The sequence below is a fragment of the Coffea arabica genome, chromosome 4e, assembly GCF_036785885.1.
Source record: "Coffea arabica cultivar ET-39 chromosome 4e, Coffea Arabica ET-39 HiFi, whole genome shotgun sequence".
NCBI lineage: Eukaryota > Viridiplantae > Streptophyta > Magnoliopsida > Gentianales > Rubiaceae > Coffea > Coffea arabica.
Window position 1 is genome coordinate 43,744,554 of NC_092317.1, and position 54,105 is coordinate 43,798,658.

Below are 54,105 nucleotides of genomic sequence, written 5' to 3' on the forward strand. Positions count from 1 at the left end.
CACATCGAAAACCAGAAACGGAAGGCTTCCCTCTTGATCCCTATAAATAGAAGAGGCCATTGAACGTTTGATGTGCACCACTTAAGAGAGTTATATGGGCTATTAGCTTCTTGAGTCATTTAGCCCATTTAGTCAAATATTTTAGACTCTCTTATTTTGAGTTTAGGAATATTTTCTAAACTCTTTTGTAAGTGCCTTATTGGCCTAGGAACCACTTTCCTACGGCTTTTGTATTTCTTCTTCATAGTAGAAATATTGCTCCTCCCTCGCCCGTGGACGTAGGTCAATTTGACCGAACCACGTAAATCTTCTGTGTCTTTTATTTGCTTTGTTATCCGTCTTTATATGGTCGATTTTACCGCCTAATTATTATATGGCTGGTATCTACCGCCTATCTATTATATGGTCGGTTATACCGCCTACTTTGTCCTAACTTAGATTTGTCTATTTCCTGGGCGGTCCTAACAAACTGGTATCAGAGCTGGTTATTATATTTTGCAAGACACGTTCATCTGGTGGGGCCCGTCCATCCTGTGGGGCCCACTCATCCTGTGGGGTCCGTTTATCCGTGGGTCCCGCTCACCTTGTGGGGTCCTTTCATCCCGTAGGGCCCGCTTATCTCGTGGGGCCCGCTCACCCTGTGGGTCCCACTCACGAGACTTGCATATTTGTTTCGCCAGTTTTTTGAGACAAACTACAAGTTACAGATTTTTGTGGCAACAATGATGATAACAAAGACGGTTGTCGAAAAATTCGACAGGAATGTCAACTTCGGAATGTGGCAGCTCAAGATGGAGGCCATTCTTGTTCAAGATGGAGTTGATCTAGCGATTCACGGAATCGAGAACAAACCAGAAGATGTAAAGGATGCGGATTTCGTCGATATGGATAAGAAGGCCAGATCCAGTATAATCTTAAATCTCTCCGATGAGGTATTGCGTGAGGTAGCAACGGAGACTTCGGCCAAGGCTATGTGGGATAAATTGAAAGCCTTGTATATGAAGAAGACAGTCGAGAATCGGCTATATTTGAAGCAGAGTTTGTACATGCTTCGGATGTCTGAAGGTACATCTATACTCTCCCATCTTGATAAATTTGATTCCATTATTATGGATTTGGGGAATATAGATTCGAAAATTGATGATGAAGATCAAACCCTATTACTTTTGTGTTCCCTTCCCCAGTCTTTTAAGCATTTCCGCGATACTATGATTTATGGAAAGGAAACAATTTCGTATCGGAAAATTAAATCTGCATTAAAATCTAAAAAGCAGATAGATAGGGACATTACTGGGGAAACTAGTGGGAGTCAAGCCGATGGCTTGTTTGTTCGGGGTAGATCTGAAAAGAGAAACACAGAAAATAGAAGTAGATTCAAGTCCAGACATAAAAATGTAGTGTACAATTATTGTAAAAAGAAGGGCCATGTTATCTCTGATTGCTTTAAATTGAAAAATAAAGAAAAGCAAAAAGGGAAATTTGTTGAGAAAAATACTGAATCCGCTGAAGCTAGTATAGCAGCTGATGATGGAACCATTTTCTGTGCAACGGAAAATATTTTTAGGTCTAACAATGAGTGGATTTTAGATTCGGGTTGTTCATATCATATGTGTCCCAATAGGGACTGGTTTTCAACATATGAATCAACTGAAGGTGGAGTTGTCTTAATGGGCAACAACGCTGTTTGTAAAGTTGTTGGCAAAGGTACAATCCAGATTAAAATGTACGATGGTATTGTGAGGACGCTCACAGATGTTAGACATGTTCCAGATTTGAAGAAAAATCTCATCTCTTTAGGCACTCTTGAGTCTATTGGGTACAGGTATTCAGGTGGAGATGGAGTTCTCAAAATCAGTCGAGGAGCTCTTGTTGTTATGAAAGCACACAGATCTGGTACTTTATATATTTTGCAGGGATCTACTGTTACAGGTGCTGCTGCTGTTTCTACATCCACTTTGTCTGATTCTGATTTTACCAAATTATGGCACATGAGATTGGGGCACATGAGCGAGAAGGGCTTATCTATTTTATGCAAACGAGGTCTTCTTGGTAGTCAAAGTATTGGAAAGATGGGACTCTGTGAACATCGCATTTTTGGAAAGCAGAAGAGAGTTAGCTTCCAGTTGCCGGCAGTTCACAGGACAAAAGGAACTTTGGACTACATTCATTCAGACCTCTGGGGGCCTTCTCGTGATTCTTCTAAAGGAGGTGCCAGGTACATGTTGACTTTCATTGATGATTATTCAAGGAAAGTTTGGGTATATTTTCTTAAGCATAAAAATGATGTTTTCCTAACTTTCAAGCAATGAAAAGTTTTAATTGAGAAGCAAACAAGAAAACACATTAAGCGGCTCAGGACAGATAATGGCATGAAATTTTATGAAGGTGAATTTAATGAATTCTGCAAGAATGAAGGAATTGTTCGGCATCACACCATCAGGATGACGCCTCAACAAAATGATGTGGCTGAACGTATGAACAGAACGCTTTTGGAGAGAGCAAGATGTATGATCTCCAATGCAGGGTTGACAAACGACTTTTGGGCAGAGGCGATCAATATGACCTGTTATATTGTCAACCGTTCTCCTTCTGCATCTCTTGATTTCAAAACTCCTGAGAAAGTTTGGTCAGGTACTCTTGCTAATTACTCCAATTTAAAAATTTTTGGATGTCCAGCATACATGCACGTGAATGATGAAAAATTGGAGCCAAGGGCTAAAAAGTGCATTTTTCTTGGGTATGCTTCTGGGGTGAAAGGATACAGATTATGGTGTTCTGATCCCAAATCTCCAAAATTTGTAATTAGTAGAGATGTTACTTTTGATGAATTGTCTATGTTATCTTCCAAGAAGGAGTCTTCTAGTCCTTGTACTACTGATAGTACACAGAAGCAGGTGGAGCTTGATATTGGCAGTTCTGGTTCTTCTCAGTCCAAACCTTCTATTCAACAAGTGCCAGTAGATGTACCTGAATCTACTGTTGAAGATAGTTCAGAAGAAGAAGAATATTCCATAGCCAGAGATAGACAAAGGAGAGACACTCGACCACCACAAAGATATGCAAACTTAGTTGCATATGCTTTGTCTATTGCAGAAGAAACTGATGCAGTTGGTGAGCCTTCCACCTATTCAGAAGCAGTTTCTTGTGATGATTCTGCAAAGTGGTTGATTGCGATGAATGAAGAAATTGAATCTCTTCATCATAATGAAACTTGGGTTCTTGTAAAGCCGCCGTCAGCTAAGAAAATTGTTGGTTGCAAGTGGGTCTTCAAGAAAAAGGAAGGTATTCCAGGAGTTGAAGATGCAAGGTATAAAGCACGATTAGTTGCAAATGGATATAGTCAGGTATAAGGTGTTGATTTTAATGATGTGTTTTCACCTGTTGTTAAACATAGCTCTATTCGTGTTTTGCTTGCTTTAGTTGCCATGTATGATTTGGAGTTAGAGCAGCTTGATATTAAGACAGCTTTCTTACATGGCGAACTTGAAGAACATATTTATATGAAGCAACCCCAGGGTTTTGAAATTGAAGGTAAGGAAGACCATGTTTGCTTATTGAAGAAATCCTTATATGGATTGAAACAGTCTCCAAGATAATGGTATAAAAGGTTTGATTCCTTTATGTTGGGTCATGGTTATTTGAGAAGCATGTATGATAGTTGTGTTTACTTCCGGAAGTTAAATGATGGTTCTTTCATTTATTTGCTGCTTTATGTTGATGACATGCTCATTGCTGCCAAGAATTTGTCAGAAATTCACACTTTGAAACTGCAGTTAAATAGTGAATTTGAAATGAAAGATTTGGGAGCAGCTAAGAAAATTCTTGGCATGGATATCAAGCGAGATCGAGGAGTAGAGAAGTTGTTCTTGACCCAGAAAAATTATCTTGAGAAAGTTTTGGAGCGTTTTGGCATGAAACATGCTAAACCAGTATCTACTCCTCTTGCTAGCCATTTTCGGCTATCTGCTGCTCAATCACCAAAATTAGATGAAGAGGAAGATTATATGGCACGGATTCCTTATTCCAGTGCAGTCGGCAGTGTTATGTATGCAATGGTTTGTACTCGTCCAGATATCTCACAAGCAGTCAGTGTTGTTAGTAGATATATGTCTTACCCCGGTAAAGCACATTGGCAGGCTGTGAAGTGGATTCTCAGATACTTGCGAGGTACTTCAAATGCATGTTTGGAGTTTGGAAGAAATAATAACACTTTAGTTGGTTTTGTAGACTCAGACTACGCTGAAGATCTTGACAGGAGAAGATCGCTTTCAGGTTATGTATTTTGCATTGGCGGTTGTGCTGTTAGTTGAAAAACTACTCTACAACCTGTCGTAGCTTTGTCTACTACAGAAGCAAAATATATGGCTGTGACCGAGGCAATCAAAGAAGCCTTGTGGTTGAAGAGTTTATTTAGCGAGTTAAGTCTATATCAAGGTGTTATTGATATTCACTGTGATAGTCAAAGTGCCATACACTTGACTAAAGATCAGATGTATCATGAGAGGACGAAATATATTGATGTGAAGTATCATTTCATTCGGGATATCATTGCTGAAGGAAAGGTCCTTATTCAGAAAATCAATACCAAGGACAATCCAGCTGACATGTTTACGAAACCTCTTCCAGTTTACAAGTTCAAACAGTGCTTGGACTTGGTTGGTATTCGTTTGTGATTTAAGCCCATTGGGGCTTATGCGGAGAAGGTGGAGTACGTTTACTATTGTCGATAGTGGAACTCAAACTATGCCAAGGTGGAGATTTGTTGAATTGTCAAGCATTGCGGCTTGACTTGTGTAGCAGAGTTTTGCGTCCCACATCGAAAACCAGAAACGGAAGGCTTCCCTCTTGATCCCTATAAATAGAAGAGGCCATTGAACGTTTAATGTGCACCACTTAAGAGAGTTATATGGGCTATTAGTTTCTTGAGTCATTTAGCCCATTTAGTCAAATATTTTAGACTCTCTTATTTTGAGTTTAGAAATATTTTCTAAACTCTTTTGTACGTGCCTTATTGGCGTAGGAACCACTTTCCTACGGCTTTTGTATTTCTTGTTCATAGTAGAAATATTGCTCCTCTCTCGCCCGTGGACGTAGGTCAATTTGACCGAACCACGTAAATCTTCTGTGTCTTTTATTTGCTTTGTTATCCGTCTTTACATGGTCGGTTTTACCGCCTAATTATTATATGGCTGGTATCTACCGCCTATCTATTATATGGTCGGTTATACCGCCTACTTTGTCCTAACTTGGATTTGTCTATTTCCTGGGCCGGTCCTAACAAGATGCAACCCCCTCCCAAAACAGCAATGCATACGACTATTGTAGATCTTAGATTAGACCTCATAATGCCACACCATATCTATTAAAGGCCATAAGCAAAAATTGTCCAATAACTTCTTCTTAAAGAAAACAAAATTCAGTTACAGGCACTTCAGATTGCATACTAAACCCATGTACCAGGGAATAAGCATGCTTGCTACAGAATATTAAAAACTTCGCTAAAAACAACCAAAACTCCTCTCATGCCATCGAAGCAGAATTTGCAACTTCAAAGTACTTTATTCGACGCCCCAATCTTTCTTGAACCTCTCGAGAGAAATCAAACGTAGTCTTTGACTCTTCGCCATAAATGCTTTTCCTATCTTCTCATTTTGCACCAAATGCTCGAATACCAAGTCTGGAAATTCTTCGCTATAGCCTTCTATCTTCATAATCTCTTCATGTAGTTGGTTGATATCAAGGTTGTTTGCACTAATTTTGTTCAAAGCAGCTGCCACTTCTCCAAGTTGTTGAAACATCTTTTCAATGTCTTCATTGCTGCGATTTCTTTTACGATGTTGTTTGGTTCCCGATGATGTTGCTCTCACTTCTGAGGATCTTGCACTAGTCACATCCTTTTGTTCTACACTTGTCTCTTCACTTGTTTCCACACTTGTCTTAGGAACAAATGGAGTTTCCAAATTCACATCAACAAATGATTTTGCAAAAGACCTGGTGGCCAGATCTTTCCCAACCACAACAGCCATTTCATCATACAACTCGATTTTATTATGAATATACTTGTCATGACCTGGATTTTTCTGCGTAATCATAAACCAGAAATTTCAATCAACAATATAACAAATCCAGGTTTAGTGCAAAAATTCAAAAGAACAAGAAGTCCTCATTTGACATTCCTAACTCCATTAAATTACCTGGATATAGGCATGATACACACTAGGACTGGCCGTTATCATCTTCAAAGTATCATCCCAGTCAAATCCACTTTTTCCATGAATTTTTACTATGGTGGACCAAGATGATCACCCTGTTCTTAGATGATTTTCCACATGTTCTACCGAGCATGTAACCCCAAACTTATCTTTCATGGCATCTACCACACATGTAAATGAACTTGATTTAAAGCTATTGTTAGGCCTATTCCCAAGTTTCACCTCATCGGCAAGAATCTCAAGCATCAAACGCTCCATAGGTCTTGACCAGCTAAACCGTTTCTCTCCCTTCTTGCCCATCTTCAAAAAATTAATCAATTTCAATAGTCATCACCAATAAGACAAACTTATAACAATTATAGCCAACTATTTGCAGAAACATTAACAATTGCAACAAGAATGAAAATCATGACCCTGGAGAGCATAAGTTAGTTCTCAATGGACAATCAAGGTGGTAGTGTTAAACCTCCTATCTTGCAAAAGCAAATCCCCCTGTCTATCTATCCATGTTTAAAGCAACTGCAGTAGATAAATTCAATCCATAGAGTAGTCAGAGTATACTATTCTGTCTTGCAGTGGTTTCAAGTCGAATCACAGCATGCTAGCTTGGACAAAACCATATAATATTTACCTTTGAAATTAGAGTGAAAGAAGAACAGGGACATCTTTAAAGTAGAGAGAAGGGAGATTGTTCATTAGCAACTGATCTTATAATCTGATGACCAGCAAGTGGAAACCAGATTGTAGCAAAATTCTCAATAGTCTAAGCTTTTTACCGCAATACAAAATCACAAGAAGCATTAGAAACCTATTTCCAGACCAACCGCATCAAGGCACACATTCAAAAGACAAAAGAGGATGCCCCAAACATCAGTTGAACCGGCTATCCGAATGTTACAAATAAGTAAATAAAAGTCAAAAGTAATTGTGAATTCTATCCTAGCAGATAAATATTGGAATCTAGCAAAGTTCAATTCACTTCATGTTCAAGAGTAGTTAAACAATTGTACCACCATTTGACAGTGACAACATTGCTGGCCAAAATGCATGTTCTAATCTTTGCAGACCTAAATGACCCTTACTACTCAAAAACTTAGAAAAACATATATGCCAAAAATCACCAACCTCAAACTGAATTGAAACTATTATGTCTGCTGCGGTTTGATGATCCTGTGTTTCTAAGAGCTTCTTTTCAACACTGTAAGAGTTTCTAAGAGCTTCAAGTCATTCATCCAAAGCGAAAAATGAAAATAATCACAATCAGGGTTGTAAAAATTTTGCAATCTTTCAATGATTAGGCAGATTTATTCATATATATGCAGGCAGAACGCCGAGAGCTCTACATAGATAAATCACTCATATAGAGCCAAAGACAACCTTACATGGCATCCAACGAACCAGCATTATCATAAAACAAAACAAAACTAAAAAAGAAACTACAACCACCATCTAGATTATCTACTTTGTCTTCTTTGCATGTAATATACATACATAGCATGTGCAATTGCGTCTCTTTTCCTTGCCCATTCTCTATTTTCTGCTCGTCTCTCACTTTGTGTTTGATAAGGCTGTGTGTAAGATGCCTGTTCAGTCAGAACATTTGGAGTTTCAGATTGTTCCTCTTGAATGACCTCCTCCATGAACATGTCATTTGGAGCTATACCCATAATGTGATTATGTATGATACAACATGCCAGAATCACATCTACTTGGGTTTTAAAATCCCAAAAAGGATCATTATCCACCACCTTAAATCGTTTCTTTAAAACACCAAAGCCTCGTTTGATGGTTGTTCGCAATGAGGAGTGACGAAAATTGAAAAGCTCTTTTTCATTTTGAGGGGGATTGTCATCATACTCCTTTAGGTGATATCGAACTCCAGAATAAGGAGGAATGAAACCGTTGTGAATGCCATATCCAGCATCTACAAGATAGTACTTGTCTAAAATTGAAAAAAAAAAGTTACTTTTGCCTAATCTAACGATGTTTTGCATAATTATACGACTCACATAAATTAAGACAAGTACCGCAAGGTACTTGTAGACCCCTTGGTCTTGTAAGAGCATCTTCAAGAACACGAGAATCGTGTGCCGATCCTTCCCAACCAGCAAGCATATATGAAAACTTGAGGTTGAAAGAAATAGCAGATAACACATTTTGAGTTGGGTAACCCTTTCGACCTCGAAATCTTCCTTGAATTCCAAGGGATACACTTGCAACAACATGTGTCCCATCTATATCCCCTACACAATCCTATTTTGTGATATCAATTAGATATAAAATAATTTCTATTATTTGAGTTAATTAATTTTTATACAAAGAACTGGACTTATAGTAAACCAGGGGTAGTATCTTCGACTATTACGGATCTCTCGTGGAGTCGCACCATTTGGCAATTGTATTAAATCTGGATATAGTTTCAATATGGCATCAAGTACAATGGAAAAGTAGCGGTGTATGGTTTCAGTTGACCTATACAAGTACCCCCCAACCACTCGAAACCTCAAATTATAGCCAACTATTTGCAGAAACATTAACAATTGCTCTCTTACTGACATATGAATGGTAGGTTGTAATAATCCTCTAATGGTGAGAGTATTTAGTAATTGGAAAATTGTAGTTTGGTCCATTCTAATTTGGTCTATACAATACGAACTACTTCCATATAATATGCTATCCATGTAATCCTCTCTAGCTCGCTCCCTATTAACATGAGGTGGTTTAGGTATAACAACTGGAGTTTTATAGACTTCAAGAGCTGCATATCCTGCTTCTAGGACTGAAGTGGCAGCACCAATTACAATAGCATCCTCATCATCATCACTACCGGGATCCATCTATGAAAATTCACGTAGCAATAGACTATTAGCAGTGTACCAAAAGGAATCCAAGACAGAATTCCTCCATATCCCAATCAGCAACATGAAACACAATCATCACTGGGCAAATGGGAAGTAAATAATGTCACTTGTTATCAGCGGGTATTTACCCAAAAGCAGCAAAGTCAAGCTAGTTATTGAAATCAATCTAATTCCACTCATCAAAAGAAGGTGAGGTTGGTCTTACATATGAAGCACCTGACAAGTAGTTCTACACATTACCTTTTTTCAGCTAAGTGACTCGAGGGGAATATATATATAAATAAATAAATAAATAAAATGCAGCAAGTAGGAATTGGCATGACCTCACATATAGCTGGATTTGCCTAATATTTATACCATTACATTACATGCTCCACTACTACTATGGTTCACAGGTGGAGGAGGGGAGGGAGGGAGACTGTTCAGTTGAAGGCAATTGATCTCTACCCTCTTGAATTTGAGTTGGGACCTTTGAATTGATGGAAATCTAGAATGCCATGCAAAAGCGTAATGTGTCAAAAATTAACTGGATAAAGCGGATCCTTAGTAAGAGCCCAGTCTGGAGATAAAAGGCGGGGGGGGGGGGGTAGGGGTGGTCATTCACCATTTGGCTGACCCAACCCGCACCTTGCGGGTCAGCCATTTTTTGACCCTTATCCGCCTCGCATATCAGCGGGTACCCTATAATCGGATACCCACTGAGATAGGGTCGCGTCGCCCCCGCCCCCGCACCCGCCCCATTTATCATTTAATTTTAAAAAATAATTTATACCAATTTAATTTTATATTTTACACATTCATCTAAGATTTAATAAATTTTTTTTCTAAAAAAAGATTTCCCACCAACAAACAAGCATGTGAAGAAAATATAAGATAAAAGAAAAAAATTAAAAGAATTCGAAATTAATAAAAGTTTGAAATAAGTAGCACAATTTTTAATATATATGTTCCACATTAATTAAACTTTTTTCTATAAAATATAAGATTATGGCCTCTACAAATGAATCTTGTAAATAAACTATAGTCTCTCATATCTGTAATGCAATTTGTTCAATAAAATTACTTATTTAGTTCTTATTATTTTATAGTATATGTATAAAAATAAAAATAAAATAATATATATATATATGCGGGCCGGATTGGGTACGCGGGTTTTTAATTATGTGACCCTAACCCGCCCCGCATCTTAGTGGGTACCCGACCCTCTTTTGACCCGATCAAATAATAAAAATCGAATATCCTAATTTTTTGATCAAATCGGATCGGATATGACGGGTTTTCGGGTTAGCGGATAATTTTGTCCACCCCTAGGAGGGGAGTTCGAATTGACTGATCCCCCCCAGCTCCTCTTACTGCAGCACCATTCATTGCTCTCGTCTGTGATAATCGATTCATGAAAGTTTAATCTCTGTCTGTGAAAGCACAAACCAAACACTATAAAGGGCTTCTCCAACTATTAACGATTGTGACCACACCCTTCCTATGTTGACCTTCTCCCTTTCCCCCTTTTCCCCTTCTTTAGCATCTATCAAATCAGATTTAACCCTAATCAGGTAAGAACAAACTAAAACAAAAGCAACCCACAAAAATTCATTCAAATCCAACTTCGAAAGGAAACAGACGAAAGTTGTGTGCAATTGTATATACAGACGCAGTGAAGGTGTTTGTGCGTGAAGATGAGAAACTGAGAGTTAAAAAAACCTGTCGAATGAAGATGACTTGTGAGTATATAGATTATGTGGTGGTAGCCGCCGAGATAGTGTCGCCGGAGGAGGTGACCGCCACTGAGGACTGACGCCGGAGGAAGCGGGAATGGGGGTTCTTTGGGAATGAAAGGAAAAAAAATGAGAGAGAGAGAGAGAGAGAGAGAGAGAGAGAGAGATGCCGAAGTAGTTATTTTCCCTTGCGAGACTGTGAAAAGAAGCTGAGGAAAATAACTTCACACTGTTAGATCAAGAAGTTATTTTCCTCCGGCGGGTGTAACTTATTTTCCGTCAGAAATTATTTTCCCAAATTAATTGACAACCAAACAATCGAAAATATGGAAAATGTTTTCCTGGAAAAGATTTTCCTTCCAAACAAACAGACCCTAAATGAGGTTATTTTTCGAGGCTGTTTTTTTATAATTTTGAGATTATTTTATGTATTTTTAGTATTTTTGAAATTATTTTTAATATTTTTGAAATTATTTTTATTTATGTATTAATGTAATATTGTACATGAAAAACTTATTTTTCAAAAAATCATCAATCCAAAAATGATCAAAAAATTATCCATGTGCTAGCATGACGAGTCAAATTTATCTCATCAATCATCCCCGTTTTGAAGGTAAAATTGAAAAAAAAAAAAAACAAACAAACAAACAAGTGTCAATAGCATAGTCCTCCCAACGCACTCCCTCACATCACTCTTCAGTCTACTGATGTACAAATCTGAAGGTATTAGTATATTCCTCCTCCTTACTTTTTTTTTTTGGGCCTCCGTTCATTTATTAAAACTCTTGAGTTTCTGCAACAATACACTCTCCAGTAATCTCCACTCCAGATAAAGGAGCTCGCATGGATTTGGATTGAAAATTTTGAGCTTCTCAAAACGGGGAAGGGAAAATTAACAAGAAAAAAGAAAGTATGGAGCTTGATTACAATCTTAGTTACAACACAAAAGCATAATCAAGAAGAATAAATGGGTTTCCACGGCGGCCAGCATCTGGATTCAGTCCACCAGTGGCTCGGCCTACACCTTCGCCATCTACTCTCAAGTCTTGAAAACTAGTCAAGGCTATGATCAGTCGACCCTCGACACCATTTCTGTTTCCAAGGATTTTGGTGCCAACGTCGGGGTGCTCTCCGGCCTTCTGTACTCCGCCGTCACCAACCCCAGCCGCAGCAGCAGAATTGGGGGGCCCTGGGTGGTTTTGGCAGCTGGGGCGGCCCTTGTGTTTGTGGGCTACTTCTTCATGTGGATGAGTGTTGTGGGGAATCTGCCGAGGCCGCCGGTGCTCCTCATGGGCTTGTACATGTTGTTAGCTTCTAATGCAACGACGTGTTTTAATACGGCTAATGTGGTTACTGCTGTTCATAATTTTCCTGATTATAAAGGGACTGTTGTTGGCATCATGAAGGTAGCAATTTTCTTCTTTCACCTTCATTGTTACCAGCTTTATTTTTTCTTGGTATTGGTTTGGGGGTAATTCATGGACCTTATCATTCAAAATGTTTAGTTACTTCTGCAGTAGTATGCAATTTGTGTGTTTGTTACTGGAATTGGATTTTTGCAATGATGGAGTAAGTGATCGTGATGCTTTTGTGTCCAAGCTAAGCTACTGATGGAAACCTGCCTAAGCTCATCGAATGGATTAGGGGCCTTGCTGCTGCTTGTTTCTTATTAAAAAAAAAAGAGCTTTATGAATGCAGTTTGCTGATAAGTTAACGTTCAATGCGCTAATGAATATTGTTGTACACAGAGATTGAGAATAAAGGATGATTTGGTAGCCTCTTTTCTGAACCATCTTTCCTGGCCATCTCTGGTTTGTGTAACTAGTCAGCCCTAGTTCCATAGGCGGATGGGAAAAAAAATGGTAGAAGGTCTTTGACTTTGAGCTTCGAGGAGATATAGAGCTTCAAGCCTATGCCCCATTACATCAGGAATCTAGAAATGCAGATTTTACTCATATCTGAGAATGATTTTAGATGCAAATTTATGTCCATATATGGCATATAAATCTTATACTATTTTAGTTTGTGGAACACTGGTGTAGTTTCCCATTGCTTATATCTGACCTTGGGAGATTTTACCAATACAACTCTCGCTGAAATGGTTTGTATCCAAGCTTGTGATTCCTAAAATTTGATAAGAGTAAGCACAAAATGAACAGACAAATAGCCAAAGTTACTAATCTAGCTTGAGTCTGTGTGTTAAGGACCGCATTTCTAGTTTGAGTTTGTATTTTAAGCAAACAAAAGAATAATTCCCATGGTAGATTTAGCTGATATGGTGGCAACTACAAGACTATACAGTGTTTAGATAAGAATTGAAGGTATCTGTCGATAATGAAACATACCAATATATTAAAAGCTATTTGTATCATTCTGTTGAATGAGACCAGACTGCTTGGGGTGGAGGGATTTAGCATTAAGCCCTGAATGCATGCTTATATCGAATTGGAAAATCAGTTGCAAAATTTCAATACTGAAGGTACTCATCCACTGAGGAGTGGGTAGCTTTTGGCTAAAATCTCTAGATTTGAGGACTTCAAGTGTCTATATTTTATGCCTCAAATCGCTGGCAAATGCATCATTATGCTTGGTTAACATTATGATTTTTTTCCCTTTTTCCCCATTTTTTCCCACTTTTTCTGCATTTTACGGATAGTTTGGCTTTATAATTTTAGGCATGATTAATGTTTAGTTGAGTGGGGTACTTCTTTTCTCAAAGGAGTAGTTGGTATTATGACACTAAATTAAGAAGTATTAAAAAAAAGGGTCAGGACTTGGGGCCTTCCACGGGTGTAGGCAGTCCGTAGGGTAATGGTGGTATAATTTTCGGACTATCTATGCCTTATCATCAATTTTGAACTTATCAAAAGTGTCAACATATGGATATGTTTGAAAAAAGAAAAAGAAATTCCTAAAGTAGGCCCCCGTCTCTAAGTTGTTTCTTACTGATAATGAGCCAAATGAAGGGATGAATTTGCTCCATCGTTAACCCAATATTTTCTTTAAAAGAAATGGAATTGATATATTAAAATTTCAGTATACTCTTCAAAAGTAAGAGTTCATTTTGAAATGAGCCATTGATTTTATTTATTTATTTATTTATCTTTTGGTTTTCTTCTTGTCGATGGAACATCTTAAGGAGTTGCATTTCACCTAAATACAATTAGAAATTCCCTCATACAAATCATCATTTTTGGCTGATGGAAACTTGGTTTAGAAACAAAAATCAATGAGATTAAAGTTCCCAATTCTGATGCTGCTTATAATGCTTTTGGCTATTGCATTTTGCTTGGGAAATTTTACAAATGTTAATTTGGTTATATATTTGAAAACAAAATATGAAAATTTTCTAATTATTTTCACTTTTTGAGGTAAAAAGAATTAATCAATAATGATTAGTGCTTTCTTATTGTATTTAGATACATAGAAGGTGTCTCCTTTATGTGAAAACGTCAACTTCAAATATTTATTTCCTTTCTTGCACTTGTTGATGTCCACCCACCGATTTGATGTGAAGCATTTTTATTTTGGAGGTCAAATTCACAAACAAGATGTTACTCTAAGCCCATTATCATGAATTGAAATTTTTAAAGGTGCTTGGGATAAATTTGCAAGATAAATTTGATTGAATAAGGCATCCTTGTTTATGAAAAGGATTTTAATATTTCAGCAATATCTGAAAATATTAGGACTATTTAGGCAATTCGAATGCTATATTTCTGATTTGGAACAAGTGTTTAGCTATGGTTACAATGTACATGAGCTGAAATCCTGTATAGATACATCTATTGGGACAGACTTTCTGGTTTTATTGGTCATTGAATTGGATTCTATTGAAAGCAATGATTATGTGGGTGGAATCTACTATTGTGATATGTCTGCTTTGCTTATATTTTGTTGTCTCCTTTTCTAGTTATTTTTTTGTTGACAACTACCTAATAGCTGAAACTACATCTGAAAAATGTTTTGTTTATTGACCAAACTATTAGAAATGTTTATTAGGGTCTTGAATTTTGTCATACCCAATTTGCATAATATCTCAATTTTTAGTTTGAGTAAATTTTTTTTTAAATCCAACAGGATTTTCTCTTCGATTATTTACCAGAGATAGAAAGTAATAAGGTGGATTGGAGACCAATTCAACTTCTTCTATCTGGTATTAGTAAAGCTAATGAAAGTCATTTAGGGCAGACACCAAAAGTGGCTGCTTATCGATACCGACACTAAATCTTTAACAGAGTACCATAACTATATCTTTATAGTTATCATTATTTTTTTTAAATGAAACAAGCCACTGCAATACAAAATGTTAAAATTATTTGAAATTCTGCAAGTGTCCATTAACTTAAGGCATGTGTGGACATTATTTTTGGTTTACTTTAACATCTGCAATTAACAAGAAAGCCAGAAACATATGCTTTGTGAAAGTTTGGTGGTCTATCTGATGGAAAGAAGTTGACTCGCCAATGGTCTCTAAACCTTGATTTACTTTTTCGTGTTCCTTTCCTTCTCTCTCTCTCTTCTTCTTTTTTCTTTTTTGTTTGTTTGCTATATTTTTTCCAACTTGCAAGACAATACTCTGCACTCATATTTTCTTTGTAGGGCTTTCTTGGCTTGAGCGGTGCAATATTGATTCAGGTGTATCATACAATTCTCAACAAGAAGCCAACCACATATATTTTGATGTTGGCACTCTTGCCCTCCATAACTGCCCTTCTGCTAATGTGGTTTGTAAGAATCACTCCAACTAATGAAGTAGGCGAAAAGAAATACCTTAATGTTTTCTCGTTGGCTCCTGTAGTTCTTGCTGGTTATCTAATGGCAGTAATAGTCCTAGAGAATGTCCTTACATTTCGTTCATCAGTACGAATTTCTACTTTTGTCATACTTGTTTTGTTGTTAGTGTCACCTATATACACAGCAATTAAAGCCGAAAAGGAGAAGGCAAGGAGGATTATAAGTTCCTTGCTTGAGCAGAACCAATGGGTTTATGATGGAGACCAGTTGGGCAACAATTTCCTGCAGACCAGACAAGAGCCTGAGGGTCATCATGAGATTTCTTGCGATGCTGATGAAGAAATGAATTTAAATAATGAGAGGGCTATTCCAGAACGGGGAGAAAATCTGAATCTTTTGCAATCTATCTGCACCATCGATTTTTGGTTGCTATTTTTTGTTTCAGCATGTGGTATGGGCTCAGGACTAGCTACTGTTAATAATGTCAGCCAAATAGGAGAATCTTTTGGCTACTCCACTATAGCAACAAGTACATTAACTTCTTTGTGGAGCATCTGGAATTTCATTGGGCGGTTTGGATCTGGGTTTGTCTCTGATTACTTTTTGCATGCACAAGGTTGGTCAAGGCCACTGTTCATAACCATCACTCTAGCAACTATGAGCATTGGTCATGCTGTGATTGCTTCTGGTTTGCCTGGTGCTCTATATGCGGGTTTGGTTCTTGTTGGTATCGGCTATGGCTCACAGTGGTCACTGATGCCTACAATTGTTTCAGAGATATTTGGTCTAGCCACATATGGGAGCAATATTTAACACTACCAGTATTGCAAATCCTGTTGGAACTGATATTCTTTCAGTTAGAGCAGTTGGTTACATCTATGACAAAGAAGCGACAGGGAGCGACAACACTTGCATTGGAACTCACTGCTTCGTGTTATCGTTCCTTATTATGGCATCAACTACTGTTCTGGCGTCTCTTGTTGGTTTAATATTATTCTTTCGGACAAGAAGCTTCTATAGACGAGTTGTACTGAGAAGACTTCATATTCCCATCAGGAATCTAGAGTAAGAATTGATGTTCTTTGGTCTGTCAGGTTGATGATGTCTCAAATGATCCATCATTTGGATTTAGTATCAGTGTTGTTGTTTACTGATAAAAGGTACTGTGCCAGATATCCTTGGTTCATCTACAGACTAGAAATTCACGTTCTCTGAGTTCGAGAAAAATTTAACATCATCCTTGAAATATTGGTGATTATAAATTCACAGACCCAAAACTTTCACCAAGCAATTAAGGGCATTCCTGGGCACCTGTGTTTGATGAGGTTGAAGTGCTCATTGGTCGGCAGAGCTCGGTTGCAGCAGATACGCTGGGGCTGTTCTTGCGTACATAATCAATTGATGATGTGAATTTGTTCAAGGTGTATATATGTGCATCAATGAGATAAACTGCTTCAAGAACCTGGTTCCATCTTCGAGCAAAATTTGAAAGTCCCAAGTGGAAGTGGATCTTTGCTAGTAGCATAAAAGAAATTGTGGGATGGATAATGCATTCTCTTTGAACTGAATTTCGTCTTTGGTCCGAGACGAGAGGCATCTTTGACGTTGAGCCTTGTTATCTTCTTCATCAACCATGGAGATGCTTTGTGAAAAGGAACTGGTTACAAGAGAGAGAGAGAATTTAGGGTAGGCAGAGGGTGCTAGTTATTGTATGTTAAATATGACAATATTATTATATTTGCTAAGCTTAATCCATCATTGCATGATGAGCTTGAAAATTGACTGTATTATCATACTTGCTAAGCTTAAAACTAGCATTTTATTGTCAAAAAGCTGAAATAACTTCAAAGTATTTTTCCCTTTTAATACCATTAACTGCCTTGTTGCTTATGAAGTCTAGCTTGATTAGCTATAATGACCGACAAAACTATATACCTAAACATTATCGAACAATTACAATTCATACTCGAAAAATGTTTTTGTTTTTCAAAAAAAAGAATAAGGTGGGACCTTTTTATTTTCTTTCTATATGTTTAATGGATCTCCCACTTATACTAAAAATAAAAAGATGAATAGGTCAAGCCTTTAAAAAAAAAAGAGAAAATTCGGTTCACGAATCGCACTGATTACCTACCTGTTTAATCACATGTGTTGGGCCACTAATCATGAATAAGAGATACCACTCGACGATTGAAAGACCCACGTCCTGACCTAACCAGTCCAAAACACATACCCGTCCGTCCACGGTCCAAACCACTATTACTCTTTTTCTTAAATTATTCGAAACACTGTCCAAGCCTACTTTAAGTCGGCCTCTTACAGAACATGGACTGGACCTCTCTATCTGGGCAGGCATACTGAATTGTTAGTAGTAAATTAATGTTCCGATCAGAATCGCAGGAGCAGAAATTTAAGAGAGAGAGAGAGAGAGAGAGAGAAAGTAGCAGCGAAGAGGAAGAAGAAGAAGGCTTTGCAACTTTCATGCTCTGAAGCGACGTCGTCTGGGCAGAGTGTATACATATACCAGTAGCAAGGAAGCTTGTAGGATAGAAAAAGAGAGAGAGAAGGGGACGCCGACGCGTAACAATGAAGACGACAAAAGGAGGCAAAGTTATGAACCCTACCGATGCTTCCCGGAAAGAGCTTCGCAAGCAGGAGTTAAAACGAGTATGCTATACTATTTATCTCATTCCCTGTATTTGGTTTCATGTAATTCGTTTGTGTAATTTTGATATAGTTTCCTATGTATTAAATGTTGTCCGCTCTTCTCTTGTATGCATCAAATTTAGATTTTTGTGCTTACTTAGGGTTTTGGTGATTTATGATGAATTTTTATTTAAAATGAGGATATGAATTGGCAAACTAAGAATAAAAACAAAAGGCTACCTTTTTTATTATTATTATTTTTATTCTTAATTTTTTTCTGGGAAGTTGTGGTTAATTTGAGTTTAGGAGGTGATAGTGCATTTGGTTTGGTATGAAAATTGAATTATGGCTTGAGGACAAAAGTTGTAAATGGCTGTGTTAGTTTGGAAAAATGTGATAAAGGGGGACTCTAGTATTGTACGGCTGCTTAATCACTGTTGTATAGGATTAGAATGACAGCAACTTACTATTTCCGTCTTTGTAGATGTTTTTGGGGCATAAATCAAGCTATATATTCCTTAGATATTTGGGAGAGGTGTAGAAGGTGTGAGGAGGCAGGGTATGTCTTGTAGTTGATCATCCTGCGGAAACAGTACATATTATTTAGTGGGCCAGGCAGGGCGGGAACTGCTGCTTGTGAAGAGTATCGACAAGCCAGCCTTTTAGACTATCACTAGCATCTAATTGTTGTGCACTGCTAAAGTGGTGATATGAAGATCAACAGTAGATATGATGTCCCAGAATCTTGATAGAAAGGATAGCAAAGGAGTAATCAGAGTTCAGGGATAGAAGACAGGTTGGGTTCAATTTTCTAGAGGTGCATTTCATGAGGCAGTTTGATAGGTTCACGAACTACATGAGCGAGAGGTAATTAGTTTTATCTTGCACAATTCTTTGCAGAAGTGCAAGATTTAGCGGTCAAAACAACTAAGCAGGATGCAGTGGATTGTTGTGCCGCTGGAAGCCGACTGTAATGTTCTGGCACATAGTGTTCCTTCAACTTTTTCTAAAGTTCAGTTTTATGCTGCACAATGTTGCATTCTAGTTTTATTCAAGACCTCATAGGATTCGCTATAGATTATGACCAAATGTTAATTGCATGCATAATAATGGCCATCTATGTGTTGGCGCGCAAATTCTTCTCTGTAACTTGTTCTTTTAAATTATTATATCTTCTGAAACTCATGGTGTTAATTTTGATGCCTATGTAGAACAAAAAAGAAAGGAAAAAGGTGCGGGAGGTGGGGATTTTGAAGAAGGATCCTGAGACACTAAGGGAGCAGATATCCAAGCTGGAAGCCATGAGTAAGTTTGACTGTTCTTGAAATGGAATTGATCTTTGAGGAGTGAGACTTTCTTATTTTCTGTTGCAATTCATCTGGGGATTTTGGTGTCATGTCTTTTCTTCTTTTTTTGCAGCAAATTTTAATGGATGTGGGAATAACTGCATATAGTTTTTCATGTTGTTTAGTCCTTAAAATGACTATCCAGAAGAAGTCAAATTATAGTAAATACTACTGCAATCCTCTCAATAAAATTGAAATTAGTGTGACTTGAGGGGCTTTTGTTTGACAAGTAACTTTTCCTGCAAAATTGTGTTGATGTAGAAACAGGGAACATTGCAGGTGCTTGGTTCCTCACGGACAATACATGCTGAGTTATTAGTTTCTTTTATTTTAATCATTTCAAAGGTTTTTTCCCCCCTTTCGACATCTTCGGTTGAGTGGTGGTTGGAACTTCTGAGCTTTTGATAACCATCAGTCGAAGTTTTAGTTGCAATTTAAATACTTGGGCTGTTTAAATCTTTCAAATGGATAAGTTAGACCAAGTTTATACTCCTATGCATGTCAGAAAGATGAAGAAATGAAAGTGCTGTCATAAATCTACAAACACGCCCTAATTTTAACATCAAGAACATATTAAGTGCACCTTTTGAGTTGTCAGATGCAGGTTATTTGGAAGAGTAGAACATATCTATTGACTACTTAGGTCATAGTTCTTAGTTAAGATATTCACTTCTTCTTTAAGTTCTTCCAATCTCCAGTTCATGTAGAGTGCTGCAGTAATGCAGAGCATGATGCCATGCTGTCATTGTCTGGGAAAAGTTGGAGAGTGGCGGAAGGATGAGAGGGAATAAATTTTATTTGTGTGATTTTACTAGGCAAATTTCTTTAAATAATACTAAAAAAAATAAAAAGTCCCACAAATGAGGCAAATGTGAAGGTTGTTCTCCAAATAAAGTTGCCACACCCCTGATGTGTGGCAGCAAAGGAAAATCTTTTTTTTTTTTATATATATATTTTGAAATAGTGTCACTGCACACCTGGTTTGCTGTGACACTATGAAACATATTTTTTGCATTTCGGTCCTTCAAGAAATGCAATTAAATTATTAAAAAATTTATTGTGAGAGTAGCGTGCAGCAACTTTCACTATTTTTAAAAAATATCTATGTTAGAGTTTTTCCAAAATACCAATAAAGGTTCATCTGATTTTCTATCTTTTATGGTTCTTTGATTTTTCATTTTTACCTTGATTTAACCTGTAGCAACATGGTACTATAAGTCTATCGCAGCAAACAAGACCTCGGCCCCTCTTTATCTTTATTTTTTTTGGGTCCAAAGTCAGCTATTAGCTTCTAGCCAGTTGAGATACATATGGATCATTTTGTCATTCAGTTTTACCCAGGCTCAAAAAATTTGGTTCTTGTTAATTAGTTGATAACCAATTGTTAATCCGTCTTACTAGTTACAAGTGACAACATGGATATCAGATATCAGTTACAAGTGAAGTTTTTGGAATAGTGGGATTATCATAATTTAGTAGTGCTTTTGTGCCATTTCTTTTTGATTTATTGTTAATTTTAATACCAAAAAATAGAAAACAAAGATCGACAAAAACATTGGATTACATACAAAATTAACTCATCAAAAAAAATCATTAGTTCGACGTTTGGTTATAATAGAAACCTAGAGACAATAGTGGTAGTTCTACAGTTTTATGGTGAAAATTTTTAAAAAATGAATAAGAACGAAAAAGAATGAAAAAATAATTTTAAAACTCATTCTAAGTATAAGTATACCAAGAAAGAGAATTTTATTAAAATATTTAAGGCTAAAATTGTATTTTAAATGACAAGGGAGATATGTGTAAATTTTTAAATATCAGGGGAGCTCAATGAAATTATTAGAAACCTTGTTAGAAACCCCAGGAGAGGTTCTGAAGTTATCCCTTATATGTGTATATAAATCATTACTTGTACAAATGCTACTTCACTTTTTTAAAATGACTAGTACTGGATTAGTTGAACCCTGTTTTAACGTGTGCTCATTGGGCATTGATATATTAGACAAAAAATGCGTTTTAAATTTGCAGTCATTGTTTTTAGGTCGATCGGAAGAATGGTTAATTAATCTTTCTGTTAATATGATTATAGACAAGTAAAACATAAAAAGCAGGATAAAATTATCTTCGTCTATTATAATTCTTTAAATAAAGAGGCTGCAATTCAAAGATACCAACTACATTACTTCACTCCAATAGATATTTGAATGGATTATTTTAGGATACATGTGGATTCCCACAGCAGATGTCACTTTTAAAAGATTAAAAGAGGTAAAAAGAGTAATATTTCTCCCAACTTTATAACTGCTTATCCTTTCGTGTACTTTCACTCCAAGAATCAAGGCGTAAATAATACATGCAATATCAACAATCAATCAATATGGATTTCAATACGACTAAATTCTTTACCTCTATTTCTTTGATCATGAAATTGTTATTGCTGATTCCTTGATCGTGTGGAAAAATTTATAATTTCTATGCCAAAGTATCTTTATAAGAATTGCCTATATATAAATGATGTCGATTTCACTAGGCAGAAGAAATATTGCAGAGTATACAAAAAGTTTTCCAATTTGTCAAAAACATCAAACAATTGACAATAGCCTCGCAATCATCCCCTCATCTCACACTATCCAAGCTAGTCATTCTCTGGGGTACTGCTTAAAACTTACCTTATTCACCAGCACAAAATTTGCTCAAGCAATTTAATGGTTTTGGAACTATATAGCAGATTAGCAGTTCTGTGACATGTACTTCGATTCTCGAATCTTTTCTGTGATTAGATCTTTTATTGAAACATTTTCTCTTCACTTCTTGACCGAAAATAAGTGAAAATAAAATATATGGCGAGTTGAACTAGTACTTCATAAAGATATCTTTCTTTTACCCATACTAAATTGGTGCATCAATTTGCACATCTCTTAAACTTATGCAATGATTTAACCCCAACCTCAATGTTTATAAACAACTGACTCAAGAAAAGAAAAAAATGTTCATATAATCTTCTATAAGTTTTTTTTTTGGGGGTCAAACGTCATTGTATATGAATACTTGATAATCAAGAGTTTAATTACAAAAGAGAAGCAACTGCCCTTGCATCCTCCTGGGCATGCTGTTTTAGCCACACTGGGATTTTTCATCCCACTTCGTATTGTTAACTAGCTCTATTACAAATTTTGCTAACTTACGTCTATTCATGTTTTCAAAATTTGGTATATGTGTGGATCAAATATTGTAACACTTTTTGTAATGTGATATATATATAAGAAGGTAGTTGAAAACAGAAAAAAATGATTCAAAAATATATTTATGATACAAGTGTCCAAACACACCCACTCTTACTCACAATAAGGCATGTCACTACTACGAGTTTTGTGAGTGAAACTAATAGGGGTAAAACTATAGTAAAAGGGACTCTTATAGGCAATTGGCCAAAAGGGCAAAAGCACGCTATGCATACTATTTGAAAACATTGGGAGACAAAATTATACTTGGATGTAAATTAATGGGAGTTGAATGTAATTACACCAAAATTCAGAATACGCCTCATAGGAACCTAGTCAAAGCCAACAACCACATCCAAAAGTCAAAATCATTAGCAAAAAAAAAAATCCAAAAAAGAAAAAAGAAAATGGTGGCAAATCTTTGTCACTGTCGGACTTTTACAGTCAAGGGGTGAACGCGTGGCTTATGTATTCATCAGATAGTGTGTCTCCCAAAAGACAAAAAAAAAAAAAAAGAAAAGCTAAAAAGGTAAAAGAAAAAAAAAGAAAAAATCAAGAAAATCAATAGTCCACCTCAGTAGCAACAGCCCCAGTTGCTTGGAAACTCATGGGGTTTGAGTTTGAGTAGGCTGACAGCAGCAGGACAGAGGGACAGAGAAAATAAAGCCGCCCCTCCTTTTTAACCCCCATCTCCCGTCTTTTTGCCTCTCTTCAATTTCTTCTTCTTCTCTCATGTTTGTGTTTTCTGCCATTATTTATCACTCCCAGTAAAACGTATTCTTTGAAGCCTCAAATACCATTTTAGGTGCTTCTCAACTCTGTTACTTTATGCTGTTACAGTATAAAGTTTGAGTATTTATTTTATTTTATTATTTTTTTTGGTAGCTGGGTTTTAGCTGTTACTGTTAGTTCTGCTTCTTATGGCTATAATGTGGGTTTGTGATGATTTTTTGTTTTTTCATTTCTTTTGGGGCCAGGGTGAAGGGGTGTGATTGATCCTGTGATTTTGGGTTGTGCTCAATTTGCTGATACAATAGAAAGTAAAGGTTTGTTTGTTGGGTGTGGATTAGTAAGGGAAAATGTGGGTTCCTTTTTATTTGGCTTGGATTTGGTAAAGACTGATGCTTTTTGTATTTTACTTGAATTGAAATGGTAAAGTTTCATGTTGGTTGTAGTTTTACTTGTATGGAAGTGGTAAAGATTGTTTTTTGCTTTCTTTTTTTTTTTTTTTGTGCATTTTTAGACTTTTATTTTTATTTTTTCAACTTGGATGGACTCTTTGCAAATCGTTGTCATGGTTACGGTTTTTTGGCCTTCCTTGAACCTCCTGATAGAGGTATCAGTACATAGTTTCTGCTTATGAGAGTTGAAGCTGCTTCTTTCTGAACATAGGAGTTGGGTGGGTTTTGTTTCTATTTACTCATTGTTGGTAGGCTGTGCATTTAAACATTTAGATTTGATCATGAGTAATGCCACGAGGAGGGCAAGATATAAGTTGAATAATCATTGTTATGAAATATGAACACTTTTTTTTTTTTTGGTTGAGAGGTTTGAATGTAGCAGTTGTCTTTTTCATTTATGCTAAGAGGAACTTCCAGTGTTATTTTTCTGCTTCCACAGAGAACCTTCAATGGCAGCTTTGTGTTGCCTGTTTACTTTTATGATGATTGTTGATTGTGTGATATTAAGGAGGAATAAAAAAGAATCTTCTATGTTCTTCCATTGTCTGGTTTTTTTAATTGCAGTTCTTGATCACAAGATGTGGACAAGCAGAGAGCTGCCCCCTTTTTTTTTTGCTGCATTCTTGCTTGTGTTTAACTGAGTCATGCTTGTAGTTATAACTGTATATAGGTACAAGAATCAGTTGTTTTTTGTTTTGGCTTTGCTGCTTGCGTGGTGTTTTCATGTCTTTCTTTTTAATGTTCAGAGAGATCTAAGATGTATGTATGTAGTTTTTGTTGGGTAAGTTTTTCCTTTCTCTTGCAATTAGATGTTTATGTAATGAAATTCAAACTTGTGAGTGCTTGTGCATGTTTTGCCTCATGGGTACTTTCCAGCTTCTCCAGGGCCATGACAAGGATTTTCTCCTCCATTTTTTAATGAAAGGGTGTAGGAGGATGGCTAACTATTACATCTTTTTTTTTTCCCTCCAGCATGATGCTCGTAAACTTTGCTACTACTTCATTTTAAAGCGTCAATCACCTTTATTGAAGAAAGATCTTACTTCCAACTCTCAAACCCTTTCATCATTTCCCTCGAAAAACTGAAGTGGCAGATGAAATATAGTGGTGAAGTTTGTTTAACTACTTCTTAGTCTTCCTTAATGTATTAACTTAGTTGGCTTCACGTTTGGTGAATATGATCAGAATTTTGTTTTGCCAAACCAGCATTTATGGCATCGACATAGTTTGTCCTTGGGCATTATGTTTCCTGCGTCCTGTACATCTGTGTATCTTCAACATTCCATAATTAGCGTAGGTTTTCTTGTTCATGGAGATATGAGTTTGTTGGTCATATGTGATGCCTAATTTCCATTGGAATATGGACGTTGTGATCCCCCATCCTGCTGCAATCTAAAATTCTGCATCTCACTCTCCATCAGTCAGACTTGAATTGCTGAATTGACATATGCTTCTATTCAGTTTAGGTCCCTTGGCAGTTCTTTCCGTGTTGTGTGCAGTAGTCTGTAGAAAATGATGAAATATCTAATTAAGACTGATTTAGTGCCGCTGATGTAAGCAGATCCTTTTCTTTCTTTTCTTTTTTGGGTTTTTTGGCTAGGTTCCTTAGCTTTTTTATTACAGCAAAGTGTCCATAAGTTGTTAATTAGTTTAATCTAAAATCAAGATACATTAAGGTGCATGGTGTCTGATTACTGATATATTGTATAAACTGCCAATGCTGTTTTTGTGGAACAAAAAATAAATTAATGCTTGTAGCTTTCAAGGTGGAATTGTGAATAATCTATTTCTCTCATTTCTGTACCATAACATTCCAGATTATGCTACGTGCAAAGCAGCTTGGTACACTTTCTCACTCAGCGAGGTCTTTTATTCTTAGTGGTTCAAGGTGTGGTGCAGCAGATGGAAGTTCATGCACTTGTTCTGAAGATGAGACCTGTGTTTCTGGGAGGCCTCATAGGAAGCATGAATTGCCACAACGGGCAATGTCATCCACCGTTGTGTCTAGACCTTCAGTAGCAGTAGGTTCTCTCATTTCAAAAGATGCTGGAAGAACTGCAGACAATCAAAAACCGGATGTTAAGCATCCAGTCTCGCAGCCCCAAGTCATACCTGCCTCCAGCTGAATGAAAAGAGAAAATTGTGTAAATTATGCTGACTTTGATGGTACTGGTGTAATGCATCCGTCACCTCCAATTGCTGACCAGTTTGTTATGGCAGGCATTGCAGCTGTCGGCTTTTTGTCTGATTTGGTAAGTTATAAGATTCCAATGACAGATGGAGGTGGAATTCTTGGCTCGCCTCAAAACTCTGTTGTTGAGCAGGCAAAGCCAATCCATGTCAGAGCTTCAAATGTTAAAACTGTAAGAAGAGAAAGAGTCCATCCGCAATCGCACCCTCATACCACAGCTGGATCAAGTGCAACAAATAACTTGAATGCTTCAAAGGGCAGAGCAGATAAATCTACTTCAGTGAAAAGTACTGGTAATTTGTCAAATAATGGAATGGGAAACTATGTAGGAGCCAATGGGATTTCTTCGGAATCTTGTGGCAGGAATAGATCAATGCCTCAGAGATCTAAAACCTACACCAGTCACTTTGTTCCAAATGTGCGCAATGGAGAAAAAAAGATAGTCGAAGACATGACCGAAGGTTTTGCTAGGTCTGTGAGAGAAACCAAGGTACTGAGAGGATTTGCTCCTATTGCTAGGGAGTTTTCAGGCTCTGGCCATGTGGTTGATAATGTTTCTCGCATGTTACAGCAGATGAAGTGGGGACCTGTAACTGAAGAATCTCTTAGAAAACTCAACTGCTCTCTTGATGCTTTCCAAGCTAACAAAATTTTAAAGCAGCTTCAAGATTATACTGTTGCTCTTGGATTTTTCTATTGGTTGAAAAAGCAACCTGGGTTCAAGCATGATGGACATACCTACACCACCATGGTTGGTATCCTTGGCCGAGCCAGGCAATTTGGAGCAATAAACAAGTTGCTTGACCAAATGGTCATGGAGGGATGCCAACCTAATGTTGTAACATACAATCGACTTATTCACAGTTATGGCCGGGCAAACTATTAAAATGAGGTAAATGAGGCTATCAATGTCTTCAACAAGATGCAGAAGGCAGGTTGTCAACCTGACCGTGTAACCTATTGTACGCTTATTGATATTCATGCAAAAGCAGGGTATCTAGATGTTGCTATGGACATGTACCAGAGGATGCAAGAATTTGGGCTTTCTCCAGACACATTCACTTATAGTGTCATCATTAATTGTCTCGGGAAAGCTGGTCACTTGGCTGCTGCTCATAAGCTGTTTTGCGAGATGGTTAATCAGGGATGCATACCTAATTTAGTGACATACAATATCATGATTGCTCTGCATGCCAAGGCAAGGAATTACCAAAATGCTTTGCAGCTGTACCGTGACTTGCAAAATGCTGGCTTTGAACCAGACAAAGTGACGTACAACATAGTGATGGAGGTGCTTGGTCACTGTGGCTATCTGGAGGAAGCGGAGGCAGTTTTTGCTGAGATGAAAAGGAAGAACTGGGTTCCAGATGAGCCAGTGTATGGTCTTCTTGTGGACCTTTGGGGAAAGGTTGGGAATGCTGAAAAGGCCTGGGAATGGTATAGAGCCATGCTTAATGCAGGTTTACGCGCTAATGGGCCTACGTGTAATTCTCTTCTCAGTGCTTTTCTTAGGGTTCAGCGACTCTCAGATGCATATAACCTGCTGCAGAGCATGCTTAGTTTGGGGCTCAACCCTTCTTTGCAAACTTACACCTTACTCCTTAGTTGTTGTACAGAAGCCAAAACATCATTTGACATGTCATTTTGTTGCCAGCTGATGGCTGTCACATGCGATCCAGCACATATGTTCTTGTTGTCCATGCCAGCAGCAGGACCTGACGGGCAGAATGTAAGGGATCATGTGAGCAACTTCTTAGATTTTATGCATAGTGAAGATAGAGAGAGAAAGAGGGGACTTGTGGATGCAGTAGTTGATTTACTTCACAAGACAGGACTTAAGGAGGAAGCTGGGTCTGTTTGGGAGGTTGCTGGACAGAAAAATGTATATCCTGATGCTGTTGGGGAGAAAAGTTCTTGTTATTGGCTTATAAACTTGCACGTCATGTCGGATGGAACTGCTGTTACAGCACTGTCAAGGACACTAGCCTGGTTTCGTCGTCAGATGTTTGCTTCAGGGATTTGCCCAAGCCGGATCGATATTGTGACAGGCTGGGGCAGAAGGAGCAGGGTAATGGGGTCATCTCTGGTGCGGCAGGCTGTGCAGGAGTTGCTTAATGTGTTTAGCTTCCCTTTTGTCACCGAGAATGGTAATTCTGGGTGCTTTGTGGGGTGTGGAGAACCTCTTAGCAGGTGGTTGGTGCAATCATATGTTGAGCGCATGCATTTGCTGGAGGTTCTGATAGGGGAAGGTTTGTATTCCCCCATCTTCAGGAAATTTTGTTGTGGAAGAGGAACTGCCTCAGGGATTAGCATGTAGTCGTCAGGTACCTAAATGTTCTTATTGTGTAGTGTTAAGATCTAGTTTGCATTAGTTTCTGTCCCCTTCTAGTTGCTTTCACTCAGTATTAGCTTCAAATGAGTCCTAAGCGTGAGTCAAATTTTGCTGGTGTTCTTCCACTGATCGTGACAAATGGAAAGCTTAAAGCCTCGATGTCTTGAAAGCTTGTGAATAGTTTTGTTTGATGTGCTTCCCGAATCTGAAGCTGCTTCAAATCTTGTAATTGTCGTAAAGATATTGAAGATATTGATTCCTGGGCTTAAATTCCTTATTCCTCACTATATCACTCTGGACTTTTTCTTTGTATTTTACATTTGGGAGACAGTTTGAGCAAGTGGCAGGTGGTGCAGGTGTGCTTGTCAAATGAAGTTGGGAGATGAAAGTTCAAATTCGAAATATATTTTTGCCATTCGAAAGCTTTAGGCTTTGGCATGGCAAAAATTGATTTAGCAAGGTGAGCAGCTGCATCTAGTTTAACCTCTTCAAGGCGAAGAATCACACATATACGTTCAAACTTTGGTACCACCGGCAAGTAAAAACATGATCGATTCTGTAATCAAATCCAACTGTTGAGTTTTGAACCGAGAAGAATTGTAAGGCAAACAAACGACTTATTTGTGCCACATCAAATACGCAATGAATTTTTGTTACTGGTGCCTGGGGTTTACCCTACAACAATGCCCTTTGTTACCATTTCAGCAAGGTTTGTACAACAATCTCATCAAGGGATGAGCAATATGACCTGTGCAATGTCTGACGTTTTGGTTTCTTTCAAGTTGCATTCTGGGTTTGATGCCTATATCAAATGGTTCGTTTTGAATTCATTTCCTAAGCAGTTGCAATGAAAGCACCTTAATGGTCAAATCAAAATTTCTCTTTTTTCGGCTCATTATTATTTTCCATGTACGTTGGAGAACAGATCCAAACTTAAAATTGGTACGATATATAAATAGGATACATTGTGAAGAAGGATCAATTGTTGCCATGAAAAAGTTAAAATTTGGATCAATGCAACATATAACTGAAACTGAAGTTCTTCCACGTCTCTAACAATCAAAACATCGTCAACCTTCAGATGTCCTTTTCTTATTCGATTTTTTTTGCTCAGGATGTTCTAATGATCCAGAAGAGACATCAGCTCTATGTTCTTTTCCTGAATCTTAGACAGAATGGTCAATGGACCTACGTGGCTCATCCACAGGTCTTCTCAATGGACTCTTTGATGCATCACCAGACCCAGAACTTCTGTTTCTTGGAGTACATATAGAGGAAGTATAGCCACTCACAGCCCTAAACTTCTTGTCCTCGTACTTTGCATAGTTGTATAACGATGCGCTGAATTTGTCAAGGAAGCAGCAGACCTTTGCACCATTTGTTTAATGCCTAACCCATCAGATTTCAGTTCACTAGGCTCCGGATAATGCAGTAGAGAAATGCGCCGTGAGATCTTCCCAGCTGTTACCACATACAAGTCATATTCAAGTGTAGCGTCATTGAAAACAATAACAACATCGAGCTATATTTCATTCACACGAAAATCTGGAGTGAGATCTTTGATTTTCTAGTTTTAAATAAACCATTTGAGCAAAATCATAATTGGATTTGTTGTTTTAGTTTTACATGATTCTGCTAGCAATAACTATTTCGTCTAACTTCACAGAAACTTTTGCATGCAACAAGGCCCATGATATTAGAAATCCATAGAGTAATTTACGACATGCCTTTGTTAATATAGACTCAAACTCAACATCTTAAATAGGTAACCGGAATAGGTTTCTCTATCTTCACTTTTCCTGTTTCAACAACTCAAATAACTCATAACTTGCTTTGACTGTAATACTTTTTTGGCCAACCAATGTTCAACTTAGAACCTACTCCAATCACGGGAGCTTGATGGATATTTTTCCAGAAACTTCTCTCCTAAAAGAGCTGCATTTGGATATAAAAAGCATGCGCTTTACAATGATTGTCAATTTATTGTTTTTCTCAGATAAAATAAAAACGCCACTCGTGACTCAACCAATTAAAACAATAATAGTAGCCATTGCATGTTAAATACGCAGATAATTACCGATTCTGGTCTCTAATGTTGACGAGAGGAATACAGTCGCTTCTGGCTCCTGTGACTTGAAACTTACCACTTCATACGATTTTTCTATGACAATATTGACATAAAACAATGCCATCCATCAATATAGTTGACATAATCTTGGATTTCAACAAATTTAGAAACCACTCTTGCACAAAACCATCAAATGCGGGAAACAATGGAATAACACAGAAGTGATCAGTGACACAGCAGTACCAGAAGAACCCTCAAAACTACCCAAATGTCCATCATGGTGAAGCTTCAAAGACACTTGCTGTCCATTCAAATCAGGAGCCTGTAACACCCGAAAGTATGATAATGTAAAACGTAAAACAAACAACAAAAGCACTAACAAAATTTAGGCTCCATATTACCAGATTGACTACTCTTCTGCAATAGCTAGCAATCACCATCAGTTTCACCAAATTATGAACGGCAACACATCCTCTATTGTACAATCTTTCAAAATTTTCAAAGTTTACTCGAGTTGATTAAAGTCAACAAAGATTAACAGAATATTAATTTTTAAAAATTGATCGTTTTCAATTAATTGCACATTAACAAAAATTAATGATCTCTCAACTGAAAAATTCAGCAAAAATGGAGCTAAAAGTATGAGAAAACTAATGAAATTGATAAGTGAAAACAGAAATAAATATAATTGGATTAAAAAAAATTACTTGATTAACGGGCCATTGAATGAGCCAGAGCTCCTTTGAATCGTCTAGATTGAGTTCAATAAGAGGTTTCTTTTTTCACTTCTTCAAATTCTTCTGGAGGTCTATACATCGCGAGTTCTTCGCTGCTACTCCCCTCCATTGATTTTTAGGGTTTTCAGTGGCGGAGCATGTCCCGGAAGCGATGCAGGTTAAAAGGTTGGGTCCGAGTTTTCAGTGGCGGAGCATGTCCCGGAAGCGATGCAGGTTAAAAGGTTGGGTTCGAGCTCGAGCTCGGACTACCACTGCGCCCTCTTCCATCCCTGTTGGTACGGCTCCTCCTTCTCCTCCAGTGCCAGCTCTTCAGGCTCCGGCTCAATCATCACCCGCTGAGGAGCCCAGCAAGAAGAAGAGGAAGAAATCCACTGCTAAGAGGGCCCAAACCGAGGTGGCCTCTTCGCCCATCCCCGCAGGGCAATCTCCCGCTACTGCCGCTCAGCTCGAGCATTACGGGGTGAACACTGCTGATTAGCAAGCTTCATCGAAGTCCCCGCCTGCCATGTGGCGGAGAAAGAATGTGATTCCTCTAAATCCGCCACCTGAGCCGAACTCGTACCCTCATCCCATGCACTTCTGCCTGAGGTGGGGATTGTCGGTGAGCGACCAATCTTAGTTCCCGGAGGCAGCTCAGGAGCTCCTCAGGGGTACTCCTCAGGGGTATGATTCTCCCCCGAGACCACCACTTCATCCAACTAGTCTCGAACTCCTAGCTGCTTGACCACTACTACCTTAGTGCAGCTCAGGTGAGCCTCAAAACAGCTACGCCACCTGTAATATTTCACTTAAGTTATTTTTTTCACTAATTTCATGCTTGGATGTAGCTCAACGTTGCCGGTGCCGAGCTGTCACAGAGGTATGAGAATATAGGGGTGAATCTATTCCAGGCCGACGCTACCAAGGTCAAGTTGTCAGCCCAACTTGAAGCTTCTGAGGCTGAGCTGGAGGCCCTGAAGAAACAGCTAGCGGAGGCAGAATCTGCCCGCGAGTTGGAGAAGAAGAAAGCTACCGAACTGGCCTCACAGCTAGAGGCTGAGCAGAAGAAGAACGCCGAGCTATCCGGCCAGATTGAAGTTGCCCGTGAGGAGGGTCGCTAGCTTGGTGTCAGGGATTTCAAGAAGTTAGAAGGCTTCATGAAAGACCTGGCCGTTCTGAACGGGCCAGTCTTGCAGGTCGGATACACTCAGGCCATGCATGACGTGCAGTCCCTGAACTTGCCCGAGTTCGACCTGGGCAGATGGTCTGAGTACAACTCATAAGCAGTCCATCAGATAGACAGGCTTGTGGAGGGCTATACACATAGGCGCGACCTGGCCGCCTTGGTCGCGGACCCCACCCTGTCCGCGATCTCCCCTGAGCCCGAGCAGGAGCAACAGAAGGAGAATTATAGAGCGCCTAGGATAGATGTAGATAGGGCGTAGAGTAGGGTAGGATCCGAACTGGCCAACTCGCTTTTGTATGGCCCCCCTTTGTACAATTTCATGAATAGATCAATTTTTTTGTTCAACATTTGGTCAAAATTTTATTTCTTGTTATAAAACCTAGATACATATTTGTGAGCAAAATGTGCCGAGCTGGTATCTATGAGAAATTTCTCCTCTTGCGTTGCCTATACTCGTGCGGCCTAACTTCGGGCTCGCCCACAGTAGCTCGGGCCATGCACGAGCACTAACAAAAATGCCTAAAATTCGAATTATGCCAGGTGCGTGGGACTTCATCTCCATTAAGATGAGTTAGCTTGCAGTACCTTGCGCGATCAATTTCCTTCACCACATAGGGACCTTCCCAATTTTGGTCTAATTTGCCTGTTCGCATTGCTTGACTTACTGACTTTTTCCGTAGCATCAGATCTCCCGATTTGAAGATGAGGTGCCTTACCCTGGTATTGTAGTGTCGTACGACCTGCTCTTTATATTTAGCCACCCTTATGGCTGCCTCTTCTCTCTCCTGTTCAAGCAGGTCCAGGTTGAGTCGCATCTCTTCATCATTATCCTGCGCTACGAAATGCTGTACCTTGTCCGATGGCATACCAACCTCTGCGGGGATGACTGCTTCCGTTTCGTAAGTTAGGACAAACGGAATTTCCTGGGTGGCCGTTCGGGGGATAGTCCGGTGGGCCCACAATATGGTGGGTAACTCGTCCATTCATCCAGTTCAAGCGGACCCTATTCGCGTCTTCAAGCCGTGCAGAATGGTTCTATTGACATTTTTTACCTGACCGTTAGCCTGAGGGTGCCCCACGGAAGTGAAATGTTGCTGAATTTTGAGCTCGGAGCACCAATCCTAGAAGGAACTATCAGCGAACTGTCGGCCATTATCCGAGACCAGGACTTGTGGTATGCCGAACCGACAAATGATATTTCTCCAGAGAAATTTTTGAACCGACCTGCTGCTGATGGAGTTAAGGGGCTCGGCTTCTACCCACTTAGTAAAGTAATCAATTGCCACCACCAAATATTCATAATCTCCTGGAGCCCGGGGGAACGGGCCGAGCAGGTCGATTTTTCATTGAAAAAATGGCCACGAGCTCTATAGATGGACCATCTCCAGAGTCGGAGTGTGATGGATAGGTGCGTGAAGTTGGCATGCCTTGTACCCGCGCCACCAGCTCGGACGAATCTCGCAAGATGGTAGGTCAATAATACCCGGATAACATCCTCTTCTTGGCCAGGACCCTTGGGCCAACGTGATTTTCGCAGATGCCCTCGTGCAGCTCGCACAAGACGTAACTTTCCTCTTCAGGCGTCACACACTTCAACCATGGACGTAGATAGGATTTCCTATAAAGCACTCCGTCTGTGAGAACATACCTCTGTGATTTGAGGAGAACCTCGCGAGCTTCTATTTTGTCTGGGGGGAGCTCTCCGTTGGCCAAGTACCGAACGATGGGGTCCATCCACAAACTCATCACCCGAATCATCGCGGCGTCCATCTATTCATATGCTCGCCTTTTGACGATCTCCACCAGAACTTCTTTGTTCAACGTGTCGAACGAGGTGGCAGCTAGTTTGGACAAGGCGTCAGCTCTCTTATTACGGCTTCGTGGAATCTGCTCGAGTATGAACTGCCTGAATTGGCTTCTCAACTCGTGTGCTTTAGTGACGTATTTCCTTAATGGCTCTTCTTTGACCTCGTAGTTCTCCAATACTTGGTTTACTATTAGTTGCGAATCGCTGTAGACCTTTATTGATTCAGCGCCCAATTTTCAGCAATCTCTATCCCCGCGATAAGAGTCTCATATTCAGACTCGTTATTGGAAACTCTGAAATCGAACCTCAGGACATAAGCCAACTCTTCTCCAGTAGGGCTGATTAGGAGGAGTCCGATCCCACATCCTTCCTTACATGATGCACCGTCTACGTACAGTGTCCAGACCGGATCAGTCTGTCCTGCAGCCTCTTTAGCCAGTTTGGCCTGGGCAGCTTTTCCGGCCTGTTCGGCTTTGACTGATTCTTCAGCTTGTACGACCTCGACAGCCTCTCCAACATGTTCGGCCTCAACTGTTTCTCGGGTCTGTTCTGCCTCGGCTGCTTTATTGGCTTGTGCGACCTCGGCAGATTTTCCGGCCCATAAGGCCTCAACTGCTTCTTGGGTCTGCTTGGCCTTGGCAGCTTCTCCGGCTTGTCTGGTTTCGGCTACTCGTGTGGCATGTGCGACCACGATAGCTTCTTTAGCCCTCCTGGTCTCAGCTGCTTCTTTGGCCTGCTCGACTTTAGTCCCCTGCAGCCCAAAGGAGACTCCTTCTGCTATGAAGTCCGTCAGTATTTGGGCCTTGATAGCCGTCCGTGATAGGTATCCGAGGTCGTATTCTGACAGCTCTACAGCCTAATTCACCATTCTCCTTGATACGTTGGGTTTGGATAAGATCTGCTTCAGGGGTTGGTCAGTCATCACCACGATGGGGTGAATTTGAAAGTACGACCTGAGCTTCTGAACTGCATGAATTTGCGTTAGGACATATCGCTCCACTGCTGAATACCTCGTCTCTGTCCCCTGTAAGGTGCGACTGACATAATATACGGGCTGCTGAACCTTATCTTCTTCTCGAACTAGCATCACACTAACGGCCTTTTCCCCCACAACTAGATAAATGAACAAGGTTTCACCCTATCCAGGAGAGGTTAAGGCTGACAATTGGGTATGGTGGGTTTTCAGTGCATGAAATGCCTTCTGGCACTCCGGTGTCCATTCGAACTGGGACCTCTTCTCAGGGTTTTGAAGAATGGGGAGCCCCGAACTGCTGACTTGGACAGGAACCTGTTCAAGGTCGCCATCCTTCCAGCCAGGAGTTGCACCTCCTTAATGTTTCGGGGAGGAGCCATGTTCATGATGGCCTTGATTTTGTCCGGTTTAGCTCTTACCCCTTCCTTGAAAATCATGTATCCTAGGAATTTTCCCGACCTGACCCCAAAGGTGCATTTCCTGGGGTTTAGCCGCATTCGTGAGGTTCGAAGGACATCAAAGATTTCTTTAATGTCCGTGATGAACTGCTCCTAGGTCCTGTTTTTTACCAACATGCCGTCCACATAGGCCTCCATATTGCGTCCTATCTGATTCTTGAACAATTTGTTGACCAGTCTCTGGTAGGTGGCGCCTGTGTTCTTTAGCCCAAACAGCATGGTGACATAACAATAGGTACCATATTCGGTGATAAACGAGATCTTCTCCTAGTCTTTCGCGTCCATGACTATTTGGTGATACCCCTTGAACGCATCCAGGAAGCAAAAAATCTCGTACCCAGCAGTTGAGTCCACGAGCTGATCTATTCGTGGAGAGGGTAGCAGTCCTTCGGGCAAACCTTATTCAGATCGGTGAAATCCCCGCACATCCTCCAAACCCTTTCTTCCTTCTTGACCAGCACGGGATTGGCCAATCAGACCGGGTAGTAGATCTCTTTCACGATCTTCGCTTCCAATAGTTTGCCTACCTTACTCTTAAAGATCTCATTTCATTCCGGCGCAAAGTTTCGCTTTTTCTGCTTTACAGGCCGGACATTGGGGTTTACGTGTAGCTTGTGAACTGCCAGCTTGGACGGGATCCCCGGCATGTCCTCAGCGCTCCAGACGAAGATCTTTGCGTATTCTTCTAAGAGGGATTCCAATGCACTCCGGGTCAGCCCACTCAGACACGAGCCGACCTTGACCACGCGATCCAGTCGGTCCGGGCGAACCAGTAGTTCGATCAGTCCCTTATCCGTTTTCAGTCTCTCCCTTTTCTCCACGGGCTCCTAAGGCTTTAAACAAGCTGTTTGAGCGACTAGATTTTGCTTGCCCTTAAGGGTGGCTATGTAACAGGCCCTAACCAGCTATGGATCTCCCAGCACTTCAGTCACTCCCGCAGGCATGGGGAATTTCATACTGAGGTGCAAGGTCGAGCAGATAGCTCGAAGCGCGTTCAGGGTAGGCCGTCCCAAAATCATGTTGTATGACGAGGGTTCTTTCACTACCGCAAAGTTCACTGGAATAGTTCGGCATCTTGGTGACACCCCTACAGTGACCATGAGGGTGATCATTCCCTCTGGTCTTACAGGAGGACCAACAAAGCTAATCAATAGAGTCCGGACCGGGATGAGTTGTTTGTCTTCTAGCTGCAGCTCTTTAAAGGTCTTGTAATACAGCACGTTGATGGCACTTTCGTTGTCGATGTATACCTTTTTTACTTTGTAGTTGCACGCGATGACCTCTATCACGATGGTCTCGTGGTTATTGGAAGCCAAAGGTACTGCATCTTCCGGCCCATAGATGATTTCTTCGTACATCTTTAGTCATTTGCTCGAACTCTCTCCATTGGGAGGAGGGCGATTATGTCGCCGGGCAGCATGACTATCTCCTCCGACTGGTCCTCCTGCAATGGTATTGATCACCCCGGTTAGGTTCCGTGCTTCTTGCTCGGGAGTTCGGCTACGGGGCCCTTGAGGTCGGTCACGTGAGTAGCCCAGGCATTCTTGTTTGTACCTTCCTTGCCTCTGGTCGGCTCGTTCGTCACGTATGAACTATCCAAGGTTGCCTCTTTTGATCAATTTTTCAATGTCTTTCTTGAGGTGGCGGCAATCCTCAGTATCGTGCCCCATGTCACGATGATAAACGCAATACAAACCCTGATCCCGCCTGTTTTTGTCCCCGCCAAGGGTCGGGGAGGCCGGGAGAGCCCTTCTTGTTCCATCACAGCGAGGACCCGGGCCCGAGGTGCTGTGAGGGAAGTCTAGGGCTTATCTCCTCCTATGGGCTAATCCCTAGATAGGCGGTCGTAGGTATTCTTCCTTCCCTGGCCGTGCCTCGCGTCTCTCTGGTCGGTGCACTTTCTACGCTTGTCGTCCCTAGCCTTTCCTGCACGCTCTTTAGGCTATTGGCTTTCTCGACGTTGGCTTTCTCGTGAGCTCGGTCCAGCATATCTCGAACTGACTTATGAGGTCTTTCCACGAGTTCGGTGTACAGTTTCTGCTTACACAGCCCGTTGATGAAAGCGGCCATGACCACCTTATCATTCCGGTCCTGGACCTGGAGGGACTCATTATTAAAATGCACCATGTACTCGCGCAGTGATTTCTCGGACCTTTGCTGGATGGTCATTAGGTGAGCAGTGCTTTTGGAGAAAGCTCGCGACCAAACGAACTGAGCGGAAAATAGTCGCGCAAGCTGGCTAAAGGACCGAATTGACCGGGAATGTAGCCCCTGGAACCACTGACGTGCCTTTCCCTCCAAGAACATAGGGAAGGTCTTACATCGGACCGCATCGGCGGCCGTTTGCAGGCGCATTTGTGTCATAAAGTGGTAGCGTCGTAGGATTTCATGCTCGGTATCTTGAATTTCGCGGGCAGCGGGTAATTCTCAATGTCGGGCACAAAAGGGAAGGCGCTATACCTGTCCACCTCTGGATCCAATATCAGATCCAACTCATCCTGGATCTGGTATTCCTCTTTCTGTGGGGAGGGCTCCCTCCTTGAGAGTCCCCGGAAGGGCTCCGGGTGCTCAGTTCGGGAGTTCATGTGAGAGGGTTCCACGATATCGATCTGTTCGCGTGTGAACTCCTTCCGCGCCTGCTTCAGACGAGGGTTGGGGCTCCCCATTCTAGATCTGATTGCCCCACTCCCCCTGTCCTCCGGACCATGTGCTCTTGATCATGATGGCCTCCCGGCTGCCTCTTTAGGTAGTCCACTATAGCCTCAAAGGTAGGTAGGTTTTTCACCACTGTCTGAACCAGTTGTTTAGGCGGGATTCGTGAGAGCCCCATCCCCTCGTCTCCTGGAGTTGGACTCTGAGGCGAATTTTAGGGGCCGCTCCGCTCGTTCCCCTTGGATCCATCGGCATTTCTCTGAGATCTAGTTCTTGGCATGATTCGCAAGAAAAGAATTACGTGTTTCCCACAGACGACACCAATTGATTTGATTACCAAAGACGCAATCCGAGTTGAACTGCTACGAGCCGAGTAGGCTTGCCTTTGGAAGGCTGATGCTAGGGAAGCGAGCGAGTTATCCTGCGAAGAGGCAAACGGCGAGGCTGATTTCCCCGGAGTAGCTCCGACGGTCAAATCAGTAAGAGCTAGAGAGTAAATAGCAGTGTACAGTACTGTTTATAGCGTACCTTGTGTCGTCGTGTGGGACTATATTTATAGCCTTGTGGGTAGTAATTTTCATATAGGAGTCAGAGTCCTCTAGAGTTCGGAGTCTTTCTATGGTTTTGCGTGATAACCCCAAATGGTCCGGAGGCCGCGGCCCACTAAGCCCATCCGACGAAGGGGCGGCGGCGTCGGCCGAACTGGTGCTCCTCCTGCCGATCTGGCCGATCCGGGCAGGCAGGCCTCCATGGTCGATATGACACGTGGTGCCTGTGAATTGGCCCCACTACAGGATTAATACAACATATAATTGAAACTGAAGTTCTTCCACGTGTCTAACAATCAGAACATCTTCAACCTTCAGATTTCCTTTTCTTATTCGATTTTTTTTGCTCAGGATGTTCTAATGATCCAGAAGAGACAGCAGCTCTATGTTCTTTTCCTGAATTTTGGACAGAATGGTCAATGGACCTACCTGGCTCATCCACAGGTCTTTTCAATGGACTCTTTGATGCATCACCGGATCCAGAATTTCTGTTTCTTGGAGTACGTAAAGAGGAAGTATAGCCACTCACAGCCCCTAAACTTCTTGTCCTCGTACTTTGCGTAGTTGTATAACAATGCGCTGAATTTGTCAAGGAAGCAGCAGACCTTTGCACCATTTGTTTAATGGCTAACCCACCAGATTTTAGTTCACTGGGTTTCGGATAATGTAGTAGAGAAATGTGCCGTGAGATCTTCCCAGCTCTTACCACATACAAGTCATATTCAAGTGTAGGTCATTGAAAACAATAACAGCATCGAGCTATATTTCATTCACACGAAAATCTGGAGTGAGATCTTTAATTCTCTAGCTTTAAATAAACCATTTGAGCAAAACCATAATTGAATTTGTTGTTTTAGTTTTACATGATTCTACTAGCAATAACTATTTCATCAAACTTCACAGAAACTTTTGCATGCAACAAGGCCCGTGATATTAGAAATCCATAGAGTAATTTACGACATGCCTTTGTTAATATAGACTCAAATTCAACATCTTAAATAGGTAACCAGAATAGGTTTCTCTATCTTCACTTTTCCTGTTTCAACAAATCAAATAACTCATAACTTGTTTTGACTGTAATATTTTTTTGACCAACCAATGTTCAACTTAGAACCTACTCCAATCACGGGAGCTTGATGGATATTTTTCCAGAAACTTCTCTCCTAAAAGAGCTGCATTTGGGTATAAAAAGCATGGCTTTACAATGATTGTCAATTTATTGTTTTTCTCAAATAAAATAAAAACGCCACTCGTGACTCAACCAATAAAAACAATAATAGTAGCCATTGCATATTATATACGCAGATAATTACCGATTCTGGACTCTGATGTTGACGAGAGGAATTCAGTCGCTTCTGGCTCCTGTGACTTGAAACTTACCACTTCATATGATTTTTCTATGACAATATTGACATAAAACAATGCCATCCATCAATATAGTTGACATAATCTTGGATTTCAACAAATTTAGAAACCACTTTTGCACAAAATCATCAAATGCGGGAAACAATGGAATAACACAGAAGTGATCAGTGACACAGTAGTACCAGAAGAACCCTCAAAACTACCCAGATGTCCATCATGGTGAAGCTTCAAAGACAATTGCTATCCATTCAAATCAGGAGCCTATAACACCCAAAAGCACGATAATGTAAAACGTAAAACAAACAACAAAAGCATTAACAAAATTTAGGCTCCATATTACCAGACTGACTACTCTTCTGCAATAACTAGCAATCACCATCAGTTTCACCAAATTATGAATGGCAACGCATCCTCTATTGTACAATCTTTCAAAATTTTCAAATTTTACTCGAGTTGATTAAAGTCAATAAAGATTAACAGAATATTAATTGAAAATTAATTTCTAAAAATTAAACGTTTTGAATTAATTGCACATTAACAAAAATTAATGATCTCTCAACTGAAAAATTCAGCATAAATGGAGCTAAAAGTATGAGAAAACTAATGAAATTGATATGTGAAAACAGAAATAAATGTAATTGGATTTAAAAAAAGTTACTTGATTAATGGGCCATTGAATGAGCCAGAGCTTCTTTGAATCGTCTAGATTGAGTTCAATAAGATGGTCCTTTTCACTTCTTCAAATTCTTCTGGAGGTCTATACGTCGCGAGTTCTTCGCTGCTACTCCCCTCCATTGGTTTTTAGGGTTTTCAGTGACGGAGCATGTCCCGGAAGTGACGCAGGTTAAAGGGTTGGATTCGAGCTCGAGCTCGAACTACCTTGGAACTCGAGCTTGGCTGAACGGCTACTTGGGTCAACTAGCAGAATAGGATTCCTCGCGTGGCGGTGAAGAAGGGAGCATACGCAGGGGATGGGGATTAATGAAAAGGACTAGGCAAACAAAACCAAATAGGGTTTAAGGAAAAAGTCCCTCATTGCCTAGGGGTTAATTTCACATACCTCCCCTGAGATTTTTAACAATTGCAGAAAACTCCCCTTAATTTCTAAAAATTACACCTACTCCCCTATTTTCAATACTTAAGTAATATTCTAGACCCAAAAAGCTATACTTTTTTTCCAAAATTTCTATAATGCCATTGAGTTATAATTCACAACAAAAATATAAAGGAAAAAAATGGTTTAGAATCTCTATTTCATTTATATTTATTTCATACCACTATTACCTATTTATTAATATCCAAATCACCACTAAATAAACACTTATCTTTGTTCTACTGTTCCACTTTTACTTAAAAATTTCTGATGTAGTCCATTATATCAACTATAAATGCTGCATCATATACCCAAAAACTTATCTACAATTTCATAACAATATCAGATTTTACTTAATATACTACAATATTCATCAATATCCCTAAATTTAAATTTCATGGCTGCCAGCTTTTTAATATAAAATAATCTAAACCATCACTACTAATATCAATATCCAATATATTCCACTGGCACAGAGTTCAAAATCCATCAAATTCTCTCTATAGGAATAATATCAATAATTGTAAATTAAAAAAATAGAAACACAATACAGTTATAAATATATACCAAAAACATTTTTTTTATGATAACCATAACAGTATAACCTATATTTAGTTCTTATTCCACTTCTTATCCTCAATTTTTATTTTTTATCGCTGTTACTATTTTTATCTCCATCTAATTTGATAATAAAATTAACACTCAATTTGTCATTTGACAATTTCAATTTGCTAATATCTATCAAAAATTGGAAATAAAAATGGGCGCAAGGAAACTATTTACTAATAATGGAAAATCGAGGATTGGGAATAGATACCAAGATATATAAGTATTGGTGGTTTAATGTGTATGGGGATCTTATTAGTAGCGACAGTACACATTTGGTTGATAATAATAAATAAATGAGTTTAAAAGAAAAATAGATATATGAGGAAGAGAGTAGATAATTAAATAGAAAAGACTGTGGTTTGAATTATTGGTTAATGATGAGAGAGTTTTAATATTTGATAGAGTTTTAATAAGTTGACAATTAATAAAGGACATTATTTCTTTTTATCACAATAAGAGAGGTCTTTGTAATTATGTAAACTTCAAGGGAGTCGAGTGAAATTATTGAAAATCTCAGGGGAGGTTTCTAAAATTATCCTTAGAGGGTTTTAGCTCAGGACTAGAATAATAAGTAGGGTGTGAAGAGGCTACAAAGAAGGACCCTTATTTTGCTAATAAGCCCTTTAACTTCGATGCTATCCTAATTTTAGATTGATAAAATATTAATTACATATATAATTAGGGTTTGTGTTTGATAACTCAGTTCAGCACTTAAACTTTTTAATATATTCAGACATATTTGATAACAAAAAATAGAAGATTTGAATTAATTAATCGACACTGAATTTTTTAGACAAAACTTACTCTCAAAATTAAGTGATAAGTTATTCACTTATCATTTAATGTGATACACACTCAAATGTATCAAATCTAATACTCAACAATTTAAAAACTTAATTGATTCAAATTTCATATTTTAAATTTTAAACTTCAGTTTTTAGATTTCAATTCTATCAAATGCACCCTTATGGCTAGTTTAGGAGATGAGATTTGATAGGAAAGGAAAAGAAAAGAAAATAGGAGGAAGGAATATTTTTCTTTCATCTACGAGTTTAATCACGACAGAAAACAAAGGATTTGGTCTGATTTGGATTGGATTCGGTGTTTGAATCCCACTATCGATTCTGTCCAGTGTTTAAATTTTACTGTCAATGTGAGAGTTGTATTGTTGGATGATTTGTAAGAATTTTTGTAAACGATATATGGTTCTAGAGGTAAGTGTGAGAACTCGAAAAAATTCTCCATATTTTGTTAAAATTTCCTTTTATTTGGAATCCATTACTTTACAATAGCTTTACTACTCATTCACTTCCTGTGATACCCCAACTTTTAGGATACTATTGTTGTTTAGTCTCAAAGAGAGTATTACGGTTTCTTTATTTTATTGTTTTGTTTTACAGACTAGAAACCCTAAATTCTAGAAATAAAGTCTAATCAAAACCCTAGTTTCATTTGTGACTGACCGTTTTCTCAAATTTCTCATATTTCAACCGAAACCCTAAATTCAATTTATGGAATTGTAAAATCCCTCATGTTTTCTGAAAAATGCCCTTTTAATTGGAAATTATGAAGTTATAATAGCCCTACCACCCAATCACCCCACAATAAGTGTAAATGAACATGAAAGTAAAGGTTTTCACTTTTCGTTTTCAAGTTGGAGCAAGTTAGGGTTTTCACGTTTTTTCGTAGTGTAATTATCCGGTACGGAGTAAGGATCAAATTTGGTGCTTAAGAGTGACTTTTGGGTGAGAAATAATATGTGATTAGAAGAAATGATAAAAAGTTAGTGAATAGGAAAAAAAAACCCTAGTACGTGTGATTTAAGGAAAAACGGTGCGAACCGACGTGTACCGTGCACTACCGATTGAACGCACCACTGGACCACCACTTTCTTACCACATGAGCTCATTGATATTTGAGCAAAATATCTCCTTATTTCCAGCTGTCTTTGACCGAAATTTGTGGCCAAAAATGCAAGGGAGAGAGAGAAAAATTTGCATGGCTTTGGTGGTGCCAAGTGTCACCACCTCATGGCTCCTTGATTAATTTTTTTTTTCTTGCCTTTTATCCTTCATTTCAGCCATCTTTCTTCTTCATTTTTTCTGGTCTTGGCTGAGAGAGAGAGAGAAAAACCCCAAGAGAGAGTTCACCATTTCTTCTTGAAATCTAGTCACCAAGTGAGGAAGAAAGAAAACTAAACCGATTAAAGTCATCCTTGAGTGTTTATCTAGTGAGGTGTTGGTGAAATTTTGAAGGGGAAAGCAAGAGTTGCTCTTGGTAGACACTAAGCAAGGTAAGGATGATGATTTCCCCATTTCTTACTCTTAATCTTGTTCAAATTAGTTTAGCATCTCAAATTTGTGGTGAATAATGGTTGTTATCATGTCTTGGGTGTTGTTTTCCTTGTGGATACATGAATTAGGGTTTGATGAATTGCTGCCAAACTTGATGTATGATTAATATATGTTGTATCCAAGATTGTATAGGGGGTTTTGGTAGCAAGTGAAGCAAGAAATGAAGAAAGTTATCATTGGAATAAAAAATTCCAGATTTCTGGAAAAATTTTACCCTGTTCTGTCCGGTTTCAGTTCGTATGGTTAGAGGCCGAATTAGGCTTGGCATAAAACATGAAAGTTGTAGATAATGGTATTTTATAGTAGCCTACAAAATTTCAGATCAATCGGAGCAACGTACCCTGTGAAAAGACCAAAATACCCTCACTGTTTTAGGATGTTTCCAGTGTTCCGTTTTAGTCAGTTCATTCAGTTTATCATGTTTATTCACTAGGATCCGTGCTGATTTAGCCATTTTCCAAAACATTAAAGTTTTAGTACTCTGTCTTAGCTTTTCAACACCTACAAGAACACCTTAAACGGACCTTGGTAGCCTGAGATATGACCATTCTAGTACAGTGCGGTTAATTAACCGTATAGTTGGAAGTTGGCTCTGTAAATTGGGAATTTGACCGGGTTACACTGGAAATTTGACCAAGTGATCTTCATGAAAGTTGTAGGACTTCGTCGTAGCTTCGAATTGGTATAATTTTTACCTCAATCCGATAAGCGTAGCCTCGGATGTGTCCATTCCGTAAAACCCTATCAAATCTGTCTTTTACTAAAGCTCATTTCCGCACTTGTTATTAACTTGAATTTTGTCCTTGTATTGTCTTGAGCCTATTGGACGGCTATCGAAGTTAGATTGTTGTGTGTGTACCTTTGGGTTTGAATGAGAAAAATAATGAAGCCAAAATGGCTGGAAAATTAGGTAAACACAAAGGGCGCTGCCCAAATTTACGCTCGAGGACTAGAGAAATACACTTGCGACTTGAGTAAAGTTGGTAAATGAATATCACTTGAACCATCTGGGACATTGGCTACTTTGTTTATCGAGGGTTATACGTTAGAACCTAGCCGGACTTGTACCCTTGAGAAATAAAATAATGATTGCTCGGAACATGTTTTCCTTGTACTTTCGATTCAAATGGCATTTCCAAGTATAAATGTTACAAAGTTATATAGTTTGAAAAGTGAGCGAGTGTTTCACGAATATTCTCCAAGGGAATTTCTATTTCTTGATTCTTATTGAACGAAACGTCTAAGTTTCGAACCTTAGTCAATTTTCAAAGTTCTGAAACAAAGTTTTATCGCAGATTTGGACTCCGAACCCGGAGTATAACCCAGACGTGATTACTAGAGGCACTTCATTTTGGTGAGTGTTTCCAAATACCTGATTGAACTGGACACTTGTTTCCAATACTTGATCAATATGATTAAATGATATATGATTGGCTTGATCGGGCAAGAGTGTACTTTATCGCACTTGCCCTTACTTGATATATACTTGTTTATTGTTGAAATTGAATTGATATACTTGTTTATGTTGTGCGCACTTCCTGAAATTCCAGAAATCCTGCGGCAAGTTACTCGAGTCGAGCCAGCAAGGGCTTGGTCGATTGGGTAACGAACCCTGGGTCTCATGATTGTCGAGTGGAGTGATATCCCCTCGACTAATCGGTATACTCGAGTATTACCACCCGTGTTTCTTGAGGATTTTGGGCCCAGTAGGGGGTTTGAATGGTGGACGGAGAGTAGCGTAAGTGGTGCTCTACTGGATTGGTTCCTTTACTTGAAAGTTGACGGAGTGTCAACTACTACGTGATCAAGCTTCTGGTAATGCAATGGGAATTTGGCTCCTGAGAGCCATCCGTATCCTTATACTTTGGAATGATTATTGCTTATTGGATTATTGACTCTTCTGAAAAAATTTTACACTCGCTCATTTTGAGATTTCTATTTGACGTGTTATTGCTCACTTTTATGAACTCTTCATGCTCGTTTCTTTGCTATATCGAAAACTTGTACTTATAAATAATGGTCAATTTGCTATTTGGAACCTCACTGGTCTTCTAGCTCATTCCACGCCATTTATTTTCCTTACAGGGGTACGAGCGAGGCGTGAGATATGTAACGACTAGCGTAGCCTAGTTGTTTTGACTTTTGACTTGTACTCGCACTATCACTCGATTAGGATGATTGTACTTGGATTGTATACACTTTGAACCAGTTTGGGTATATTGAGACTTTGTATCCTGATTAGGCATCAATGTAAATTATAAGCTTGAATTGCGATGTTATTTATTATCTATGGATAGTTGAAATAGAAATGAATGTATTCGTATGTTCCAAACTTGGGAACCGTTATTTCGTTTATTATTGAGGTTGCACCTTATTTTAATTGATGCGAGTGAGTGAGTCCTGGCGAGAGCTGGGCAGGCGGTCCGCTAAACCCTAGGGTACGCCCAGGGAGAGGTGGGGCCGTCACACTTCCTCAATAGTTACAATTAATCATAGAACCAAGGGTTTTCCCTTTATTTTCATTGTTAAGGTAAACTAGGATTTTTACGTCTTTTGGTAGTGTGATTACTCGGTATGGAGTATGTACTAAATTTAGTGGTTAAGAGTGAGTTTTAGAAAGAAAAAGTGTGTGATTAGAAGTAATAATAATAAGTTAGTAAATGATAAGTGAAAACCCTAGTACGTGCGAGTTAAGGAAAAATGGTGTGAACTGACGTGCACTATTCGCTACCGATTGAACACACCATTGACCACCACTTTATTAACTTAATATCATTGTTATTAGTGCATAAATATCAGCCCTTATTTAGCTAATGAGGGCCGAAATTTTTGACTAACAAAAACCAAGGAAAAGAAAAAATTTGAGAGATGATCTTGTGGTGACACTTGGAAGTCATCCAACCATGTTTGACCCAAATCAAGTCTTAGCTTCTTATCTTTCTTGGAGCTTCATTCTTCCCTCATTATCCTCCATGGTGGCCGAAACTTAAGGAAGAAAAAAGGAGAGAAGAAACACTTCATTTTCATCTTGATTTTTAGCTTAGTTTGAGTGAAAATCCAAAATCTAAACCGATTAAACTTCTATTTTAGTACTTAGGAAGTTTTGTGTGCTAAAGTTTTGGAAAAAAAGGTTGTGAATTTCTCTTGCAAGCATCCTTGGTGAGGTATTATGGCTGTCTTTCCTTTTTTTTCTTCTTAATCTTGCTAAAGTTTGGATAGAAACTCTTAATCTTGGGTTATGACAGTTAATTAGTGAGTTGTTCATGATATGGTGAAATGTTTAGCTAGAATTTACATTTTCAGCCTTGATTATGATTATCTACCTATCAATTGATGTTATTAAGCTAGTAATTGGTGGTTTTGGTGATAGAGTACTTGTTAGATATGAATTTCTAGAGTAAAAGTTCAAATTCCAGAAATTTGAAACCAACATGTTCTGTTCTGACCTATTTAATTCGTCTATGTTATAGGCCGAATTAGGCTTAGGTCAAAGCATGAAAGTTGTAGGAAATGGTGTTAACTAGCTGCCTGAAAAATTTCAACTCAATCAGAGTACTTACCATGTGAAATGACAAAAATACCCTTGACTGCCAAATGTACTGTTTTGCAGACAGCTTTCAATTTTCCTCTGAGATGTCATATTTTGATATTGAAAATGCACGAATTGGATATTTATGTCTTCATAAGAAATATAGTTCTCTATTTTAGTTTCGAAACGGCATAAAGTATACCCCAATCCGATAAGCGTAGGTTCGGTTGTGACCAAAACGCCAAGAGACGTCAAACCTGTTATTTTGTTATTTGTCTTGAACATTAGTACCGGTCGCATTGCTAGCATTGTTTTGTAATTGAATAATATTGAACCTAGTGACAGGCTATTGTGATAAGATTATTTGTGTGTGATTTTAGGGTTGAACTGAGAAAAATAAGAAGCCATAAATGGCTGGAAAATAGATAAATACAAAGGGTGTGCTGCCCAAATTTTCACTTGAGAGTTAGATAGGTGTACTCGCGACTTGAGTAAGGATTTGAAGATGACTCTAACTTGAATCGTTTAGGGTATTCAAGTCTTCGCTCAAAGAGGTATATAAGTTAGAATTCGGCCGAAACTTGTACCCTTGAAAAAATGAAAGTAACGACTAATAGAAATACGTTTTCCTCGTCTCTTCGAGTCAAATGGGGATTTCAAAGTTTAATCACTTCAAAGTTTAAAAGTTTTAAGAGCAAGTATGATTTTTACGAATATTTTCCAAATGAGTTTCAATTACTTGATTTTCGTTAAATGAAACGTTTAAGTTTCAAACCTTAGTTGATTTTCAAAACTCTTAAACGATGTTTTATCGCAAATTTGGACTCCAAACAAGGAGTAATACCTGACCGTGACCTGTAAAGCCACTACATCTTTGGTGAGTGCTTCCAAATATCTGATTGAATTTGACATTTGTAGTTGTGATTACATGATATATGAGTGGATTGATAGGGCAAGAGTGTACTTTATCGCACTTAGTCTAATGTGTTATATTTTTGTTCATTGATTTTAATTGAATTGATGTACATGCATTTGAGTTGTATCCTGTCTGGAATTCCAGAAACCTTGTGGCTAGTTAATCTAGTCGAGCCGACAAGGGTTTGGTCGATTCAATAATGAACCCTGGGTCATTAGTGTTGTCGAGTGGAGTGTTATCTTCTCGACTAATCGGTATACTCGTGTATTACCACCAGTGTTTATCTTGGAGTGCGGGCCCGGTAAGGGGTTTGGTTGGTGGACGGATATTGGAGTTAAGTGGTGTACTACTGAACTAGTTACCTTACTTGAAAGTTGACGGAGTGTCAACTACTATATGATCAAGTTATGATGGAGTTGGTTTACAAAAGTAACTGTATCCTTTTACGTGAAATGCTGAATATTTAATATTTGGCCATACGAGTGTTATTACTTATTTTCTTGACTTGTTATGCTTGCTATTTCACTATTATGCTACTTTTCCTTTAATTAATGGTCAATTTGCTATTTGAAACATCACTGAACTTTAGCCAATTCCGTTAGTTTTATTTTCCTTACAGGGGGTACGAGTGAAGCGCGAGACTTGTACAGAGTAGTCTAGTTTTGAAATTTTAAAATTGTACTCGCGCTAGCACCCGACTAGGGTTGATTGTACTTGGATTGTAAACTCGTTAATGTATTTGGGCTTGTGTAAGCCTTGTAGCTGGATCTGAATATCAATGTATATCTTAAGTTTGAAGTGGTTGTGTTATTTAATTTCTATGAATGAAAGTTATTTTCTTCAGTTTTGAGTGAGTGAGTCTTGGCGAGATATTATTATATATATATTATATATGTATAATTATACTCATATATGAGCCGGACTTTAATCGGGCCTGAGTCTAATATGACCCAATCTCGACTCATATTTAGTCCGGGTCTAATATTTATGTTCAAGTTTGATCCAACCCAATTAAAGTTTAGTTTCAATGAACCTTTTTCGAACCGAATGGGTCGAGTTCGGGTTGGCCCGACCCTATTGACAGTCTTAGTCAAAGATTTGAACATTATTGAGGGCTTAACAAAAGTTAGATAAAAAAATAGTAATTTTTATCTACATCCACAGGTAAGTGATATAGTTATATCTTGTATGTCTTTATCTAAAGAATTGTTAAAGTAATTTGTTTTAGACAAACTCCCAGCTAATCTGATAAAAATTATGTTCAATGCAGATAGAATCCTTGCACGAAGAAGGGCGAGTTTCATTTATAGATGGATCTTTGGTCTTTGCCAACAGAATTATACATTGCACAGGGGTAAAAATCTCACTCTCATTTAAATTGTGAGAAGTTTTATATTGCACGGAAGCTTCTTTCTTATCAACTAATCATATTTTTGCCCTCTTATTTTTATCACTATGAGAATAATTGCATGGAAGTTTCTTTCTTATCAACTAATCATATTTTTGCCCTCTTATTACTAAGGTCTTTTTTTACTCACTACTACAGAATTCATGCGCTCGTTATTTCTTGTTGAGATCATGGTCACCGAAGCATACTTTTTTCACATTTTAAGTATTAAAATATGAAAGGCTTCACTGGTGATTCACATGTTCAAGCAAAATGTGACAACGAAGTACTCCATAGTCAAAGCTTGCAAATGAGCTGAGTCGGTTGAGCTTTAGTTAATTGAGCCAAGCTCGAATCTTCATGAAACTCAAACTTGGCAAGTTTTGGATATAAAACTCGGCCTCGAGTTTGGATTCAAATTGAAGCCTAGTAGAACTTGTGTTTGAACCTAATTGAGCTCAAATAAAAATAAAAAATTAATTTTTATATTTTAAAAATATAAATAGGCTTTTTACCTTTTTTTTTTGGCTAACCTCAAATACGAGGGTGGGCGCCACTCCAAGTTTTATTCAAAAGGCTCATCGAGAGTACAACAAGTGAGGCTGACAGTCCGCCAGTATACCTAAGCTAGACGTACATAAGGCATCTGAGCCCTATCTAAACGGGCTAACCCCCGTATATGGGCTGGAAATGGGGAGGGAGGGAAACTTTGACAGACATGTGTGGAGCTTGCCAAAATTGCCAGGGCGTCAGCAACTGTGTTCGCCTCTCTGTAAACATGAGTAAAGGTGATCTGGCGACCCAGCGCTAGAGATTTGATACGCGAGATAGTTCCCCATAATCTCCAAGGTATCCTACCGTCGCCCTTCACCATATTCAGCAATACCTGGGAGTCCATTTCGACGTGCAAGACTTGATACTCTGCAGAGAGTAGCATACCCTCCAGTAATGCCATGGCCTCCGCTTCCATATTTGTCCTTGCTCCCAAAAACGATGAGAAGACCCGCAGGATGTTACCATCCGAGTCACGAAGCACCCCTCCCGCTCCAGAGTGTCCTGGATTTCCTAAAGACGAACCATCAATATTTAACTTGACATACCCGCCAGGCGGCTTTGTCCATGCGACCCAGCGTGGTAGCGCCCGCTCCCTCCGCGTCATGCTAAGCAATAGCCCTGAGTGTACCAACTTCCCGTCATCCCGCGCCACCTGAACAAATGGGTGACTCCTGGATATGCTGAAAAGCAATGCTTTTACACTCCAGCAAACCTGTGCCGGTGTCACAGCAGTCCCCTCATATATTGCCAAATTTCTAGCCTTCCACAGCTCCCAACAAATAAGCGATGGCAACACCCTACACACCTCCCCCCGGGCAGTGCTTGGGGAGTGATGTAGCCACCACTGCTGCAAGCGACAAATGATGCCAGATGGAACCGTAACAGGTACTAAAAGGCCCTAGAGAAGAATCCCCATACCTCAGTAGCGAGAGTGCAGTCTGATAACACATGATCTTGGGATTCCATAGTAGGGCAAAACTGGCACTTAGAGGGAAGCTGGAAACCGAACCTCTGTAAGGCCTCGGGAAAAGGCAGGTAGTTATTAAGCAGCTTCCATATGAAGATGGCAATTTTGCAAGGGACTCGACCATTCCATACACACTTCCTGGACCCGAGGCATGCCCTTTTAGGTCGCAGTGCATCCCATGCAGAGGAGACAGTAAAATCACCCGAAGGGGTAAAGGTCCAGGCCCGCTGAATCCTGCCCCCTAGGTCTACATCTTGCGTGAAATGGTCCATCGTGTCGCGAACGGCCAGCATCCGCCATGAAACCCTGGAAATCCCGCATGCTGCTCCATTGTTTGCACTATAAGGAGACCTCATGAAAGTAGCCCATAGGGAGGTCGAGTTGCAGAGCCGCCACCACAATTTACAGCCGAAAGCTCCCTGGATGTCCTCAAAAGATCGTATCCCAATTCCATCATCTTCCACTGGATAACACAGGTTCCTTAATAAATAAATAATTAAATCTTGATGACATGCATATAATTTCATTATTAAAAATAAAAGTATTAAGAATCTATAAACTCAAGTTGGCACGATGAGCAAATGAGTCGAGTATACTCGGCGTGACTTGACTGGCTCGCCAAGTTAAGTCGAATTTAACTCGATCATGAAGTTAATTGAGTTAGAGTAGATCTTGAATCGAGTTTTAAGCTCGAAGCTCGCTCGATCCACTTGTAGCCCTAGTCAATATACAAAAGCATGGTTTAATATCTTTTGCCTGAGTGACAATTGAGCAAGATGCAACCAGGTGGACCCAGAAGACTTGTGAGGTAATGTCGCCCCATCTAAAGATCTAAAGTTCAAAATTTTGCAGCTTATAGGTTTGAAATTCTTTACAAGAAATAAAGTACGTGCTTTTTTTTAGCTGAGTTTGGTCTTAGCTTGTCCACAATTATAAGAGGGGTTATTATCACTTTACCCCCTTAACGTTTGGTGCTACTATCAATTTCCACCTTAACGTTATCTTTTAGTCACTTTACCCCCAAGACTAACGGTCAAACTTAACGGAGTTTGTTAATTAAAGTGAAAAGACATGTTTAACCCTTAATTTTTTTATCACTTTGCCCCCATAAAATATAGTCTCATTATCAATTTACCCCCTAGAGTTATTTTTTTGAGAATTTATCCTGCCATTAAACCAACTTAGCAAGTTAAAAAATTTTAGAAGAAAATACTCTCCTCTTTGCATAATAAAAATAATAAAAAATTTAGAATGGCTCTTCTCCTTTTTAGTATCAAGAAAAAAAATCAAAGTATTAATTTCTTTCTTCTTGGCAATCTTATTAATATTGAAAAAAATAGAAAGATGGAGAGGGAGAGGAAGAGAGAGAGCTCAATTCTTTTTTTAAAAATTACAAAAAAGAAAGAATTAAATACTTTTATTATCTTAAAATTATTTCACTTTTTGTTTACCACCAAATTCCAATTCTAATATCGACAATCTTAAAATAATACGATAATGTTGGACTTTTCTTTATTTTCTTTTTTTGCAAAATCTAATATTTTGTCTACTTCTTTCCTATCTCTTTTTCTTTTCCTAGTATTAATAAATGTGAAAAAAAGAAATTTGAGAAAATCCTTTTATTTTTATGTTTTTCGATCTCTTAAAGTGAAAAAAAGGAAGAATAACCATTCCAATTTTTTTATTTTTAATTTTATATAAAAAAGGTAAATATATTTAAAATTTTTTGACTATACTAGTTAGATTAACGATGAGGTAAAATAATGTTAGAAACTAAAGTGATTATATCACTATAATCTAAACGAATAAAGTGATAATAACAATGTAGCAATTCTATAAAATAAAAGGGTATTTTTGTCCAAAATTGCTTAACATGTTGAGTTGAATTACTCATGGGGGTAAAGTGATAATAACCCTTATAAGAATTTAGGGTTCACCTATCAGATATTATGTATTCACAATTTGAGAAAATCCTTTTATTTTTATGTTTTTCAATCTCTTAAAGTGAAAAAAAAGGAAGAATAATCATTTCAATTTTTTATTTATTTTTAATTATATATAAAAAAAGGTAAATATATTTAAAATTTTTTGACCATACTAGTTAGATTAACGATGAGGTAAAATGTTTAGAAAATAATGTTAGGAACTAAAGTGATTGTATCACTATAATCTAAACGAATAAAGTGATAATAACAATGTAGCAATGCTATAAAATAAAAGGGTATTTTTGTCCAAAATGTCTTAACATGTTGAGTTGAATTACTCATGGGGGTAAATTGACTAAAAAATAATGTTAGAGGATAAACTGATAGTAGTGATATAGTTTAAGGGGTAAAGTGATAATAACCCTTACAAGAATTTAGGGTTCACCTGTCAGATATTATGTATTCACAATCACTTCATCATAGTGCCGCAGGCAAACAAGAAATGGTAAACAATAATAATAGGAATTTTTTCCCCTAAGATTTGGCAGTGAGAAT

The 54,105-nt window shown here is 38.8% G+C and overlaps 2 protein-coding genes and 4 pseudogenes across 2 annotated transcripts; 2 read left to right on the forward strand and 4 right to left on the reverse strand.

Annotated features, from left to right (window-relative positions):
- The first annotated feature begins 10,787 nt into the window (after positions 1 to 10,787).
- LOC113741036 (protein NUCLEAR FUSION DEFECTIVE 4-like) lies at positions 10,788 to 16,635 on the forward strand (annotated as a pseudogene).
- A 1,189-nt stretch (positions 16,636 to 17,824) lies between these two features.
- Positions 17,825 to 28,712, forward strand: LOC113741351 (pentatricopeptide repeat-containing protein At1g74750-like; annotated as a pseudogene).
- Positions 28,713 to 29,390: 678 nt separating this feature from the next.
- Positions 29,391 to 31,356, reverse strand: LOC113741037 (mediator-associated protein 2-like; annotated as a pseudogene).
- Positions 31,357 to 32,503: 1,147 nt separating this feature from the next.
- Positions 32,504 to 33,395, reverse strand: LOC140005629 (uncharacterized). Its single transcript, XM_072046645.1, has 2 exons — positions 32,998 to 33,395; positions 32,504 to 32,603 (listed from the first exon to the last, which is right to left on the reverse strand). Exons 1-2 carry the CDS (start codon positions 33,393 to 33,395, stop codon positions 32,504 to 32,506), a joined length of 498 nt encoding a protein of 165 aa, XP_071902746.1.
- A 3,160-nt stretch (positions 33,396 to 36,555) lies between these two features.
- LOC140005630 (uncharacterized) lies at positions 36,556 to 37,008 on the reverse strand. Its single transcript, XM_072046646.1, has one exon. The coding sequence runs from the start codon at positions 37,006 to 37,008 to the stop codon at positions 36,556 to 36,558; it is 453 nt and encodes a 150-aa protein (XP_071902747.1).
- A 2,093-nt stretch (positions 37,009 to 39,101) lies between these two features.
- On the reverse strand, positions 39,102 to 41,010 carry LOC113741038 (mediator-associated protein 2-like; annotated as a pseudogene).
- Positions 41,011 to 54,105: the final 13,095 nt, after the last annotated feature.

Bases quoted from the DNA above. Each gene is read 5' to 3' on its own strand.
- LOC140005630 (XM_072046646.1), bottom strand. From the start codon at position 37,008: ATGTACGAAGAAATCATCTATGGGCCGGAAGATGCAGTACCTTTGGCT.
- LOC140005629 (XM_072046645.1), bottom strand. From the start codon at position 33,395: ATGGACGAGTTACCCACCATATTGTGGGCCCACCGGACTATCCCCCGA. The intron at 32,604-32,997 runs GTACTGCAAGCT...GCTCGGGCTCAG, and splicing joins AAGGAAATTGATCGCGCAAG to GGGAGATCGCGGACAGGGTG.